This window comes from Gavia stellata, chromosome 12, assembly GCF_030936135.1.
Source record: "Gavia stellata isolate bGavSte3 chromosome 12, bGavSte3.hap2, whole genome shotgun sequence".
Taxonomy (NCBI): Eukaryota; Metazoa; Chordata; class Aves; order Gaviiformes; family Gaviidae; genus Gavia; species Gavia stellata.
Window position 1 is genome coordinate 1,469,061 of NC_082605.1, and position 69,336 is coordinate 1,538,396.

Genomic DNA, 69,336 nt, shown 5'->3' on the forward strand with positions numbered 1-69,336 from the left:
TGGATGCGTACGCAGCCAACAGAAAAGGCTGGATACCAGCGAAAAGATGCAAGTCGTATTCACCAGATATCACTCCAACTAGCTTCTCACAATTTGAAGTTACGGTGGAAGCTGAATTTTAATTGAAGTTGAAATGTTAGAGCGGAGGAATGCTCGATGGGTGAGAGCAGATCAGCTGGAACTAAAAAATTCAGCAAAGTCGTCTTTGCAAAGAGAAAGTTTTACAAAAGAAACTGTGAGAACTGGTATTACCTAATTGTTGCTGGAAGAATAATACTCCTTCTTGTAGACTAAAAAAAAATTTAACTGTTAGCAATAAATCTATTTCAGCTGACCAATCACCTATGGGTTTCTGCAATCTTCTGTCTTGCAGAAAGCTGGAAGAGGAAGAAGTTCCAGAAATAGACTCAAACTGCTCTAAGAGCTGATGCTGACGGAAAGGCTGATAAGCATTTAAACGGCTCAGTTAGGTGTCTCCCGTATGCACATTTTTCTGTCCTCAGAGGAAAGAAAATGTTCCATCACACGTATCACCAATATTTGAAAAAAATTATTGTATGCTAAAGCGAGGTGGTGTTTGTAGACATTTTGGAAGGTTATAGAAAGGTACCTGAAGATGGAAATTCTTTAGTTGTATAATTTTTTTGTGGTTATATATGGTTTAGTATCACCAACCTAAGCTACAAGAAAGGGGTGGCTCACCCGGTAGCAAGTACTATGATACAAATTAGAGCAAGACTACAGGGAGTGACAAATTCTGTCCAAAAAATTTTTTAAAACCAAAGTAATTTTTCTTCAGTTTCTACTACGTTCGCAACTATTTTAGACTAAGTGGCAGGCATGCCTGTAACTTAAAAAAAACCCCAAACCCAAGCAAAAGGAAATCACTTGATATAACATACATACTGAGGATGGAGGTAAGTCAACCTGCAGAAGTGTCCTGGTACAATTTTGGTGGTTTTTATATAAATAGCATGAAGATCCTGCAAGCTTCTGTAAGCAAAATTTTTAATAGGTAAGTAAGTATGCAAGCAATATACCGTGAGAGCAACAAGGGTCAGTTCTATTGCTGCGTGCTATTTAACCCTACTACAGTCAAATGCTCCAGATGACAGGAAAAGGAAACAGGGCAGGTAACAGTCGTAGCTAACGGCAGAATGTTAACATCTATTGGATGTTTATATGCAAATGTCTGCATTTAAATTTAGTCCTGAAATAATAAGAGACATATTTTGCTTTGAGCACTGAAGTAACAACGCAGAAAAGTATCTTGCCCACAGGACGAGCCCGTGGCCGCTCGCAGACCTGGCAGTAAGGAGGAGGACTGGGAGTTTTTCTCCTGCGGCAGCAAGAACTGGGAAGTTCTGGGGCAGCAGCTCCACGATGAGACACACCAGGGTGAGAAAGGAGGAGAAATATTAAGGGAAATCATGTGAAACACGTGTTTCCCATGGGTAATGTATGTATCAATTATTCCCAGGCAAATGTACCCATCAAGGTTACTGTGGATAGCCTATTCCACAGCCTACCTCCACATTCATCTCACAGTGGGACCGAGTTTCGTTAACAGAGAAATCAAGACTAAAATGGTAACGTTCATCTCTATGTTCTTGCCCTGACATGGTTATTCATTAGGAGTTCTTCCTAATGACTGTTCAGTTCCTTCCTTCTAGGGAGCCACTCCTAATTCTCTTCTATTCAGGCTAGATAATGAGTCACTGACTTTAATATTAATCTTTATTAACCCTTCCCTTACACAACCAACATCTGGGAACACTGCCAACGTGCTGTGCCTCAGCACTGAGAAAGCAAGCTCTTCAATGCCTTTCCCTCCACTGTGCCATTTTCTTATATGCAGATAACCCAATGATTCCTGCAGGCTTTCTGCCGCTGGTTGATGAAAAAACACCTTGTTCATCTTCATGCCTTTGGTCAAATTGCTCTTTAAGTCCATCTTAGTCTACCCATTTTCCAGCGTAATTTTGCTTTCCATAAATTACGCTTCTTTTTCTGATGCCTTCTTGCCTGGCCAAAGTTTTAGTCGCAGAAAAACAGCTACCTGTGTCAAATAACTTCTTGACGCACCCTGTCTCCCCTGTTTTTCCTCTCTCTTTTCTCTTCTTTCAGGGACGGAGGGTCGTGTTTGTGGATGGGCACGTGAGCCTGGCAGCACTCAGCTCTGCCACGTCTGCCTAACTCCATGGGAAGTGTCAGGACATTAACAGCCAGGTTTCCAGTGGGAGATGCTTTTGACTGGTTTTCCTTCTTCAACAACAACAAAGCAAAAAAAACCCCAAAGTAAACTTAGGAGATATTTTATTTATACATGATTTGTCATTCCTAAGACTATTGAACCTAAATATCCTGTGAGGCAATTAATGACTCAAGTATTGAATTCTTCTTGAATCAGCTATTGCTCACTTCTTAAGACTAATTAGAGAATGGCCTGTTCTGGTTTTGATCAAACTTTGTACTCTATTTGGTTAGAGCTTTGAATACACATAGGTATGTCCAATCACCTGCTTTTTATGCACTTCATGTATGGCAGTACTTGTTCTTTGGACCAAATTTTGGTGTGTTTTGGGATGTTTAGGGTTCTAAAGTTCTTTCTCCTCGATCCTCTTTCCTTGTATTAGCATTAGTGGTCTACTACTGTGTTTTGTACGTCTTCGAAAGTGCTCTACAGTGTTTCGTTATTTTGATGTTACCGTAACATGTGCCTACTCTTAAAGGAAAATCTAGGAAGTCTAAGGGAAAAGTAGTTTGGAAAGAGATCCTACTACTTACTTAGGAAACCACACTCTCAGATTATTACAAAACCAGATTTCTAGGAGGAAACATCTATTTGTCATTGACTATTTCCGTAGCTTTTTCAGTACTCTTTATTTCACCATCGTTATGCTGTACCAGACAGTCTTGGACACAAACATCCACCGAGCAGCCTTGCGTTTGCGCTGCGCTGCCTGCGAGCGAACCAGCCCACTCCCTAAGAAACAGCTATTCCCGGGTGGGAACGTTTACTGCAGGTGCCAATCCAGCCTGGCTGAAATCTCATTAACAATACATTTTTCGTGATTAATAAAATATTGACGTGGATATACAGCATGAGCAGCTTGACGTTTTCTTGCCACCTGCATAGCAGAGAACTACTCGGGCGCTACGTTGTTATTTCAATGACAAACTGCACCCAACTTGTGAAGTTTGGGCACAGTCCTCATCTTGGCCTTTTAAAAAATAATTTCATCTGGCTGAAACCGAAGGCAGAGAATTCCTCGCTGCCTGCGCAGAAAAGAATGGGGTTTTTTTCCCACAATAGTTTATATTTATGCTCATTTACCAGTCACAGCAAGAGTTCCAGCCGGCCTCAAGGTGCAAGCAGCCGCTTTAAATCGATTAAAGGCGGGAAGGCCACGAAAATCGCTTGAAGTTGTACCGGCAGCAGTAAATACTCAGTTGCGGGCGCGGTGAGGATAGCCTGTCATTACTACTTGTACATAACGGCCACGACTGCCGTTTCTGTCAGGAGGGAGGAGGAACTGGAGGTTAGCAGAGCCGCTCAGGCGGCCCGGGCGGAGGGCCGGGGGCTCCGCGCCGCCCCGGGCCAGGCCGAACCGCTGCGGGGGCATTTCTGCTGTAAGCGGCAGCGCGGCCGCTGCTCGCCGGGGCCCCGTCGGCGGCGGGAGAGGGCCGAGCCGCTGTGCAACAGGTGCCCCGCGCCGCCGCTTCCCCGGCTGGGGCTCGCCATGGCGGCGGCCGCGGGGCTGAGGGGAACGCCGCCGCCCGGGAACCCGCGGCCCGGCCCCGCCACCGCCGAGCGGCGCCGCGGAGAGGGACGGGGGCAGACGGCGGGCGGCAACCCGGCGCAGCGGCACGACCGGGCCGGGCTCGCCCGACCGGGCTCCCGCCGCCCCCCGCCCCGCTGCTCGCCTCCCTCCGCCACTCCCCCGCCTCCCCCCGAGCCCCCTCCCCTTCCCCGCCACCCGCTTCCGCCCGCGCTCCCGCGCATGCTTGGGTTATGCAACGGCCGCGGCGGGCGGGCTGCGCGGGCCCCGCCGCCCCAGTGCCGCAGGGCAGGGCAGGGCAGCGCGGGGGGCCGTGAGGGCGGCGGGCACCGGGCCGGCGGCGCGGCGCTCGGGGCGCGCTCCCCTCGCCCTCCCCCCCCCCCCTCGCCCTCCGGCGCCCGCGTGCGCGCCCCGCGCTGCCTGTGAGTGGCAGCGGCGGCCGCCGCCAAGTCCCGCCTGTTCCGCTCTCCCTGCCGCAGGCGGCGGCGGCGGCGGGTTGGCTTCCTGCGCGCTGTGCCGCTCCCCCTCCCCCCGGCAGTCGGAGCCGCAGCGGCAGCAGCCCGGATCCCCGAGCCATGGCTCCGTGAGAGCAGCACATGGCGGCCGCAGCAGCCATGAGCCCCCCACTAATCCATACAACTCCCCCCTGAACGGCCACCGACGGCAGCCAGCGCTCCCACCCGGCTCCACCGCTCCCACCGCCCACCCGCAACTACAGCCGCCGCCGCGCCGCCCGGCCCGAGCCCAAACCCCGCCGCCGCCGCCGCCGGGCCCCCGCTCGCCCGCCCGCCGCCGCCGCCCGGTCCTCACCATGGGAGTGCAGGGTTTCCAGGACTACATCGAGAAGCACTGCCCCAGCGCCGTGGTGCCCGTCGAGCTGCAGAAGCTGGCGCGGGGCAGCCTCGTGGGTGGGGGCCGCCAGCGGCCCCCCCAGACCCCGCTGCGCCTCCTCATCGACGCCGACAACTGCCTGCACCGGCTCTACGGCGGCTTCTACACGGACTGGGTGAGCGGCGGGCAGTGGAACCACATGCTGGGCTACCTGGCGGCCCTGGCCAAGGCCTGCTTCAACGGCAACATCGAGCTCTTCGTCTTCTTCAACGGCGCCCTGGAGAAGGCCCGGCTCCACGAGTGGGTGAAGCGCCAGGGCAACGAGCGCCAGACGGCGCAGCAGATCGTCAGCCACGTCCAGAACAAGGGCACCCCGCCGCCCAAGGTCTGGTTCCTCCCGCCCGTCTGCATGGCGCACTGCATCCGCCTGGCCCTCATCCGCTTCCACATCAAGGTGAGGGGCAGACGGGCCTCCCGCCCGACCCGCGGCGCCCCAACCCCCCCGCGGGCACCAGCGCCCCCTCCCCGCTGCTCTCTTGCGCCCCCGCCGCTCCCCTCTAAGGGCGCCGCCGCTCTTAAGATGGCAGCGGGGGCTGCCCTGGGCCTCGCCGCTGCCCAGCCGGGCAGGGGAGGGGAGGAGCGGGGCGGGGGGGGCACGCTGCCTCTCCCCTCAGCGCCTCAAAATGTCGTCGAGGCCCGCGGGGGCGGCCCAAGTTTCGGCGGCCTCAATCCCCGGGGGATTTTGCTATTTATACGGCGCTGCCGGTCGCCCCGCCGCCCCGCGCAGGCCGGAGGCCTGCGCGGGGCGGCGGGGCGACCGGCAGCGCCCAGGGCCTCCCGGCTTCCCCTGGCTGTGAAGCCAGGCCCAGCAGCAGGGAGGTTTTTGCCTCCATGTTCTTTCGGGGCCGCCGCTCCGTTGACTCAAAATGTCCCTTCTTGCCCAGGGCCCCCCCCCCCCCCCCTCCACTCGGGAGGGCGGTGAGGCTGAGACTTCGCAGGTGAGAGCGGCTGGCCCGAAAGCATCGCAATCTAATTAATTATTAAGACAAAAGGCAAAAAAAAAATAATACGAGTTTAGTTATCGCGCACGATGGCTCTGCAACAAGTTCCCTGCTGAGGCGAGGTGTTGAAACTTGCGCTGAAGGTGAAATCGCTTGCTCCAAAATACAGAGGGTCGAGTTTCTGACGGTGAGGGTTTTGCTCGGTGTTGCCCAAATGTATTAACGGGCTTTTGATCAAGCCTAGAATAATTCATTCCTTACTCCGTAACAGCGAACGCTGCCAGTTTGTGGGGTCAGGAGCACCGATCTGACAGTTCTTCATTTAAAGTTATTATTTTAAAGGGGACCCTCTTGTTTTCCGATAACAAACAACACTTCAAGCGGGAGCTGGGGTCCGTGGTGATCTCGCGCTGACACCAAGGCCGCGATTTCAGAGGTTGCGGAATATTAACGTGTTGCATCTCTCTGTACAGCATTCGTGCTTTCCGATGGTTTCTGTTAAGCCGAGCGATTGTGTATATTGAAACACAAGACACTAGAAAAACAAGCCCTGGGATGATGAAGCTGCAATTTTAAGAGTTGCTTGCTGGCTTTTCCCGCTAGGGAAGGAAGAGCAGCGGGAGCGAAGTGCATACTTGTGGGCTTTATTATCGTAAATTACTTTTGCGCGTAGAAGAATACTATGCAACCTTTAGAGTTGCACGCTTGATCGCTAGCAGCAGCTTAATGTTATCTGGCTTTTGTACTGCCCTTTCGGCGGATGAGAAAAATTCCGGCCGGCTCGCAGCCCTGAAGTAAAGATGACTCTCTTGAGCAGCTCACCCGGAAGGTGACTTTGGGTGAAGTTTCTCCTAGTTCAGCCAACGGGGCGAGAGTTGCTGTTGCTCCCTCTTAGCACCCTGCTCGCTCAGCCAGACCCAGCCTTGGAGGAACGCCTTCCCTTCAGCTCCCCGCTCGCCGGGCTGGTGTGAAGCCACCCCAGGCAGGCGGTGGGTGTCCAGCCAGGTTGGCGGTGGAAGTCCCACCCTGTGGTGGCCTGGGCCGCGCTCGGCCCCGGCGGGCCAATCCCCGCCAGGGCCGAGCGCAGCCCGGGCCACCGTGCCGGGTGAAACGCATGTGGAACGAACTGGAAGCAGAGGCGAAGCTCCTTCTTGCAGGGTGCATCGAGCTCCGCCGAATGTGATGTCTTGGGCTTGGTGCTGGGTTAAAGTGAAGAGCTTACAGCCACGTCTGCTGTAGTAATGTGTGTTCCTGGTCAGCGTAGAAGCAAAATCGCGTACGTGTTTTGGATGCGAATGATGGTGGGAATTTGAATGCTAGCAAAAACATCCTCTCATTTGAATAACTTTTTTTTTTTTTTTTTCCTGTAACTAGGCAATACTTTTATTCTTTAAGCAAAAAGTTTCAGGGACCACGCAGTGAAGGTATTTACCTTGATCCGGTTGCGGGTGCATTTTAAATCTTCCTTAATTTATTACTGAGACTTAGAGAACGTTAGTAAAAGCAGTGAATGGAGTAAATTAAGAAAATTTTTTCTTTTAACGTGTTAAACTGGATACTTTGTTTAATGCGATATTGAAATGCATAGTACACAACAGGAAGCCAGCTGTTCTGATATTGGTAGGAATTTGGTATTTGTAATAGCCTTGTGGTGCATTGAACAAGCTGTTAGTCCTTTAAATGCATTCTGTCTCAGACCTGGCTCGTTTCTGTTGAAATACATTACATCTGAATAAGGTTGCCACATTTGACAACGGTGTCACCTGTAGCACTTTGTTTACTTTCAAGCTTAGCTGCAGCATTAGCTCCTTTAGGGTTTCTCAGTAATAGGCCTTATTCTCAATCTCTGGAAACAGTTTTAGGAGTGAGAGGACACGTCATACTGAGTCCCTTTTCTATCATTTAAGGAAAAAAAAAAAAAAGAAACCAAACACACACACCCCCCCACACCCCCCCCCAATTTCGATGGGGAGGATTTGAGGGGTGAATACTTGTCTGCTTTAGGTTAGTGCCCGGAGTTGGCAAGTGCTCGTTACCAAATCCCGGTGTGCGTGGGGGGCAGAGTTTGTTGCTGTTGGGAACATTCGTATCACTGAGCCACCACTGTGCATGTCCGAGCTGTGCTGGTGCTCTGAACTGGTCAGCTGTCTCGGGGATGGGAGGGAGATCTGCAATTCCCATTTGATGCTTCGTTTGTACAGCTGCTCAGAAACTGTGGATAGCTTTGTTTCTGGTTGATTCATTTTCAGGTTAGGAAGTGTATTTCATGGTTATGGTGGTAACATGCATAATACACATCAAAGATACTGCTGAACTTAAATCGCATTCCTTTTCTGCTTTTCTTCTTCTCTTACTCAGTTTATTGTCTTTCTAAATCTGCTTTATTATCTTTCTTTCTCGAAACCTTACTCCAGTTTTATTGACATTCTCCCTCATGCTCACTTTCTAGCAACCCTCCTGGTGGGCGAAGAGCAAATTTGTCTTGAAGGTGTGGTTTTTATTTGCATGTATGGGTGATTTTTTTTTTTCATTTACATATGCATAAGACAGTTGCCAAATTCTAGTGTTTTCTTGCTTTGTTTTGAGAGGTTGAGTTTGAGAATACTGATTAACTTAAAATATGAAACTGATTTTCATATTTTCAGGAAACATTTGAGTCTTGAGTAGAAGGCTTCTGTGCAGAGCTAGGAACTGACTATGAATTTAATCTGTTTTGGTAATTAGAGGGGAGAAAGAGAGTAATGTCTTCCATCCAGAACAATTATAAATCACTTGCAGATGGTTTCAGCAGGATGTAAAAATAACAGGTTCCTCCAAGTTATAACAAATATCCTACGGGTTCTTAGTTTAATTGTGACCTGGTATTTTTCTGTTTGGGGGAGGGGGGGGATAATTCTCAAAAGACACTTTGATGCAAAGTAGGCTTGCTAAAATTCAAATATTTAAGCAGCGGAGATCTTAACATCTTTAATACTTTGGTGTGACTTTGTTTTGTTCTCAGTATCTAAATGTGCGTGTGCCTGTTTACTTGGACAGGTTTCTTTGATCCAGCATCATTAATGTTTACACAAGATTTAGACTTGAAAATGATTCCAAACTCCTGGCTGTGATGTCCCCCGCGTCCCCCCTCCCTGGGTTAATGTTGAAGTGTGGACGTTGCCTGGGTATAGTTGCATCTTTGGACTCTCCCCTTTTGTGAGAGCTGTAAGCTATTTCTCTGACTCTCATCTTGTTAGAGTTTTATGTTGTGGCTTAACTGTACCTTGGAAAATACAGCTCTTTCCCCTGTGACAGTTCAATTATTTGAACATGGATTCTGGTATTACCTAAACATACTGCAGTTTCATGCTCGTAGCTTGCTGTGTCAGATGGCTCTATAAAATGGGGAGGGAGGGAACTGGAGGCTGTGGAGGTAGAGGAAGTAGTTTATAGGAGATCAGAGCGGGCCACGCACCGAGTTTCCTCTTGCATTATCTGCACGCCCATGTCACGCCTAACGCTGCAAAAAGAGTTCTTACTTGGTTTTTTATAGATAATCTGTGGTTGTTATGCATGCAAAGACATTGATTTTAGATATGCATACATCATTTAAATCTATCTACCCTTAATAAAAAAAAAAAATCCAAGGGATTTTCCTAATTTCAAACGTACAAAGACTGGGGGGGATGGCGAAGCCTAAATTGCCCTCTTTGAGTTAGTAACTGTATAAATCTGATCTCTTTAAATTTTTCCAAAGATTTTTACAGTCTCTTCCAATTCTGCGTACAGCAAGCACACGTTATGCTAGGCGACAGTGTAATTATTAGAAAAATTAATACACTCGCTTTTCTCATAAACAAAAGTAAATTTCAAAACCACTCTGATACAGTCCATTGAGCACGTTTCTGAAGAAGTAATGTTTTCTTAAAACTACAAGGTGGTAGCGTTAGGAGTAGAGAGAGCTTAGTGAGCTGGTTATTGATGGTAGTTACAGCTCAAGAGTGCGGTGCTGGTTGTTAAGCTCCTCAGGATTTTGCGTGAAAGGGAACATCTTGTGAAGCTACATGGGAAAAGCAAAATCTTATATACCTCACCGGAAGACCGTAGTTCCATGTCAGGTTCAGAAAGTGTAAGGCATGAGTAGAAAAGGCAGGCTCACTGTGAACTTGCTGGTGAACAAAAACTCTTTGCTGAGAGGTAGATGACTACAGGACCATGGGAGTGGGCTGTAGAAGTGTAGGACCTTCGCCCGTGTTCTGCAGGGCTTTGGCTGCAGAGGAAATAAATAGCATCACTGGCACTATCGCTGTAGGTTTTCATGTGTACTGCGGAGACTGAAGCTACTAGTTTTGTGCTAGTTTGTTTTGGGATAGCTTGCTATCTACGTTGCTGTTAAAACTGAATACCTGGTGAGGGTAGGTTATACCAACACTCAACTTCTGTGGGGTTTTCTGAATCACTGAATGTTTATTATGTAGATGGTAAAAGCATTAGGTATCAAAAGCGCTCAGCTCGCTTTATTTTTGTGTGCTTGTATGCAAACTGTAGTTGTAATGGTTCCTGACGGTATGTAGGAATGCAGGACTGTAGGTACTAACCTGTCATCGTGGGGTTTTTTGTTTTAGTATAATCTTCTTGATAAGAAAGTGTCGCTCTTATATTTCCAACCTTAGGAGTTGGCCATGTCTCCCCTGCACAACATGTCTGTTCTAGTCATCTGATTGCCATAGCCTAAACTATGTGCTTTGCTAGGCAACGTGAGTTGAGAGGTGAAGTTTGGGCTATAAACTTAAAGCAATTTGCACCATCAGAGACAGCTGTGTATAAATGAATAGGCTGAAAGTGGAAAGAGGAAAAAAATTGGCTTAACACAGCAAGGTAGACATTTGAAAGGTCAAGAAAGTTACCTCTGTTCACCTAGGGTTATGTTTGTTTCTTTTAAAACAGGGCTACAAAACTTTAAGAGTGATCATGTGAGTGCTTTTTAAGGGGGTATCTTGGCTTGCTGAACTGCTGAAGTATCCACAGCCTTGAGATGTTTCCCATCAGTTAATACAGGCATCGGTGTAGCAATGCATTTAGAGTTTGAGCGTTTCTGTTAATAAACAGTTGCTTCAGATGATTTCAGTCATACATAATGCCACTTCAGTGTGTAGTCTTCCAGAACTTCGTATTGTGTTTCTGAGCGCTCCTTACCTCCTGTCCGTGTGTGCTGTGTCATTGGATTTTTTAATTTACATATACTGCAAGTGTTTCAAATGCACATCTATAGTTTCAGAAAGACCCAATGTATCGTAATACGTCTGATAAATCAGTACTGCAATTTAACACTGTAGCTAATTACTCTGTCTTCCACTATAGGTTGCACAGAGCATTGAGGATCATCATCAAGAAGTAATTGCTTTCTGCAGAGAAAAAGGTTTCCATGGTTTGGTTGCATATGACTCCGATTATGCATTGTGCAACATCCCTTACTATTTCAGTGCCCATGCCCTAAAACTGAGCCGTAATGGGAAAAGTCTCACAACAAGCCAATACCTAATGCATGAAGTTGCCAAGCAACTGGACCTGAATCCAAATCGCTTTCCTATTTTTGCTGCTCTTTTAGGTAAGTGACATAATAAAAGATTTTGATGCTGCTAGTCAGACTTACGATTTCAGTTTCTATTAACTGTTTTAAAATATGTGTGTATAATTTGACAAAGCACCTAGGGAGAGACATCCCTTTGCTTCAGACATTCCTACTATACTTGAGGTGGGCCGGATGAGTTTGTATGAGGCCAGACATGCCAAATTTGTAGAGACCTGCGAGCGATGCAAATTGTGGCTGTCTAGAAACAAGAGTAGAAAGTAAGAATTCTGCAAAGCTTTGCCTAGCCAAAATGTTCTCAGTGGGTGGGGGCGGAATTGGGACAATTGTGGCTCTGCTAGTTTTGGTCTTACAAAGTATATGAGGTCTACTTTTAATAATACGCTTTCCAGACTGGGAAAGCATGCTTCTGTCCTGTTTTGTATTCTGCCTAAAACTAACGTATATGGAGTGAAGATGTTTGGATTGCAGGGGCTTTTTTTCCCTCAGAAATGAGTATTGGACAAATACGACAGCACATCAGCTGCACTGGAAATGTATTATACTATATAATTGAGTGAAACTCCACATTTCTGAAAGCACAGGCGACCAGCGTCTTACCATTCCATTAGTTTTGTTTGGATAGTTTCTTAGCACTCCTGCTTCTAATGCTAAATGGGGTGGTATCTTTATGGAGCGTAGGTAGGAGGGACTTCAGTTTCACATCTCTGCTTAAGTGGGACAATTTTAACACACTCTATTTCCACAGCAGTGGTAGAGAACAGCTGTCATACTCTCTCAGATGGAAGAGTGAATGAATTACTAATAAAGTTGACTCCAATGAATAATATCTATTTAGAACAGCGTTCTGACTTCTCTTTGGGTAAATAAGCACGGAGCAGCCATGTTCTCAATCTTCTCGTACTTAGCAAACAAATTAAGAAAACTGGATTTTCTTTTTATTTTCTCACTGACTTTGTGTTTTGGTACGGGTATACAATAGAAGAATAAAACTTCTCATTTGAAAGCTGTGAATGAGAGAGGCTATGTATTATTGCTTTAGCATACTAATATGTTAGTAGTCTTTAATATTAAATGGTTTCTAGTCCAGGCAGGTACCTTCCATGTTAAGAAGGAAAGAACCAATGCATCTTACAGTAGAAAGCCACAAGTATTTGACTAATTGAAGTTGCTTTTTGTTAGTGTATGTTTTTTTCTTTCCAGAATGGTTACCTGCCTGTCTGGCTGTATGGAGGAATGGCAGATGATTGGCTAAGCTGCAATTTAAAACAAAAACTCTGTGTAAATTGCATGACAGACTACTATTGCTAGGCTTTGTTTTGGAGTCTATAAATAAGTTGTTGCATGCCAATTCAGTGAGTAAGAATTACTGCTTGAAAAGCAGTTTCACAGTTGCAGATACGCTTTATGGAATTAATGTGAAGTACGTGTGAATGGCATCGTTTTAACTTGTCACAGAATTACAGCTGAACGGCCAGCTGAGGCATTGCTTGGTTATATCAAATAGTAGGTGAAAAATACTCTGGTAAATTTTCTGAAGGTTTTGCCATTTTATGCGAGGAGCTTTTGAATATTTTTCTCTCTTGATACCTTGCACAACAAATATTTGTCAGCTTGCTCTTAGGAGAAAGAAACTTGAGGTCATTTCACGTGATTAGTAGAGACATATTTTGTAGCTTTTTTTTTTTTTTCCCAAATTGGTACAAAGGTTAAAAAAACCCAGTTCAGCTGCAAGTTTAGTTTTGTGTATTCTTTCGCATTTCTTTTGTGTGTGTATTCAGTATGAGCAAGCAGAATAGAGTAAAGTTTATGGAAGTCAGGGTTAGAACAGAAGATACTTTGGAGGTCTTCCTGCGATGAGGGTGTGGGGTTTTTTAATATATTAGTGAATATTATGAAACATAAGTACTCGGTGATCTAAACAATGATTATATAAGCTTACAACAAACAGATACTGTTTGACTTAAAGTACTGGCAACATTTTTTAACTTTTGCAACCTTAGGAATATAGTAACTTCATGTTTTTCAATAAAATACTAAATGCATATAGGCACATAATTGTGTGTAGTGTGGCATATGTTTAAAGCAGGGTAGCTCATTCAGATCTGAACTTTTGTATTTTTATTTAATATCTGAGGGCTTCTCTGGCTTTACAGGTTATTCTGCCCTTGCTCCTGTGGCCTCTTTGGGTCTCTTTTGAACCTGATAAGTAGAATGAAGAAAATCACAATGGGAAAGAATAAGTGAGCACTTGATTACATGGGAAAGCATATGAATCTGTTACATTGCTCTTCTGTTCTGGGTACATCCGTGTAACTCCCCATGCTTGTATTTTGTGTAGGAATAAATTATTGTATTCTGAAATAATTGCAGTTAGGCTGCTGGTTTAACGTTTACAATTACAGAAGGGCAAAACTGTCGCAGTAGCTGTATCAGTATTCAGCTTTAGGTCTGCAAATCTGTTTCCCTGTATACGGAAAACTCAAACTTCTTTGTTTTCAGATACTTTCTTGTGAAGTTCAAGGGTCAATTTGGGGATGCTGAAAAGAGAAAAAAATCTTGAATGGTTCAGCCAAACATTCAGCAGTTGGAGGAGCCTGAGGAATGACACCTAACTGGTCAATTAAAAAAATGTTCTCAATGGCAAATTATTTGGGATTGAGTCATGTTCAGGGATAAAGTCTCTACTGAAGTATTCCAGCAAAATATTTTTCTGACTGTAGCAACTAGGCAAATTCTAAAAATTACTTTCTGAGAAGGTTATGTATACGCTGTGGTTGGCTGGTTTGTTTTATAGCTTTTTCCTTCTTACAACTTTTCATGCAGAAGGGTTTTGTAGTTCTAGCTTTACAATATAAGGAGTATCCTTGTCATGGGTAGTTAAAATGTGGCCAAGACACTGTGTCCTCTGAGAGTGTGCTCTTAAAAAGTTCTGTCCTAATTGCTGTTGACATAAACAAGGAGTTGATTTGGGTTCTTTTGTAAATTTTGACTTAAATACTTCAGAATGATTTTAAAAAAAAAAACCCAAACCCAAGTTTCAGCAGTAGAAAAACAAACACAGTGTGAGGTATAGGGCTGTAATTCAGTGAACTCTTTAGAAAGGGCAGTGGCTTCAATTAGTATCTAATTGCTTTAAAAAAACCTAAGGCATACGCTATAATAAGCCATTAAAATGGGAAAAATCAATATATGTTGAGGTTGTTCAGCCAGGTCAAGAAATAGAGGTTGCTTATGTAACGTTGATCTCTTTCCCACTGTGACAGTACTTTGTAACGTGTTTAGTTATGTAGTCTCATTCTGTTTCTCAGTAAAATTTTAGAACTACATAAGGTAAGTAGAGGCATCACTTCTTATTTGGACTACAGAAGACGCTGCTGCACTTCAACATCCTAAATTCTACAATTCGGCAAGTGGTGAGAATTGATCAAATGGTCAGACTGTCTTATGTGTGTGTTCAAGGGGATGGAATTAACTGAAATGACAGATGGAGACCAAACAAGATTGAGGTTTTGGTGCAAGGGAGAGAAGCTCTGACTATTTTAAAAGGTAATCTTAGCATCTGCAGGAGTTGTTGTTAGTTTTTTGACACAAAACTGTCTAGTGGTCTGGCTGTAATTGTTTTTTTCAGACCTGCATTATAAAGGCTGTCTAATCCTACCTTGATTAGGTTAGTAAGAATGCGGCTGTTGTAAACAAACTTGTTGAATCTTTCTGATGCGAGTTTAATGTTTAGCTCCTAATGAATAAAGGTTATAATGTCTCCTTGCTGGAGATCTCAGCGGTAGGTGACGTATTGATTGGACATGAAGACTTCCCTCTCTAAGAGGGCATCTACTAGTCGCCAGGCAGTGGACAGCTTTCTTGATGGTTTTTTTTTTCCACATGTGAAAGAGCATTAAAAGCAAACTATGTTATTTTACAAGCAAAATATTAAGAAAGTAAACAATGGTTGTCATATTCAAAGAATCTTGTCATATTCTTTATGAGTAGGTGAGAGTTCAAGATGTTGTCCAAACTGTGACATTTCAAAAAAAAGAAAAAAAGAAAGCTGTAAATATATCAACAGCAGTGAGAACTATGCATTCACTGCTAGGCTGCTGCTCTATAAAACCAGATATTGAAGATATCCTTAAGTTCTCTACCAGAACTGTAGTAATACATTCTGTTTAGCTCTTCGTAAAGTTTGGACCCACAGACACTGAACTCTCAGTGGTTGATTAGTCAGGCTTTGATTAATTCAAATTATTGAAATATTTCCTAATAAGAATTTTTTAGATTTTTTTCTAAACGTGATGTGCTTTGGAAAAAAAACCCAAATAATTTAAGTGATCTTCCATTTGATGTGAACAGCTTGGTGAATATAGCCACTATCTCTATTCATTGAAACAACTATGTAATTTCCCAATTATTTTGCTGTGGCCAGCCCAGGCTCCTGGTCAGGTCAGCAAAAGAAACTTCAGCAACTGGGAACCTGCTGAGTGTCATCGGAGCTGCCCGCGTTCCTGAGGGTTAGCTAAACCTGCCTGGTGGCTTGCTGCTTGACCCACGCTGCATGATGGAGCAGAGTGCAGGTTCCAGAGGCAGCTCCGATGTGTATCAGTAATGGCACAGGCTGGGATGCAGGAAAGGCTTGCCAGCTTGTGTTGGAGAGCAATAGAGTGTGTTCTTACGCTGTTGCACCTGCATTACTAAATCTGTTGAGGATCCCCTAATAGGACATACCAGGTTGAGGTTGACACCATGTGTTGCGACTGGCTCTGTTGCTTCTGTAAGTGAGCTGGGTTTCATGGAGGAGTGCTCCTTGAACAGAGGGAAGTGTCTCTTGCTGCAGTGGCAGCATGCTAATTAGGCTTTTCTGGAATAACAAAAAGATACCTGCAAGTTTAATCTCTCTTTGTTAATCCTGTTGAGGACTGATTGCAAATTTGTTTTGCTGCACGTAGAAACAGTATGTAACGTTTTGTGGTGTACTTAAAGTTCTGCGTTATATTCTAGGTAATCATATTCTACCTGATGAAGATTTGGCTTCCTTTCATTGGAGTTTACTTGGTCCAGAACATCCACTAGCTTCACTTAAGGTACAAACTTAATATAATTACGAGCAATTAAGCTGAAATCAATCATAACAGTTAATCAGAGCAGTGTAATAGGTTAATTCACAGCAGCTGTGCAAGGCTCTTGTTCTGGGTCACTCTCTGGTGTCCCAATCTCCCTCTGTTGACTGCAGAGGATACCTGGGGCGATTAGCCTTGCAGGGCTAAACTTAGCCTTTGTGATCCCCTCAGTGCCCTTCAGCTACATGAGCCGCATAGCTTCAGTGTGGTTTGGCTTTGAGAATGTAGCTTCTTACTCTCTTCTTTTTTTAACAGGAGAGTTTTTTGTTTAGTCATGGTTTTCAACTGTCAAAAGTAATTACCTGGATATCTTCTTACCATATTGTTTTATTTTCTACTGATCTGAGTTTGTGTGTAATAGTCAGTTTTCTGTGCTTCTTAAAAGTGTCAATATGCTAGAGAATAGGTTGCACAAGAAAGCTAACGTGGCCTTCAGTGGATTTTTTTTTTAGACAAGTAACTTGTGTCTGATGCTCTTAGTTTACAGTGTGTCTGTTCTGCTGCTTCATCGCACTTGCTTCATGTGTCTGCCAAGTAGACAGCTGTAAAAGGGAAACTGGACACATCAGAGAATGGGATAGTAGTGACCTTTCTTTCTTTCTGCCACAATAGACTTTTTTTTCCGTTTTTCCTAAGGTGTACCATGCAGCAAACCAGTTTGCTTTTTGTAAATTCTCTAAGACTGTTTTGTTACATCTATAACAAAAATAGGGGTTTTTTTTCCCCTTCTGTTCCAAAAGTTTACTAAGCATTGAAAAATTGTAACTTATGTTGCTGAAGGTAGAATTTAAAAACAGATTCAAGATTTTCAGCAGAGTTTTTAAGGCTTGCACGTGCATTGCTTAGTGAACAGCTGTGACAATTTGATGTTACGCTCATCCCCTACTTTGCTGCCGCTCCTGTGTTTAGAAAGGTAAGTGTCAGCACATTGTAGTGGCAAAACAAAATATGCATGCATGTTTGCTACTTCCTTGTAAAACTTGAGATGAAAACATGAAAGACTGAAAGAGTGTGCCCGTGTTTTCATTTTTTACTGTAAAGGTTAAAATGTAGGACTTCCCTCAAAGTGGTTGATAAACTTTCTGATGTTCAGAATACTTTTCTGTGGTTTAGGCTGAGTAGAATTATTTTACAGCCAGTTCAGAATGTGATTTCAGACATCTAGACCTTCTGAAGAGCCTTCTAAATATATACTGAATTACTTGACTAGAGTGAAAATTAGATATTTGTCGTCTTTGCTTCTAGATTTACGTTTTCAGTGGAAACACCAATTGGGCTTTGTAGCTGGCATCCTAAGGAAATGAAACTTGTTTCCTTAGAGCGTTCCTGGGCTGTCTTAGGCAGTCCTCCCTGTATTTATTTAATCTGTTGGCCAATGATAATCAGATTTGAAAGCGGTTCCCGTTTGGTGTTCCAGTTTTCACGGAGCCTGGTACACGGTTATCAGTGAAAAAGACCCAAATGAGTGCCCTTGCTGAGGGAAAAGGCTAGCACAACACATGATTTGTTTAATTTTACAGCAGCTTGCTGGCCAGTTGTTGAGTACATAGCCCCAAACTAACCGCAGCGCTTCTGTCTCCTGGCTAATACTGATGTCAAAGGGAGAGAAAGAAGAAGGGCTAAAGCAACAAGGACACAAGTCTACAGGAAACCAATCTTCATTAGTTACTGGTTGTGGAAAAGCTTACTATTTTTTTAGCTTCAGTATCAACAGTGCTTATGGTTTGAAATTATAACGTGTTTCAGTAGCTTATTAGTTGAATTTAATATCATTTGACATACTCGTATGTCAATGATGTCATTACAGCTCTCTCTGTAGAGACCTCTTCAGTTAACTGTAGATGTGCAGAAAAAAATATTTCTTGTAAATTTTATGAATGCTTGAAAAAAACCTGAAAGACACGTTTATGTTAGCGACAAGCTTGATAGCAAGAAGTAGTTTCAGAACAGTTACAAAAAGTGCAAGCTGTCATGAAAAGTAGAAATCAGAGGGCGGGGAGGAGTTGTTGTGTTTGCCCAGGACGTCATCCCTGGGCTATACTTACAAACTTTGCTTTGCTGCATCTGTTTAGAGTTACTATCAAGTATTCTTCATACTCGGGAACCAAGGGCTCTAATTCCACACCTCATTCAACTCTGGACTTAGAAAACTTTTTCTCATTATGTGAAGCTTTCAATCTTTTGTATCTAAGACGGTATGGTCTCGAGCATTAAAGCTAACAGATTCAGTTCCCAGTGGCCTGATTTGTTGCTTTTCAGTGAGAACTATGACAGTTAATAATGTACAATTTATTTTCTGCATTCTCTCTCAATCTTTTATTATGATGTAGCAAAATGGTTACTCTTCCTATGAGAGAAGCTTTGCTAGTTCACCAATCAAAAAGTGTAACTTAGGAAAGAAACTAACATCTTCGCTGATAGAAAATTGGTGTATCTGCTCAGGTGTCAGCGTAGTGAGGTGAAAAAAAGCAAAACTGAGGAACCTGTACCTCTGTTTTAAAGAGGGGCATGAGGGTGGTGCGTTCATCTAGGAACAGTTGAGTAGAAATGGGACAAAAGAAGGGAAATGGAAACCTGCGCGAAGAATCCATATTTTACATCTAGAAGGAAATGATCCTAACAGTCAGGACAACGCCTTTACATACTGGATAAAAAGCCATGCCTTTCAGAAGACACCAACAACGACCATCAGCTCAGCAAAGTTGTTAAAGTTCCATGGACAAATACAAATGAAGAGATTTTAATTGCTGTTGCTGCAAAAGGGAAAAAGAATCAAAACCTGACACTGCAAGCTGTTCTGAGTCAGGATCTTGTCTGTCTAGATGTCCCTATGTAAACAGATACTGCAGCTAATAAATGTGTAGATCTGTGCTTGTGTCCTGTTACCTGACTGAGAGCAGAGTTCACTGATATGACCACCTGAATCAGAAGCTGAAACAAGAACGGAGTTGAGAGACTTCCTGAGAAAAAATCTGACCGCTAGACCTTGTTTGGAAACTGGCATTATACTACTTTTTATTTGTGTGCTTTGGAATTTATCTTGAAGACAAAGACAACTTGGTTCTTATTCTGGGAAAGCTTGTTACAGTATGGAGCTTCAAGATCAGTGTATAATACCATCAGAATGATATTAGGAGGACAGTTTCTTATCTCTGGAATGAATCAGTACGTATTTTGGAGCACATACCACCGAAGAAGTGCTGACTCTTTATTCACAAGGTAACCTTAGAAACAAGTCTTGCTGCAATCTCCCGTTTTGAAAAAGAAGAGTATGCAGGGAAACTTTGAGATTGCCATCTTCATTTTGCGATGGATCATCTTCCCGTTAGGATGGTTTTGAAAGGATGGATTCATTGGACTATCTTTGGCAAACTCCTGATACGCCCACCATCCAATATTCCACATCTGTTTTTACCTGGCAAAATTAGTTAGCTGATCTCCTTCGTTGTTTCGTCTCAGCATAGAGGCAAAGAGAGATGCTTCCAGAAAGCAATCCAAAATATGCAGGTTGGGCTCCTTCTCTGAATTGCTCTAGGAAATTCCTGTCTTCCTCTGTTGACTTCAGAAGGTGTCTGCCAGAGGGAGACTAATATGCTAAGTAGGTGCTTAGGTAATTTGCTGCTGCTCAGATAACAAAGGTGGTACTCTTAAGATATGCTTAAAGTAAGTGTCTGTTGGTGTTTTTTTTTATGCTAAGGGTCATCATAGGATGGTGCAGGTCAGAAAGGGCCTCAGGAAGTCATCTAGTCCAACCTCCTGCTAAAAGCATGGTCAACTTAAGGTCAGAAAAGGTTGCTCAGGGCTTTGCCTAGACTAGTCTTGAAAATCTCCAAGGTTGGAGACTGTACAACCTGTCTGGGCAGCCTGCTCCATGGGTTGACAGTCCCAACGGTAAAAGTGTTTTGTCTTGCATACAGTCTGAACCCATCTTGTTTCAGGCTATGTCTGCTGTCTCTCATTCCTCCACCGTGCACCTCTGTGAAGAGCCTGGCTCCATGTGCTTGGTAACCTTTTTGTACGTGCTGGAAAGCTGCTGTTAGGTGTCTCCAAAGCCTTGTCTTTGCCAGGCTGAATAAGCCACATTCCCTCAGCCTCTTCTCCTAAAGCAAGTGCTCCAACTTCTTAACCATTTTGATGGCCTTCTGCAGAACTAGCTCAACTTTTCTGACATCTGGCTTGAGCCCAAAACTGAATGCAGTGCTCTAGAGGTGATCTAATGAGCGCTGAGGAGCAAGATCCCTCGATCTGCTGGCTGTGCTCCTGCTACACAGCCCGGGGTGCAGCTGGCTTTCTCTGCTGCCAGGGCACCCGGCTGCTCATGTTCAGTTTGCTGTCTTCTAAGAGCCCCAGGTCTTTTTTGGCACAACTCCAGCCTGCAGAGTAGCCAGGGGTTATTCCTGCCCAGGTGCAAGACTCTGCTTTTGTAGTTGTTGAATTTCTTAAGGTTCCCGTTGGCTCATTCCTCTAGCTTCTCTAGGTCTTTCTGGATGGCAGCCCAGCCCTCAAGTTCGTGGTAGTGTGCAGGGTTGTCACGCAGGTTGTCTCATATGAAGTCTGTCTGTCTCGCATCTTTGGCTTGTGCTTCTACTCTTCCCTTTTCTTTCTGACATAATTTTTGTTCCTTTGTTTAGATTCGGTTTTCTTGGAGTCCTATGTATATAAGTTGTCAGCGAATGATCTCCATGTTGTGTGTATTCTTGTTACCATCAAGACATGCAGAAGTAGAAAGAGGTCAGTTTCCCAACCAGGATGGAGGGAGGAGGAGAGAGAATTTCTAATTGAATAACACGAGCTTCAGGGAAAAGCTGGGCTTTGCTGGTTTGAGAGGATTTTAAGTCATCCAGGGAACTTCTTGTCTCTTCAGAAAGCTTGTTGATAGATCAGATGCACTACAAGCTCGTAAGATTAAATATTTTTAATGCTCAAAGGTTGATCAAGAGCCAAACAGTTTGGATGCAATCTCTAATAGAAATTACTAGACAAAAATAACAAAACCCAGGCAATTCGTTGTAGTATTCTTCATATCTTCAGCCTTTTCTCTCGGCAGTGAAAAAAAAATGTTCCCTATGTGTCACCTCACACTAACTGAATGTTCGAGGTCTCTTTTTTAATGGTTTGAAAATAAAACTAAACTGATTATCTGTTTCCAGCAGGCACAACAGTAAATGCTGGTACTTGTGTTGATTAGCTTTTAAAGGCTTCACTTCCTGGAGACAGCAGGCAACTGGAGTTGTCCCAGAATTGGGGAGCTTTTCCCAAGTGTAGCTTAGGTACCTTCTACAGTATTCCAATAACCCCATGGAGTTACGTGTATGTGAGTCCGTTCTCTTTCAAGAAAGCATTTTTGCAAGTTTATTTTGTCAAAACCAAGACATTTTTATCTTGTAGTTTCTGGGCTTGTAATGTTGCTCTCTGCCTCTTGTTTTGACAAATACCTATGTAGAATTAATTTCCTTTCCTCGCTTAATCTTTTCAGAGTGCATTAATAGGTCACTTGTGATTTTTGTCAGTGGTCCATCAGGAAACTGAAGTAGTCCTTTCACAACTAGCAAAGAAACCGCACAGTCTTCTGATGTCATGCTTTCCAACCTGATCACCTCCAAGTGTGTGATCCACCTCCATGTTTGCCTTTCCAAAACTGATTTTCCATGTTGTTGCTTGTCTGAAACTTCTGTAGAGGATAAGGAAAAAAATAGCTTCTAGGAAGAAATCTCTTATAATGAGAAACTGGTAAAATATGGTGCTGATTTTGCTCTGAAATGCTTTGCGTGCAACTAAAAGTAAGTTTGAACCATGAACAGGTTTTCTGTAACTTTTGCTGTTAAGTCTTAATTTTTCCCATACCTAACACTTAGTAAGACTTAGCCTATATTTTAATGCACAGAGTGTTAGAAATAGCATTTATGATTCAGTACAAAATCTACAATTTTGGATTTCTGGAAAGTTCTAAAATGAATAGAAATCTTTTCTTCTTTAGTATCAGGAAAGTACCTCTTATTTCTCCACTTCTCATTTCTGGCTTCTGTGTAGGTCATGACATTTTTAGTTTTGAGGGTGTTCTCACATCTGGACTGGGTGTCTTTGAAACAGAATAAAAGAAAATAAAATCCAAATACCTGAAATGTTTCTAAGTCTGTAGTACATACTTTCAGAAGGTCTCACTTCAGGAATTAAGAATACGCTCCAGTGAGGGCTTTAGGCTGTTTGTTTAAAAGCAGCTAAACAGGGGACGATATGCATAGTAAGCCCTTTATATGTCTCACTTGAGCTTTATACTTCTAGGGTCTGAGCTGGATATTAGTGCTAGAGGGATGTGATGTCTTCTCTTGATGCTAACTGCTTACAGTTTATTAAATATTCCTATCTTGGAGATCACATAAAACTAAAGATGGCTTGCTTACTCCTTTCATCCACTGAATTTTCAAGCAGAGATTGCAGAAACACTCAGGTAGTAACGCAGGGTTTCTCCAAGGGACTCTGCAGAAAGCACATCTAACGTGACACAGCCATGTTATGATTCAGCCGCTCTAGAGATGTATAATAGTTACACGTACAAATAAAATGGTAGGCGTTCGTAAAAAGATTATCAGTGAGAAGAAAATCTATTGCTTCTGCTTGCAGATTGGGTGCAAAATTTTATCATCAATATTTGTGACTGTAAGCTTACATGCGAATGTGATCTATATTTAGTATCGTTGTATATATTCAGAATGCACCCAAGTCAGAATTTAGAATTTACTATCTGAAATAGAAATAATTACCATGCCACTGACAACACTAAACAGAACTGTTCTTAATTTAGGCTCATTAAATGTGGAGCTCGTCTGTGGTAGAGAATGTGACCAGGTATAGAATGAATACCCTGACATTTGTAAAAAAGTAGACAGTAGCAGAAGGAAATTAATAAAAATGGGAATCTGGGCAAAAATTCCATGGTCTAAGTATGAAGAAGGCAAATGAGGGCAGGAAAGAAAATAATTACATATGGTAGACTCCATATAAAATAAAAAAGGGTTGTGGTACAGATTGTAAAGTTGCAAAGATGAAACTAATAGAGTATTAATTAGAATTTTGCATAAACATTTCTGACAAGGCTGAATTGCAGTATTTTCTAGTAAAGTATGATACCTTTGTGTAGAATGCAAGCATAAAGTTTTTTCACGTTTTGTTATAGCTTAAAAAATAGACCTGTTAATAATAATGATCTCTCAAGTCCTGACTCACTGAATTTGCAAATAGGCAGATTAAAATACGTTAAAAGCAAAAACCTAGCTGCCTCTGTAGGCACGGATGGAGTGCTCCAGAATTGTACAGGGGTTCCAGAAAGAATTTTTAGAAATTCCTCAGGCATTCTCTAAAATTTAGGACATGTAGTTGGAGACCTCTTTCTTGCCCCTCGGAGTATGCGCATTGTGCAGCACAGAGGGAAAGGAACAGAAGCTGCCTACGGTTGAGTAGTTCTTCAGACCCAGCTAGCAGTACAGCTCACCGCTTTTAATTTTGCGATGGTCCATGATGGTTGCTTGACCTGAAGTTTCTATACTCCATATAGGATCACGCAGTGCATCTAAGAGCAGTAATTCCCATAATCATATGCTGAATAATCTTCAGTTTATTTTCAGGACTGTTGGTATAGGAGGAGCCTATTGAGAGTGTCGAGATGCAGTCCAGGGTTTCCCAGACTACCCAGTTCCCCTCCTTTCTCCATGTGGACACGAGAAGGAATCAAGCCAAAGAAGTAGGGTCTAGAACTTCTAGTACAGCACATCCATCTGCAGCTGCCAGTCGCTGAGCTGCGGGAGCTTTGTCTGTAGGGGCTTGGGATGTCATCCCAAAGTTCTTCCAGCTCTTTCTTTTTACTACAAAGAGAGGTCTTTTGCTACGAAGTCCAAAGTAATTCTTACCTTTTCAAACACGTGGCGTGAGTCAGTGACCGGTGAATCAATGGGAATTCATCATTTTCCCAAGATCTTGAGTAGACTGTACCATGGACTCTGATTTGTAGATAAAAATCTATGGTCTGTATGGGCTCAGGTCATAAACTCCAGGGAAATTCTAGCATGCATTTAAGCACATGTTTCTCGTCCATTCAAAACAGTTGGTGAATATGGGAGGTCAGACACATCTGTCATTGGATGGTGGAACATCAATTATTTTAATGCCAGAATGTTGAAACTATTTTGTCAATGGAATTATCTTAAGAATTTCCTCTGTGTCTGCAAAAAGAGTAACTAGCCCTATAACCGTGTTGATATTGAAATGCTTGAAAGAGAAAGTAACTATGCTTGCATAATAGCCACAGGAGAAATCCGTACGTCATTCTTTCTCAATGTATAATATAAAAGAAATAAAAATAATTCCTTGCCTGAAATGTTATCTATAATGTGAAGCTGTATGAGTATATTCTACTACAGATAATGAAATACTCAGAATTTGAAAACACTAATTACTGAACGATATAATCTTCAAATAATGATTTTAGACCAATTCCTGTAGAATCTTGGAAATAAGTTTCCTTGAGATAGTGCTTTTCTCCGTTTGTTTTTCACATCCTTCCTTTTCTGTGTACGTAGAGACCTTCCTGTTCCCAGTGGATCTCTTTCATCAGTTCTGATACCCCTTTACAGTCAGAATATAAATTGTGTCAAAACAAAATATTTTCTGACATATGTATATGTAAAATGGATGTATCCACATTAGATAAAGCATTCTGCACTAGAGGAAATGTCCAACTAGAAAGCAATAATATAATTAGCATCGTTGACCTTGTTTGTTGTCGGAGATGATATTTAACCAGCAAATATTTGCATAGAGGTGGGGTTTCACATATATATAAATACACCATAGATGAAAAATATGGGAGTCATTGTTTATGGTGAAGTCTTAAAAACAAGGTGGAAGGTACACAAATATCCAGATACTAAATCTGGCAACATGGAATTTGTTGAATATATTTTCAATAAATAAATGGTTTAATCCTCTGCTGTGTAACTGAAGTATCTTGGGCTACCCTGTTATTTCATACTGGCATGTATGTTTGTTTGCATAGGTACGTGCTCACCAGTTAGTTTTACCACCTTGTGACGTAGTAATCAAAGCCGTAGCTGACTACGTCCGTAATATTCAGGACACCACTGATTTGGATGCCATAGCAAAAGATGTTTTTCAACATTCACAGGTAAAGTATAAAGCAAAATATTGGTTTGGGGTTTTTTTAAACCAATGGTGCTATACATTTGTGTTGGAAGAATTGGGTTCTATAAAAATAGTGTTTGGCGTCAGTTGATAATAGGAATCTATGGGTATAGGCAGTGTCTTAGATACCCTAATTTTACTTTCCATGCTTTCTGAAGGTAAAAATACTGCATTTACCCTCAGTGCTTTAAAGTTAAATTCCTGATAAGCAAAGGCGTTTTTGTAGTCCGGCTTTGTGTACTGTCATTGAGAATCAGTGGTACCTGAAGACAGTATTTTCAAGCTTTATCCTTACATGGATTGACGTTATTTCTCGTGCTATAGTCCTCAAGGGTCCATAGGCGTTATTACTGTATGGGATGTGGTACACGTTAACTGCTCTACAGTGCTGACCTATAGATGACATGCCTGGATTTGCTCCTGACAGATCTTTTTTTTTATTTTAGTCTAGAACAGATGACAAAGTTACTCGATTTAAGCGAGCAGTTGCTTATTACTCAGCAACTAATAAACCTATGCCATTTCATCCACCACATTACCTAGGTGAGTAATTAAAGAACTAAGGCTTTTCATTGTAGCTAAAACCTGGGATAACCCTAAATCAGAAATAGTATTATTAGCAGGATCTTACAAAAATGTTTATATTCTCTGGCAATTTTCATTGACCCTTGAATATGAGGTTTCAAAAGAAGGTTTCTTAGGAAACGCATAGAGGTTGTGTTCTTTCCCCCAAAAGAGAACAACAACCTGGACTGATTTTCCTCTGAGCTACTGCTGCATCAGTTCTAGCTTTAGGACACTTGAGAGTGTGGTGCTGTAAACAACTGAAATCTGGTGACCGGTTCCAATCATGAAGACCGTTTCTATTTCTATTCCATAAAATCTATTTCCTGTTTCTCACTGGACTTACCTGCCATGTTTTACAAATCCCTTTATAGTCTTTGATTTTTTTTATGTCATAACATACCCGCTTAAATTGCAGTTACAAATTGTTCTGGCATTGCAGATTATTCTCAAGGCTTAAAAATTAACTGTGTAATCACAGGGTTTACTACATACACCTCATTCTTAACACAAAATCATAATTTGAGCTGAAATTTTCTAAAGATTTTCTGTTACCATACTGGTAGACTAATACAGATTTTTCCTTCTCTTTTTTGGGGGGTGGGGTGTCTTTATTTGCATTGAAAGACCTGCATTAAAGGGCGTTAAGGCTACTCTAGGTCAAATATTCAAATGATAGGAAGTGTCTGTGTAACGTTGTTTTTGCCAGCTTCTTCATTATCACATTTGTTGGGCTTTTTTCTTTGAAGCTTCCTTTGATTCCCAGGTAGAATAGAAATGTGCAGTAATGAGAGATACAAAGAATTGAGAGAAGGTGAGATAAGTAGAATAGACTTCACAATATACAAGGTATTTTTATCAAAAGGCAAAAATGAATAAAACTGACTTAAAGGCATGCTAGAAAGCCATAATGCTAACAGAACACGAATAAATAAACTAGAGAGGCAAAAGGGTAAAAAGGGTAACATTTGTGTCGAATAGTGAGCATTTTCATGAGTGTTTGGTTTTTCCCCTGGGTTGGTTTTTTTTTGTTGTTAATTCTTTTTTTCCCCTCCTCTCCATTTGCAATACAGCAGCCAGACCAAATCAGTTTGGTATGCCTGGGATAGTGCCACCATATGTTCCTTCTCAGATGCTTAACATTCCACAGACCTCACTACAAGCAAAACCTGTGGTAAGTATAGCCCTTAGCCCTTTGCCTGGGGAGAAACCTGCTGTGCTCATCAAATTAAAATCTAGGTGGGAAAGGTATATCTTAACTTTTTTAGTTCACTGCTTAAGTCTGGAACTATAGTGATGCCCCAGACTCTCGTAGAACAATTTTTGTGGGTGTCCAAGATGGCAGAGATTTAATGTGTACGTTTGGAAGCTGCCACTTGATTAAATAATGGATTTTGTTTTGAAAGAAAAGCCTTTTTGCTACTTTCACTTAAGAAAGTTCACTTTATTTTAGGCCCAGCAGATGTCCAATCAGGGTGGGGCCCAAGGTCAGGGTCCATACCCATATAGTCTCTCTGAGCCAGCCATCACCTTGGAAACAGGTGGAAAAAGTCTTTCTGAGCAGAACAACTACAGTAACATTCCTCACGAAGGAAAACATACACCATTGTATGAACGATCTTCTCCAATAAATCCAGCTCAGAGTGGGAGCCCTAATCATGTGGATTCAACGTATTTTCCTGCTTCTTCTACATCTTCGTCCTCCGACAATGATGAAGGCAATGGAGGTGCAGTGAAGTAAGTTTTTCATGAGGATATTTTCTTACTCGGCTTCTGTTAAATTTATTTTCAAAATTGTCCACCAGCATCCTGGAAGTAAGAAATCTGCATATGATAGACCTTCAAAAAATAGTTTGAGGTCTGCAAACACACCCCTGGTTCACTTTAGTCGCCTTGTTCCTTAACAAGCAGAAATCCTAAACCAAATAATGTTGGGTGGTTTTCCACTTCTGCCCTTAGGTTTTATTGAAAAAAGGAGAGTGTGAGATTTTGGTAAATGTCATAAAGCCTTTGAGTTCTTTACTTTGTATAAAAGAAATATTCCTATTTCACAGTATAATTCATTAAAATTTCAGTAGCTAAAAACTATGAAACTTCACTGAATTTATAGTGTTTACACTTGTAAAATTTTGGGATAATGTGGCTTGGTGAGGAAACCTGGTGTGAATGTCAGAAATTCACCGTTTAGGACAGTGACTTAAGAGCCCTTGTTGACAGGCTATGCGTGGAACAAAGCCACAATCAAACTGGTTTTGCTCTGTTCTACTCATGTGCCTTGTTTACTGCAGAAGTATTTCTGACTTGCACTAGATCATATGTCTGTCCTTGGCAATAAAGTTGTGCAGACTTTCATTTAATTACTGCTTGCTGACCTACAAAAAGGAAATCTGAACGGAGGCAGTTTGTGTTTACCTTTGTCTTAGTAGGTGTAGTGGCTTATTCTGTGAGAATCGAAGCCTGGGGCTTTAGCAGGTCTGTGATTGCCTCTAGAAGTTTGGGGTTGTATATAATAAGTATGTATGTTACTAATGGGTATTAAATTCTGAATGTGTCTACAACTATGCGTGATGGCTTGGACTTCGTTTTTTTGATGCAGTCTGTCAACTTCAAATATTATCATGTGTTTTGCTTAGTAAATCAAATAAGTTTGCATGGCTTCCATGCAGTGTAGAACTGGAAATGTACCTGCTTTAGAAAAGACAATATAAAATGTTCTTCAGCATTTTTGATAGTGTTGCCTTATGCATTTTACGCAATAAAATTTTGAATAAATTTAGAAACTGAAATCTAGACAGTGTCATTTATATCATGGTTTGTAGAAACGGTCTTCTAATTGAGGGAAGTTACTTGGCATAGTGACAAATATTTAAAGTTCAATCAAGAATTTTTCCTGCATGAACATTATTTAGTCATTGTACTATACAGCTTTTAAATACAATCCAAATGTTGACATAGTGTAAATGAATAAATGTCGGTATTAAATTCTCTTCAAGACTCCTAGAAATTGACATTTCTAATACATAGCATCCCTTAAAATCAGGGTCTCTGGCCCATAGTTCCAATAACAGTGACGAAGGATTTCTTCCATTGTATCTTAAACAGCACTTTTATACTGTGTTTTTCTTTACGTTGTCCTTCAGCCATGTCAGTGGGAACAAAATAGGCTGGGAAAAAACAGGAACCCAGTCAGAAAGTCAAACGCGTGGAGAGCTGGGAGACCAAACAAAGGTAATTCCTTAAGTTCCAAACATCACAATTTATTAATTTTGTATTAAAGCTTTACAGAAAACTGAGTAGAATTTTCAGTATGGATGTGCAGGATTCAGTGTAAACTTTTACATATTTTTGTGAATTACAAAACAACAGCTTTAAAGTACAGTAAGAAGTTTTCCAGGGAATGTTGTAGCATATACATAAAAAGGAAAATGAAATAGGATGTGTTAGAAAATACTAGATATAAAATAGAAAGAAACGAATAAACTTGTTTACTCTTTAGCTAACAACCTCATCCTTAGATATTGCTATCCGTGTTTACAGTGGTGTGTTATTTTGATTTTTACTTAGGAGTATAGCAGTCTTAAGTGTCCGTGGGTTCAGAGTCCATGTCATGTAACCTACAGTGTAGTGAGAACAGCTCTAACACACATTTCAATGTTAGCCACAGACCATTATAGGTGTATTTAAAGCTCATCTGAGGAGTAAAAGTCCTTTGTAACCACCTGGTATGAATTTCACATAATACATCTTAAAGGAGCTCCGTGGGACCGGTTAGAATGTATTGCTACTTAACTAAGTAAGGATGGAATAACTAAGCCCTTGATAAAGACTTAACATTATCCTATTAAATTTCTTGAAGATTTAGAACCATTGTCAAATTAAGAGTATGATGGTCTGTATTCCAAGTTTGAACCGTGTTTGGAAAGGACATTCGAAGCATTTGCACTTAATATCTCTGCATCTTTGTGATGGAACTGTACGCCAACTGTTAATTTTGCATCAAAAAACCCCAATCACGAGTTACCTACGCTGTAGACAAACAGAACATTTTCCCTGAACCTTTGGTATAGACATTCCAGTAAACTTGGGCTTTGTGCTTAAAATATCAAGCTGATGATTTCATCCATCAGTGGTTATTATTCTTGCAGACTACGCCCCGTACGATAACTGTATCTGCCTGCGGATTAGTCACCATATGCAAATGCTAATTTGACCTATTACATTCCTTTCTTCTCTGTTTGACGGGCCATGTACGAAGCCTGGTGCGTCCCAGCTGCAGCCCCGCGGGCCGGCACAGCTCGACACCCTGCAGAGGAGGGAAGCGGAGGGGGGGCAGCCGGAGCGGCGGTGGTGCCTCCCCGGGGAGCTGGGCGATGGATGGGTGGGACATACTGCACGGTGTGTCTGGCTGCCTGTCTCCATACACACAGAATTAGGGCTGTATAAGCAGTGATTAAACTTTCCAATAGATGTATGTATGCTGTCCAACTTAAATGTATCCAATTTAATGTATAAATGCTTGTGAGTTTTACTTGCCTTTTTTTTTTTTAATATCAAACCACTTCTTCAGCCTTCAGTAGCAGGAGAAGACAGTTGCATCTGTTGAGTATGGCAGGGAGGATTATGAGTACATTTTGTAGATGAACTCACTTCATAGAGAGGTATATATTAATGATTAAAAAAAAGAAATATTTCCTGAAGATTTCAACTGAATGAGCTATGTGAATTTCTGAGGGAAAGCACTGAAAATCTATCATGGATCAGACAGGCAGCAGCAATCTTGACACTCCTTTCACTTGACTTAAATGTCAAAATTCCTTGCTCGTAGTTGTGTCACGGCGTGATTATACGTGACAAAGGTATGCTCATCTCATTCGGGTGGATGTATAATACTAAAGATAAAAAAATACTTTTAACTGTGGTAGTTCCTCAGCTCAGGTGTTTGGATACCACTGGAGCAGAACCGGGAAGGACCTGAGTAGTTCAAACGGGGAAAGCATTGCTGTCGTTCAGGGTTGTTTGTCATCTTCCCTCTGTGCCCCCAGTAACGAACGGGCAGTTCTGTAAACTCCTCTTTGTGGTCCAGTATCACTGACTTTTAGTTGTTGGGGCAGTAAGAGACAGGGACAAAAATCTTTAAACTGATAGTATAACATGGATTGAATAGAGCTGTAATAGCTCACATGTTTATAAAAACATTCTGTATTAGTATATTGTGTTAGAAGTGTTCTGTTTTACAGGTTTTAACCATTTCTTCCGTATATTTTCATTTTTATAAATAAAAAGAAGTCTGGATTATCAACGCTAAAATAGAATGTTTCAGTAACGTCCTCTTGGATTGTGAGCTTAAAATGTAATCTGAAAACAATGTTGCCCCTTTTGATATTTTGCTAGAACATGTTTTTACTAATATACACCTTCCTGTAGAGGTTTTTGGAGGTTGTGTGAGGTTTTTTTTTGCTTTTACATGCAGGTTTGTATTTTTTGTAAGAACCTGAAGTGAACGAGCTGAGCTTGTTTGGGCCTATTTTTATATTACTTGCTCTGTGGGATTTCATGGCTCTGGCCATTGCTGTTTCAGCTTTGCTTTCAAAGTCTTATGAACCATGTGAAATTTTCTACACAGATTGTGAAAATACTCATGCATGATGAATCATCAAGTGAACAAATCCAATTTCAATCTCAAAAGTTTTTAATATTACTATAATAGTTTATAGGCACAAAAGTAGTATGAACTCTTAAGCAAAAAACAGCTTTCAGTTTGAACACAAGGATTTTTAGGAATGAAGTTTTACTTAAGTCTTACTTTTTTTTTTTTGGTAGTATCTATGAGGGATACAACATAAATGCTTACAAAAAAAGGCTTATTCACCGGGAGGTTTACAGTGTATTTTTATGCATCATGTTTTTCCTATGAAGTTGTGAACTACATTTCTAGAAATGGAATAAAATGCCGCTTTAATCTTGCAGTCAGAAAATGTTGCCATTTTCTCTTACAGTCGTCTTCTCAGAGAAAAGAATTTTATGTTAAAAAAACTGAACAAAACATTTACAAGGCTTTTGAGTTCAGACACTATATTTTAATGTCTTTAAATTGAACTATGTAGTTTTTCCTGCTTCATTTAGAAAAGCAAACTGAGAAGGGATGCGTTAATGGAAGTCTCGATAAATTATAGACTTTGTGACTTGTCAGCCCATTTAGTCAGTAGTATCTTGGAAATACTTAGTTAAGAGGTCATTCATGTTTCATGAAGAGGATAGCAGTCCCCTTTCTGTATTGTGCAATTAAAAATTAAAGAAAATAATTACTGTTGCTGTTAATAAGCTAAAGCTTTACCAGAATTTTTTTTTCAGTAATTTGTTTCTGCTAGCAAACAATGGCTGAAAGTTTACAATTTCTGAAAATTTTTTAGCCAGCTTCGTATAATATATTCTGCATACTGATGCAACATGATGTGAAGATTCACTATTTTCGTTGTGGGGGAAGAAAGAAACTTGCTGTTTCTCTTGGCTGATCTCCTGGTATTATTCCGTACACATTCAAAAGCACTTTATTTTGTATGTTCTGTTATAGGCAGAAGGTTCCTCTAGTGCTTCTTCAGGAAGTCAGGCAGCTGATGTCAAAGGGAATCAAACCAGTAATCCACAAATCCCATGCCTGTTGTCAATGCCCACCAGAAACCACATGGATATTACTACCCCTCCATTACCTCCTGTAGCACCTGAAGTATTAAGAGTGGCAGAACACAGGCACAAGAAGGGGTTAATGTATCCCTACATCTTTCATGTCCTAACCAAGGTATGACATTTAAAAATTATGTACTGTGAAATAATGATTCTGTAAGATAATTGCACTTGCATTTCTGGCTAAAGAGTATCATAAATTTACGTGCTTTTTAATGCTTTGAGGTTTTGGTGCGTTTTTAGTGCTTCTAACAATTTTTTCCCCGTATTCTAACCGCTGATCTGGTCTGGTACATTGTTCCAATAAATATGAGATGACTGTAATTAGAAGTGTTTACTTGCAAAATTAATCATTTTTCCTGAATATATGTAGATATTTTTATATCTCTACATATGTGTGTGTGTGTGTGTATATGTGTGTGTGTGGTTTTATATAGAGTCCATTTCCAACTCAAAACCGCTGCGTATGTGCTTTGGTTGTTGTGCCAAGTCTTTTCTATTTTCAGTGCTCAAAAATACTTAGGTTGTTTTCCCTCTCAGTCTGATCCCTCCCACCCCTGGTAGCTAGCCGTGATAGAAACATAGCAGCTATAAGAAATAGCTTTTGTATAATCCTAAAATGTGATTATAGATGAACTCGATGATGTTCTGATTTTTTGTTCATTGTAGTTTGGCAGAACATTTCTGATGGCGTGGTTTTTTTCTTGGTTTGGCTATTTTATATGCTAGCCTTCAGATCCCAGGTAAGCTGCAAGCGTTTTCACACAGCCTAGGACTCTTTGTCTGCTCAGTGTGTCCAGTAAAAAAAAAAATCTACCTGAATGGCCGCATAAAGACACTTTGAAAAGCAATGGGAGAGCTTCTTCCAGAAATAGGCAGTGATAACCTGCTTCAGTGTGTCTGGAAGCTGCTGAAGTCTGCTTTGTGTTGAACCGGGAAGGAGCCAGAGCAGCGGTGTTCCTGCACAGCTCTGTATTTGACTTAATCTAGTCTCAAAAGATGTAAGTTTGTCGTTCCTTGTAAGTGCAAACAGATGAGTCTGAGAACGAGACAACTTTAATCTTCTTCCTCTTTAGTGTTCAAAACGCTTAGTACTGGTTCTCATACATCAAGCCCATTCAGTGTACATATTTGTACAGCATCTAGCAAAATGGCACTGTCCACATTCCTGTTAACTACATTCATCTTAAAAATCAGCTTCAGGAGAATAAGGTCTGAGGTGGGGATCTGAAATCCATAAAAAGAAAAGTTTCTGCATCAAGGTTGAGGTTTGGATTTCCTATTTTCCATGTGTGTGTGCATCATAGCTTGTATTGCTGTCAGGTTCTTACACTTCTCTTCTTTATCAAAGAAAAGTGGAGAAGAATCAAAAGGTGTATGAAGATCATTGATGCCAGTTCTGTTTCACACTTTGCATAGCCAAATATTCTTAGTACATTTAAACACCATTTGATGTTTAATTATAGAATGATGGAATAATTTAGCTTGGAAAAGACCTTTAAGATCATCAAGTCCAACCATAAACCTAACACTGCCAAGTCCACCACTAAACCGGGTCCCTAAACGCCTCATCTACATGTCTTTTAAATACCTCCAGGGATGGTGACTCCACCACCTCCCTGGGCAGCCTCTGCCAGTGTCTGACAACCCTTTCGGTGAAGAATTTTTTCCTAATATCCAGCCTGAACCTCCCCTGGCGCAACTTGAGGCCATTTCCTCTCGTCCTGTCACTTGGGAGAAGAGACCAACCCCCACCTCACCACAACCCCCTTTCAGGCAGTTGTAGAGAGCGATGAGGTCTCCCCTCAGCCTCCTCTTCTCCAGACTGAACAACCCCAGCTCCCTCAGCCGCTCCTCATCAGACTTGTGCTCCAGACCCCTCACCAGCTCCGTCGCCCTTCTCTGGACACGCTCCAGCACCTCAATGTCCTTCTTGGAGTGAGGGGCCCAACACTGAACACAGGATTCGAGGTGCGGCCTCACCAGCGCCGAGTACGGGGGGACAATCCCCTCCCTACTCCCGCTGACCACACCATTTCTGATACAGGCCAGGATGCCGTTGGCCTTCTTGGCCACCTGGGCACACTGCTGGCTCATATTCAGCCGGCTGTCGACCAACACCCCCATGGGGCAGCTTTCCAGCCACTCGTCCCCAAGCCTGTAGCGTTGCCTGGGGTTGTTGTGACCCAAGTGCAGGACCTGGCACTTCGCCTTGTTGAACCTCATACCATTGGCCTCAGCCCATCGATCCAGCCTGTCCAGATCCCTCTGTATAGCCTGCCTACCCTCGAGCAGATCAACACTCCCACCCAACTTGGTGTATCATATCTCACAATGGGAGGAAATGAATTAAATGCCTGTGTTTGAGAAATCCACTCCCAACAGAGGAAAAAAAAGTTAATCTAGAGATGGCTGCATAAAAAATAAATCAGTGCTACTTCAGACTTTTCTTTATCCACTCTCTGAAATGCTTTTGAACAAGTGCGCAGAGGGGACCTAAAGTATACCATGGGTACACTGACAGATATCTTGTTATATAATTATGGGATTCTTTAGAAATTGTCACACAGAGGTGTTCCAGGTTATGACAATATCCTAATGTAATCACTTCAAAATGTAACCTACAGGATTCATTACTGGGACAATTTAAATGTTTTTTTTTTTTAAGTGAAGGTAGCAAAACGGAGCGCTTGCTTGTCAGTCTTGAAAATAAAGGCTGATAATTTGGGAGCAATGCAGTGAAATCAGTCGTTTTCCAAGAAAATCTTAACATGGTTGGATGTGCAGACACAGAAAACAGAATGTTGCTGCCGTTTTGAGAGTATGTTAGAAGGTTCTTCTATGCTTTTTTCTGAAAAAGTATAAAATGCTAAAGCTTTATTTATTTACATTCATAAACAACCTTACTCATGTTATTCCTAGTTACGACTTTTTGACCAGGTCTTCTCATAATGTTGTTTCTTACAGTGAATCCCCAATACTGTTTCAAATCCTAGCACCAGAAAGTCAGACTAGTGTTTTTAGACAGAATGAATATTTAAAAAAAAAAAACTGTCTGAAATCTAGATCAGCTTCAAATGTGCTTTGACTGTCTAAAAGCGCATTACTGTATTTTCATGGGTACTATTTCACTCTTCAAAGTGTTTGCATTTGAAGATCAATATTTAGGTAATCCTCACCTGAAGATAGTCCAGATGAAAAAAAAAAAAAAGGTGTGTTATGGAGAAGAGAAACGGGAGAGCAACAGGGATAATGAGAGCCTGGAGACGTACTGGAGGAAAGCAAGTAGATTGTAGGGTAATCCTCCTCTGGTGTTACTTTCAGATACCTGAGATCCACCTTACTGCTGAATCACATTTTTCTTGACTAGATGAGATTTATATTAGAGCTGGATTGTGTTACCATGCATACCTAAATACTTTCTGTTCACTATAACATGTCGTATTTTTCTGTTTTCTTTCACACAAAAGGGTGAAATCAAAATTGCCGTTTCTATAGAAGATGAAGCCAACAAAGACCTGCCTCCTGCTGCTCTCCTTTATAGGCCAGTTCGTCAGTATGTTTACGGAGTCCTGTTTAGTTTGGCAGAAAGCAGAAAGAAAACTGAAAGACTTGCTTTTAGAAAGAACAGACTTCCACCAGAATGTATGTACTGTAGAATCCATTCTTTATTTCTCTTCCCTTTGCTATGTTTTCATATCCGTTTGTACCGTGATTTGAATGAGAATAGTTGCTAAGATTTCGTCGGTGTAGCTAATGCTGGAGGAATTTATGGCTTATTTGATCCCACTGATAATAGAAAAATATGTTAATTTGAAATTTTATTTCCTGTAGTAGTTTAAGAACTATAAATGTTACCATTTCTAAGCAAGCTCTGGGGTTTGTTTTTTAAAATGTATGCTCAAGCTGCTATTAGGTTTGCAGCAAGTAATGTCAGTTTGTGATGTAATTTTCAAAGTATATGGCAGAACTTGATTATAGGAAACGTCTATTCTGTGCATATGCATACAAATTTGCAGACTTTTTTCGAAAATGAGAGGTGCATATGGTAACTTACCCTGTCTTCCCAAATGTGTAATTAAATGTACTTCAGTGAAACGTGCAAGTCTCTACTATCTTTCAGGTATTGGCATATAAAAACTTGGTTTAAAATCCTCAGAAGTCAGTTGTAATGTAAGTAAAGGTAGACCTGGGTGAAGACAGACTAAACTTTGGCGAACAGACTTGTCAAAAGATCCTTTTGCTAATTCAGAGGGATGAATGTTAATCTTCGTATTAATACGGAAGTTGTCTTTTTAAGTCTTCTGCTTCCAGGAATTACTGTCATTCCAGAAAATTCAACCTCCTCATTCTAGAGTGTTTTTCTTATAATGAAATGCATACAAGGAAATGATTGAACTTTACAGTAGCATCTTACAAAGGTTAAAGAAATGCTAAAGCATTAAGTGAATGGCAGCAGCAGAAGTATTTATATATAGGAGTCTGCTGTCACTAGACTAAATTTAAGAATCAGATATTTAGAATGTATGAAAGCATCATTCACAGTCTTCATGTGTAAAAGGATAAAAATAAGAGTCAGTTGTAAACTTTATGTTCATTCTCTTTTCTCTTTCCGTTTTTAATTGTGAAATGTTTTTGTACTTTCATAGTGAAGATGATAATCGTCCAACGATGTTTGAAAAACTGTTTATCTTAGCCAGTTATTTTGTGGGAATTAATATTTACCCTGCTTGAATAATGTATCAGCACACGTACTGTCATGAACTTCTTAATTCTTTAAACTCACACAACATAGTAATATTTCAGGTTACGAGGTTTTTTCAGGATTAAAATAGTGACGTTATTTGCAGTATTCATTTATCCTCACTAGACTTCTGTCCTTAAAAGTGCACTACAATGTTTGTAGTGGTGAAGTAGCTGAGTGCTCAAGGTCTGCTTCAGTTTTCAGAATGCTTTTATCTTGTAAACCTAGAATGTTCTCTGTAGGCTACTGGGGAAACCTATATAATCTGTTTTCTCTTCATTTATACTGCTTTTCAGAGGTTTCTTCTCAATGGAGGTTAAGAATGCTACTGCTGACTTGGTTTAGTTACAGGAGCTCCAGCAAATCTTGCTGCAGGACACATTCAGCTACTGACCTACTTCTATCGTAGGACTGGCCACGCTCTTAAAAAAAAAAAAAATTTTTGAACGTCTGCCCAAAAGTTCGTTGCTTCACTGCAAAGCTAACAATGCTGATAAAGATGGATTAGAGCTAAGATGCAAGCATGTGGTTTGAAAGGGCTATGTTGCTGGAACACATTTATTTTGGTCACCTCTCTTACAAAGTAACAAGAATTGGGCAGGCTGCGCAAGATGCAGAGAGAGAATAGTGTCCTAAGCGGCAAGAGTAGATTTCTCAGATCGACTAGTTACACTCGTTAGCCCTTGCTAACTTTTCTGAGGACCCAGGCTATAATGAACTAGTGATGCTGATTCTCCTTCAGTGTCTCTATTTTTTTGCTGCTCTCAAAAATGAGTAAGTTATGAAACAAAGCAATCAAGAGAAAATTTGAGAATTAGGAGACATTAAGAGAATTAAGAAATTAATTTCTAAAGATACATATATTATCACTAAGATTTATGTAGAGAGGTAATTAATACATTAATACCTAAAATCCTGTCATCTTTGTTGTACAAACCATAACACTGACAACATAATAATTGTGCGTGAATAATTTGCAAGTATATTGCATGCGAGGGTTATAGGAGGCTATGAAAAATACATAATGAACTGACAGGTCAGTATTATTACTGAATATATGGACAGCAGGATAATGGATCTTTCGTAAAATGGATAACTTCCTGTCTTTTAAATCATTATTTTTATGTAGTTGAAAAGCCAATAAAAAACAACAGATCTGTTGGAAGAGGTAGTCAGTGAGGTTCTTCAGTGATAATTGTCTGCTAAATAATGCCTTTTCTGTACATGCCCTCATGTCGGCTCCCAGAGGATATGAAAAGCAGAATCATAAAGTTCTTGTGCTTTTCCTGCCAAGGGCACAGCATTGGCTGTGCTGCCCTTCTGAGGAGATGGAAACCCGAGGGTCTGACTTGCTCGTCTTTTCAAGCTCTGAAACGGGTTATTTCCCATGTTCTGATAAATACTTATGTGTAGATGAAACCATCTGCCCTTTCCACTCTGGAAAAATGCAGACTTGTACAAGCTGTCATAACTCCTGGTTGGTTCCAAAGGTTTGTTATTTTAAGCCTAGCCACCTTGTGATGCACTGTTCTCCATCAAGGATGTATTCAGCTGATGCTGTTTCTGCCAAAAGGAAAGCCGTATCTTGGGCAGTAGCCCTTTTGCAAAATCAAGCACGCTTAGCTCAAGCTGTGCTGTCAGTAAAGATTATAAGGTTAAAAATGAGGCTTGATTAATCTGCATTAGCTAGCTCATCTTCTAGCGGCATTGGGTACCTCACACCCTGCATTCAGTTCATGAAAAAAGTGCAAAGAGGATACCAAAACCACCTGAGCTGTAGTTAGAAACGAGGGCTCTAACGGACAGCTTGAGCGTGCAGGATGCTCTTGCTAATGACTTCAGAGCCTGTAACAGCATTTGCATGTTTATCAAGCAGGTTACCCTAACGCAGATTGATGCTGACCCTTTTTACTTGGATTGACCTTAACGTGTTGTGAGGGTAATGTTCGAAGCAGATGGCAGTATATTGTGCAGTTGCTTAGGCTGCTTTGAGTATCAAATCTGCTGATCAGCAGCAGGAGGAAGTTTAGTATGAAAAACAGTGTAATTAGCACTGGGATGTTGTGGCTGAACACACTCTGACCCTGAGTGTTCGTTGTAGCTAATGCTTATCTCCGAGTGGAGGTCCTGGGAGGAAAACACCAAACGTTCCTCTGAGGACAGAGATACTCAGCAGCAGAGGAAGACAGTGCTTTTGGCAGCAGTCCCAGTACAGAGTTGTCAAAGGTGTAAGAAATGCCCTGGAGAAATAAAGTGGATACGGACAAATCCTCGATTCATCTGTTACGTTAAATGCTAAATTTGGGTGAACAGTGCTACAGTTACTTGTCAACTGATACAGCTGTAATTCCTCATCCCCATCACTCAGGGAGGATACTGTTTGCCAGTCCGCTGGAGTGACCTTCATATGAAACCATTCTGCAAGAAGCATGGTTACCTTTCCCATAATAACCATTACTTTGCAAAATTTTGAAGCCAGGGTGGATCTCCAGTGTGACCTCTACAGGTAGCGTGGTACTGAAGACAGTATGTTTTGAGAGCAAACTGAGGTGCTCTTCCTGTGGCCTTAACCTCGTAGAGTCATGGAAGTTGTCATCCCCAGATTAAAAGCTTTGTACCAGATTTGAATGTTGAAACATAGGATTGCAGGTAGAAAACATAGACGTAAAATATTCCCTTCTTCTGAGCTAGAGGTCTTTATATGTGAAAGAAGCAATAGTGAAACATTTGTGTTCTGTACAGTTCTGTTTCCTTGCCGTTGTCTGCTGTTCCAGGAGTTGTGGAAGCTGCGGAAGCGGTCATCTGAGGGCGTTTACGTGTGGTGTGCGTATGGAGTTTCATCTGCTTGCCTCTGGAGGGGCATCCAAACCGAGAAACTGAGTGTAGCAAGGAATATCGCCTCCATTGTCAAAAGGAGGTTGAAGGAAGGAAAACAAGAACTCCAAAACACAAACAACTATTTTATGTCAATTGTCAACAGTTTGGGTTTTTTTTTTTTACCCCTAACAGATTAAACTGTTCTGCATAGTAGCCTCAAAACTAAGAAGTTATGGTCCAAAAGTATCTCTCACTTCTGAGACCTAAAGCAATTAAACAAGGTTTGAAAGCCTACATAAAGTACATCATTTTATTTGTTCATGTTTACTGTCCCAGGCCTAAACAAGAAGTGAAAACCGGTGTGATAAGCTGTGCACAAATAACGGAGTAGCTCCGCTGGCTGTTAAAGCCCATCTTGCATAGCTTGGTGGCATATAAAAACTGGTAGCAACCAAAATAGAACATGATTTTCTAGTGAGGCTACCAACTAAATATATCAGAATATTTATTTTCATTGCCGCATGTTGTCTTTGTAAAAGTTATCCTGAGCTCTGTGAAATGTGGCTGTAATGGTAGAGTAGTTTTATTCTAGAAAAGCGTGAGAGTGCTTTGGGATGTTTTGGAGGGCTTTTTTTAATCTCAGTCATCACCTCTGCCATGGTTTGCCTGCCCCTAACTATGAAATTACTTGTAAGGCTGATGACTGATTGCCAAAGGAGACTTCGTAGCTGTAAGGGCTATCCTGGCACCAGTAGTACTCTCTTCTCGATCTGTAACAGAAGGATTTCCAGCAGAAAGAGCAGGTCTGTGCTCCGGCAGTGACTCTCTCTGGGCTGTAACCTGGGGTTTCGCTAACGAGCTCCTTGAATCTTTCCATGGGCTCTGAGTTAAGAAGGGTGCAAACAAATTTTGAGCTGTGCCGAACTTGGGGTCATTCCAAGGCCAAAGGTATCATTTCTCAGTCTTGACTTTTTTTTTTTTTGTCTTTTTAAACTTGCGTTCTGTTTTGGTTGCCTTCAAACATGCAAAGGGAGATGATTTAGCAGCAATATTGAGTCGAACAGTCTTTGTTTTGATGTGGATGAAAGGGAGCTTAGCAGACACAAAAATATTAACCTCTTAATAGAAAGCAGTGCAGTAAATTGAAAGGCTTATGTAAAGCACTATTTTGTAACATTTTCAGGGAAAAAAAAAACAAAACCTAAACCCACCCATGTTTGAGATCTCATTCCATTGCAGTAGTTGAACAACCACAAACAAGTATAAGTTTTAGGTCTGATTTCAATAAAATCACTAGGATCGTAATGTTTTTAAAAGACAATATAAGGAATATATTTGTATTTATGTACTGTTTTTATTTATCACTGTAGGTTTTTGATGAATGCAACAGATATTTTAGGGGAAAATTGCATTTTCAAATTATGCTGTTTGCTTTAGAAAAATACGTGTAGTTCCTTTCTGTTGTGTATTTGAAAATAATAATGTAACGTTCCTAGCGTACGCTTGGTTGCATGCACTTAATTTGTAGGTGATCACAGTTGAAAGATGGTCCATACAGAGTTTGAATTACCAATTTGGCAATGTAATCCAGAACATCGGTATCTATCGCAGTCTCGAAGTAATGCTTTTTGGATCGAAATCTCTTGCACGTAAAGTTGTAAATATCCAATGCTTTTTAACTCAGGATGTTTTCTTTCAACTGTTGCCATTTTGTAGTTTCACCAGTGATAATTAAAGAATGGGCTGCTTACAAAGGAAAATCTCCTCAAACCCCTGAGCTGGTGGAAGCACTTGCATTCAGGGAATGGACCTGCCCTAATCTGAAGAAGTTGTGGCTGGGAAAAGCAGTAGAAGACAAGAACCGAAGAATGCGGGCGTTTTTGGCCTGTATGAGATCAGATACACCAGCAATGCTCAATCCAACTAATGTGCCCACTCATCTTATGGTGCTCTGTTGTGTACTAAGGTCAGTGTTACCTTAAAGTAAAACGGTGTAAAGGAAAGGTTTTACCGCATAATCTTTCTGACGTATCTAACTTTGTAGTAAACCACGAGTATAGAAAGTGTTAATTCATATTTGCAACATCACTAGGAGGAGGGGTTTGTTTTGGTTTTAGTACATTGCTGCTGCGAGTCTTAAAAGCACGCTGTATATTCAACGTTTCTTTCTTCAGTCTCTAGAGGACTGAAGGGAGGAGGAAAAAAAATCCTGTATTGCAAAGAGGCCTCTGTAGCATTTGAATTAGTTTACTCTTACTATACTCTAGGCTTCACCTTACTAAAAAATACCATTTGGGGTCTCAGAGGCTGTGTTGGTGAAGTTGTAAAGCCAAAGAGAGAGTTCTTGGGAGAACAGCTGCATAGCAGCTTATCAGGATGCAAAGTTCACGTGAATGATACTCTGCCTATGATGTGTTAGATTCCCTGTGTTAGAATTGCTCATCTGATAACCAACAGTTGAAGTATTAATTCTATACTTCAGCTTTTCAAAGAGAAAGTCACAAGGTCCAAAATACTTACCTTTTTAACTTTCAGATGGAAAATTGACTGAGGAATTGAGAGATGCTTACCTTTTTGGAAAAGGGTGATTATTTCAATACAACTAGCTTATAAATCTTGCAGAATCCAAGGTTAGCACATGAACAATTTTAAGCCATCTTTGAGAGCGATAAATGTAAATTTGTCTTCAGTTCTATTGTACTTTGTCTTACCTTCTGAGCACTAAAACTCCATTGTTTTTCTCCTTATAGAATAGTAAGTTTACAAAAAATAGTCCAACTGATATCTTAAAGCAGAGCTCCTCATTCATTTGGACAGCATGTTTCTCTCCTGTGACATGTGGCATGTTTAAATTGTTGTTCATTAAGACGTGATGAGCACAAAATTCACCGACTAGCTAATTTCTGAGTAATGTGTTATCTGGAAACCATGTTCACAAAGTCCTTTTATGGTTAGTCTTTTTTATAAAGAACATTATATTATTATATTTTAGATGTATCAGAATCCACTTATGTTTTAAATTCTATTTTGGTGGCTTGTCCTCCCCTTCTTCACTGGAAGCAGGCTCTTGCACAACTGATTCACAGCCAGTAGCTCTTCCAGATGAATTTAAACAAATTTAAACTTCAAATCTACTTAGTGTTTTGGCCTTTTTAACGATACAAGTCTAAACAACATAAAACATTTTGTTGTTGTTGTTGCATTCTTGTGACTTCTGATCAAATAAAATACCACTTGATTCACCTGTTAAAGGAAGCTTCTGAATAATTCTGGGCTTCCTCTATAGGTATATGGTACAGTGGCCAGGGGTTCGTATACTTCGTCGCCAGGAACTTGATGCTTTTCTTGCCCAAGCATTGTCTCCAAAGCTCTACGAACCTGACCAGCTTCAGGAACTCAAGGTAATTCTTCAACTATAACTTTCATAATTCAAGAGATTTGTTCCCAGCCGATCCATATTGTTAAGTGTAGCGGGTGATGTGTGTGTGCCTGTCTCGTCACTAAAAGCCTTGCATAATTACCTGTACATTCCAAAATATTAATCTTACTATTTTAAGGTATTGCAAAGATTGGTAATCAGTTCTGTTTCACTGGTTGGATAGATAACTAAAATCTTAAACATATTCTATACTGCAGAACCTTTTCTCACCATAAAAATGCGGGAGGAAAAAAGGGAAAACAGTTTATTAATACTCACAGAATTGTAGAAATAATTATTTTGATGATTTTAGAGGTTAAGATCTCAAAGTTTCTATTTTTTTCTAATACAGTAGTATTATATGAAGCTAGCTAGTTGATAGAGTTGTTTAGTATGGTATCCTTATTGTAAATAGAGAATGCCTATCAATCTGTGCAACATTGTCTTACTCTGGGGGATTTCCCTGTTCACCTTGATGTGCTCACAGTGAAATTTCCTCTTCTAGCCTTTGAGCTAAAATATATGAGATTTGGTTTTTGCTTTCACCTTGTTTGCTCTTCAGAGTCTGTTCAGAACCTACTGTGAAGTTCTCTGAATAAAATGGTAGAATTTAGTCCTTTTTTTTTTTTTAAGCAAACATTTTTCTGAACGGAAATAATTTTGGATACTTTTTTCTACATAATGTGTCTTAAGCCCAATAGTGTATTTGATAACTGGAAGCTGTGGGGAGGTATTAGGATGCATAGGGAATGCACAGCTGGAAGTGAACCATCTTATCTCCTGCCTGCATTAATGATCAACATAGAGAAGGAGGTGAGATGCTGATCGCCTCTCCGTGATGCAACCTCAGGTTGAAGAAGTCGTTTCAGGTAGTCTTTCAGGTACCGTAGGGCTCAGGAAAGTCTAGTGACCAGTTCTGCTCCCAGCAGTGCCTGGACACAGGCTGTCCTTAGTTAAGTCAGCAAGGAGAAGAAAGTACTTGTTTCCCAGGTTTGTTCGTACTCACAGGTACATGCTGCAGAGGGGCACAGGCAAAAGCAGCAATCCTAGCACCGCTCTTCTCAGAAGAAACGGTAATTAAGCTCACGCAGATTTCAGCTGTTAGGCTTGTCTAAGGAATATTTTGCCGCTGATACCAAGTCTGCAAGAGCATTCGCAAAGCCAGCAAGTGAATCTCTTCTGTGGATGACGAGCAGAATCTGGCTTGCATTCCTACATGTAGCACCCTGGCAAGGACTTCTTAGTCTCAAGCTATAAACTAAATCAGTCTGCTCGTGGAAACCCAGCATTTGGCCATAGAAGTACTAGTAAACATAAGGGAAAGAAAACAACTGAATCCACTTTGGAATCTATTTGAGCTTATCACACAGCAAATAGAAAATTCACGTGTTAGCAATCTTAATGGCAGAGTTAACAGAAAAAGAAAATCCTTTTCCCATATACCAAAGAGTGAATGGCAACAGCTCAAATAGTAAATAAATAAAATCCAGCAGGAAGAAATTTATTTGGGCTTTCCCTGTTGCTGAAATAGATGTGAAGAAACACAGGATGAAGACAGCTATAACAAACACCTGATGAGTTCATGCAAGACTGCTTGTTTGCTTCAGCACTTAGAACTGGATTGCTGCTGGCATGGGTTGTAAGCGTTCTGGACTCCTGAGATCAGCATTTTTGAGTGTTCCTCATTGTGGCTAATTCCTCAAAAGCAGCCTGAATGTAGATGCTGTCTGTCAGGAGAATTATTCAGGTGTTTGCTGGAACTCCTTTTCAAAGTGTTTACTAGATGTTCATGCTGGAAGCCCTGTGTGCTTACCGGGCCTTTCAGAGCCCCAGAGATTCTGGTCCATAGAAAGTGACAGTTGTCTCCCTTGTATGAAGAGCAGTACTTTGTCTTCAGGGAAGCGTGTGGCCAACCGCTGCCAAAGGAATGAACTGGCAATGAGTTATCCTGTATGTTCAGAAGAAATGTACGTAGCTCTGAGGTAACAAAAGTTGGACTCGGCAGAGTACAGCGGAGAGCCTTCTAAAGTCTCGTGAGAACCAGGAGAGCATGGTTCGAGACATCTGCCCCAAGCTCTCCTGACGCTGAGTAATTGTACCTGTGGGTATCGTTGGAAATTCAAATGACAGTTTTGTAGGCAAGGCTGGATGCGTCAAAGCACAGCAGTGTCTCAGCCACTTAATCTTCAGTGTCCATTTTCAAAATGCAACACAATAAACAAATAGCGTGTAGGGGTAGAGATTTTGGCAAAGGTATCTATGATAAGAGTTATCGAAGTCTTGCCTCTATCTTAAGATTTGATGCAAAGAGGAGGAAACCCCACTGTGAGAATTGCAGGTCTTGGTGATCTAAGAAAGGAATTCCTAGAGAAAAGATTTTTTCCATTCCAACACAAAATGAAAGGCAGAGACAAGGCAAGTGATAAACAGCATACAGTATTTTTGTCTAATAGAAATTGTTCTCGAAGTTTTATTTTTAAGTCATACCTGAAGAGTAATATGGATCATTTCCATAATATATATGGGTTAACTGAAAGATGCACTATTTCATGCAATGTTGTTAACTGTCTTCATATGAAGCAGCTGCTTCTCTTTTTGTTGAAGTCAGACAGAAAGAGCAGCTGAGTTTGAACCCAGCTGCATATCTGCAAAACGATCTGGATAGTCTTTTGGATCTTAAAGGGTGCTTATGCATAAGGAAGGTAATGTAGTTTAATTTTAAAATTTAATAACAAGGTCTTGAAAATGTTCCCAAGAAAAGGCTGATATTTTCAGAAGTATTTTAGAGAACACCAGTAGTGATATTTTCTTATGACAGAGCTAAAAATATATTTGCTGCAAGCAAATCCTTTTTGCTTCCACCACCAGCTATTATTCACTATTTAATTCTACCTTTGTGTATCTATCCTGCATCCTAAATAAAGCTATTGTATGCATAAACGTTACTTCATTAATAAGAGACACATTCTAATAGCAAAATCTTGAATCCAGCTAATAGAAAATCCGTTATAAAGGAGTTGGAAGGGAAATGTGGTACATGGGAAGAAAAATTGAATGCTAATGATCAGCTCATTCCTGAAACTTTCTACAAAATATCTCAGAAGCATAAGATAGTTCAAAATTTTTTCATGAAATTTTCTACTGCTAATTTTCTATAAGTGTCTTTAAAGCTTTTCCTTGCTATAACATGCTTCAGCATTGTTTGAAAAACTCTGTACTGCATATTTATCAATGATCTTAATGCAGCTAAAGTATGCATCTTACACAGTTTAGGCACCGCGTGCCACAAATTCAGGATGTGTATTTTACTTGAAACTTTTTATTGACTCCTTGATAAGGAATTGAGGTAAAACATTAAAATATTAGAAATAATTTTCTGTGCTTTGTTATTGAGAAAATAGAGGTTTTTGGTTTTATTTCTCACCTCTAGAGTGGATGGATGGGAACAACAGCCTTCCTGAGTATTGCAGTTTTGCACATACAGGCAATAGATTCTGGTGCATTCTTCTAGTCAAACTGGCAATTACGTGTGAAAAGCCTGGGCGACCTTTTAAAATCGCTCTGTTTTCAAGAGTTTTGAAAATATTGTAACTATTGGAATAACTTGGAATTACATCTCAATATTATCTTACTAAATTCACGATTTTTTTGGGTTTTTTACACAGATTGAGAATCTCGATCCCCGAGGAATTCAGCTGTCTGCTTTATTTATGAGTGGCGTCGATATGGCGCTTTTTGCAAATGATGCTTGCGGACAGCCTATTCCATGGGAGCACTGCTGTCCGTGGATGTATTTTGATGGAAAATTATTCCAGACCAAGCTCATCAAAGCAAGCCGGGAGAAAGTTCCGCTCATTGACCTCTGTGATGGTCAGGTGGGTAGTTTCAGCAGTGTGCCAGATTTTCAGAAGTGTTAGGTGTGGTTGGTTTATTAGTCATTTACTTCACGTGTCGTCTCTTCACTTTTAAAAGAGAAATATGAGGTGAATGGCTAATAGGTATTTTTCAGCTCTATTTACTCTCCTCCTCTTGTCGGTGATTGAGATGACATTTTGGTAGATTTGGAAAAAGTAAACTGGCGTAAATGTTAATTTAATATGTTTCTCTCTGGAAACGGAAACTTGAATTCAATTGCGATGTAATGAAGGACTCCGAGTTGAAAACTATCTCTGCTCATTTGTTCAAGTACTGTCTTTTTTGGGTCAGGCTAGCAAGACTGTTGCAAAGGACTAAGCTGCAATGGTTTCACAGTGAAAGAAAATTTGTGATTTCTAACTTATTTTACAGGCTGTGAAGTCATTCTTAAGCTTAAAATCTTTTCACATTTCTTACCACCATCTTAAAATGCAAATGAATTAGGGTTTTTCTGTATCCAAATCATGCAAAGTCATTATCTAACTATAAAAAGAGGAAACTGATAAAAATCAACACTTTACTGAATGACCAAAACTTTTTTTTAATTTTTTGGGAGGTATGAAATCTTAACAGCCTACCTCTTCTTATTTCTGACTCACGGGAAACTGATCACAGATTAAATATTGATGATGGCTGTGGTCCCTCTCAGGCTTGTTAGCCTCCAGGCATGATTTAGCCTGTTTACATAGATTTTGTTTTGCACTCCAGGTTTATGACGATTACTCTGTTTAAAGTAAAGGGCTGCATTAAGTGTTCAGGAGACTATAGACGGAGGTTTCTCAGTTCCTTTCTGGAAAAGCCTTTTCAAATTTTAAACTGTTTCTGTGTTACCGACTTCTAAACTGTCACAGTATTTAGACTCCCATCTCTCTACCGATACATAAAGATTTTCTTGTGAACAATTTGAATATCGTTGAACTATTAATAGGTATGCAAGACAGATTATTGTCATTTTCTAGTGAGCTTTATGGAATTTGTTTGCAGTAGTTATCTACTATTCTATTATTTTGCGGTGTTCTTTGAATTTGTTGTGTAAATGTAGCTTTATACCATTGACACCAGAATTTTAATATCTTTGTGACTTTCTCTTTATTCGTAGGCTGAGCAGGCAGCCAAGGTTGAAAAGATGCGTCAGAGCATCCTAGAAGGATTAAATTTCTCCAGGCAGAACCACCCTCTCCCTTTCCCACCTCCACCTGCCATGCCTTTCTATCCAGCTTCTATGTATCCTCGACACTTTGGGCCAGTCCCACCACCTCAGGGCAGGGGGAGAGGCTTTGCTGGTAAGTGATGGGACAGTGGTGCGAAACGTGTTGCTGTGAAGCATTATCTTGTCTTCCACATTCCCAAAACGATGAACTGATTTGCTTGTTCAGTTTCATAGGAAAAATAAGTAACAGCAAGTGGTTGGTGCGTGTTGTCATGTGCCAATCACTGTATTTTGTTACTTTTATTAGCCATAGCCTTGCAATATGGAATGTGTTGTATTGCTGTGTATTTCCATCAGGATTTTTAGTAACTGTGCCAGATCAAAATATTTTTACTGCTATTTTATGAAATGGAAAAAAGAGGAATGGATCAACACTGGATGATATGAAGAGGCTCTTATGTGCACTGTACATTGCTTCAAAACGTTTATATTTATAAATATTAAGAACGCCTAAATTAATGGACACAGATTAACTGTCAGGGTTGAAGACACCCTTTCCTCCTCCCCACCCCTCTGTATTTTGCTACAGTCATTTAACCATTGGCACCCTTGAGTGTAAATACTGCTGTAACCATTCCAGGCTGTTCCTAGAATTGTTCCCTTTCTCAAAACCTCTCCGGTACCAAGGCCCATAGGTGTATTGATACTGGACGTTGGGAGTAAGACGTTCTTGGGGTGCCACAGCTGTAGCCGTCGGAGCTCATTGCCAAAAAATTGTTGCAATCCTTTCAGTGTTCATTATGCCGTAGAAGTTGGGATGCCTGTTCCAAACCCAGGTTAAAGGCCTGCTATTTGGATAAGAGACCCCGTGCTCCCTAAGGCAGCAGGACATCTTTGGCCGGGGCTTCCTCGGCGGTGGTGGCTTGCTCCCGCGCAGCATCGCCCGGGCTGGCCATGGGCTGCTCCTGCCCAGCCTGCAGGAGCGCAGCCCTCCCTGCTGACTCCGGAAGGATGGAAGGAGGCAGCAGCATCTCTGCTAGGGGCCTTCCCGGATGCCTGGCCCCCTCACAGCTTTTCCCCTGTCTTTCTTTACCCTGGGTCTAACAGGAGTCTATGGCTTTGGAGGCCCTTATGGGGAAACAGTAGCCACAGGTGCTTACCGGGCCTTCCGGGTGGCGGCAGCGGCAGGACACTCCGGAGCCTTCTCTGGCAATGACAGCAACAGGACTAGCAAGTTTCAGGGCGGTAATTATACCCAAAACCCTTTTCTTAGAGCTTCTGGCAACGGCTTCCTTCACTTTACGGTTTGGTCTGAGGCTTTCCTACTGACTGCCGGTCTCCCTTTCTCCCTAACTGTCTCAGCTCTCCCTCTCTAGAGCCTGCCCAGGCTGCTGTCTGCTCTGCTCTCCCAAGGTCCCCTCCGCAAGCCCCCTCGGCGCCAGCCTCTCTCACGCCTAGAAACCCTCCTCCAAACACAGGATAGCTGTAAAACCTAACGAGACGCTCTGTCTCCCGTGCTTCAAAATGCAAGAGTGGAATCTGTAATCAGCTGAACTTTGCTTGAATGTATTAACGGTTATTTTTTGAAGTTCGGGCGCAGTTGAGCTTTTTGCAAAAACAATCCAACGTAGAAATGACTGACTTCAGTATTACTGCTAACCCGTTCTTCGCTGGCATCAGTGTCGGCGTGGACACAGGCGTGAGACTTACTTACCTCCCTGTGTGCCCGTTGCTCGTCTCCTGTACGAGGTGGGACCATGGAAACCTGTTAATTCCAATCCCCCGTGTAGGGTAAAATTTTTCCGTATGTTTAGCTGTTCTTTCTGGCCTCTGAGCTTTTATCCTAAGAGCGAACGTACCTCTAATGCTTCATTATGTGAATAACTTTGCCCCCATAAACAATGTGCATTTGAAGCTGAAAGACTCGTACAAGGAAGTATGAACCTTTTTGAATTTCATCAGTAATTTAGTTCCTAGCGTATTAACGTTTGAAGACTAATCGCGGCTGCATAAATGCTGTGTTTTGTAACCCATTCAGTGCTGATGGTAACATCTGGCTCAGTTGCACTTAACCTAGATTTCTTGAAATATATGTTACGCCCCAGTGTTGATTTTTAAGGGCAAAACACAGGTATAAAGATACGAGCAACTTGAGTAGAAGGTGCATTCGTATTTTAGACAATTGCAATTTTAGCTGCTTTCTTGGTAGGGGAAGGATAAACCTACCTTTTACACCCAGATCAGTTTAAGTGCTATATTTTTATAACAACTTAGTACAGATAATCCTGCCTAGTAAATTGTTTATAGCAATTATAATCTGTCTGTCTTCTGCTGCTATTTGGTGTTCACTAAAAAGTGCCTTTAAACCTGCAAAAATTACTTCTTCATTAGGAATGCAGGAAAAAAAAATCTTCAGATAGCTTGTAAAATTTCACTTCAGTTTAAACTGAAATACTCATAGAAGATCATTTTTCTTTTCAGAATTCATATCTATTTTTAAAAAGGGGGGGGAAAGAAAGACTCTTGGAGTTATGATACTTCTGAAAGACTGCAAAATGAGAAATAATCTCCCAGTATCAAAAAAGGAAACTGTATATGTGACAAAATCTGGGCAAACCAGTTTTCCATTCATTCGTAACTTCAGTGTTATGATTGTGAAGATCAAGGTTTGGTTTTGCTTTTATGTGCAGGAGTCCAACCTATTCCTTCTCAGGGAGGGAAACTTGAAATTGCCGGCACTGTAGTCGGCCATTGGGCTGGAAGCAGACGTGGACGAGGGGGTAGAGGGCCATTTCCTCTGCAGGTCGTTTCTGTGGGAGGACCAGCGAGAGGGTAAGTGCAATCTTCTGGAACGTACTTTTCATATGTAATTTAATGATTGGGGAAACAAGTAAAACAGGGGAAAGTTGGAGGCATTAGAAATTGCATGCAACACATTTTAGGACACATTAGGTAATTTATACCCACTGAATATTCAAGAAAAGCATTTACATTCATTTTAAGATGTTTTTAATCAGTTACTCGGATGAGTATAAGCGTTTTCATGTGCAAATAAAATTCATACTCTGAATGTGATAGATATAGATAGATAGATAGATATACACACACACTGGAATGTTTTGCATGAGGAAATGACTTGGGGGCTTTCTCTTACGTGAAATCAATAAATACATTATACCTGATCAAAACTATCACAGTACTCAATTACTTTCTTTGTCGTGGTAGAATATTTAGTAAGACGTATGATAAAATTTTTAATAACTTCGTGATGTAATTCTTCTGTGAAGCAGAAAACACCTGAAGGACATTTCTAGGTTTAATAGTTCTCTGCTACAGTCATGATGGGAGATGTGCTTAAAAGAATATTAATTTCTTCAGCTCTTCCACTTCTTTTCACTACAGCTGAAATTACAGGTGCACAACATTTCTGAAAAAGAAATACTTTGTTACAAAAATACCTAGTCCTTTTAAGATTATATTTTTTCCATAGGCTTAATTGTTCTGTGCCTTACAGAACTGTCTGTCATCTTTGATTAAGATTGCATCTGTTACAGCAGACAATCCCAAAGTAATGTGATTTATATATTATGTCAGTCTTTAACTACGTTAAAGGAATGGAGTAAAGTAGGTGTATTTATGCCACCTTGAGCCAGGAAGCAGCAGTCCGAAAGAATAAGTCTGAACTGCATGAATTCCTCTCTATCCATTAATTTAATCAAATGTGCGCTGTAAAGCATAGCGCTAAAGTCAGCAAGAGCTGTTGGAATGCCTGTCTTGTTGGGCTGGGTGAGGAAATGGTTGGATCTGAAGCCCCAGGAGAATGGGAGCAGAGGAAGAAGTGAGAGCTGGTGGTGTGGGGACAGGGAGAGGTAAGAACAGCAGAAACAAAGATTTAGAAGTTCAGCAGCAGGAAACAACGTTGGTGTAAGAGCAGAGCTGGCACTCAAGGGGAGCAAATTTAAGTAGGAACATTTTGTTCTCTAGAATGAGATTCAGTTGCCAAAACATAAGCATCCAGTGCTGTTCTAGATGCTTCAGACAACTGTCAGCTAACTGGGCAGGCTAGCGGGGTCCGTGGGACGCCTGTGCCCTTCCAGAGTAGCAGCTGGAGACCAGGGGAGTAAGCTAAGGAGGTGTATAATGAGGCACTAGGCTTCTTTGGGTATTTTAATCTTACTCCTCGTTTTCCGTGGACAAAATAACACTTGTCACCATTTAAATGAGGTTAGCGTGTGGTCATAAGCTCTGTTTTTCATGAGGATCCATGAATAGAAGAATCTGGCTTACTATGGAGCTTGTTACTTTTCTTCAGTTAAATGCACTGACTGCAGTACTGTTTGTGGAAAACGTCCGGGTAATTTGTAGTGTCGTACTCAAAGACTGCTGTCTGACTGAGGCACCCTGAGTGATGAACTGGAGACACCTTCAGGCTCCGATCTGGCTTACATGTATACATACCATTGACTTCCTTCACAGAATAGCAGTTCCTCCATTTTCTGAAAAAGCAAATCCATTAATTTATGCAAAACACCAGTAGCCAGGAGCTAACACTGCCAAGTCCTAAATTGAGAGCCCTCCTTGTCTGGGAAGCGATCAAATCACTGAAAGGGTGGTATTGCTCCTGCAAGTACCTTTACGACAGAGAAATACTATTCTCCAACAGTATCTTTTGAGTTAGGAGATAAAATTTCTCACGTTTTCTTTCTGTCAGAGGTACTGTCTTAGGGCAGTGAGGTTTGGGTGCAAGTTGTTGCCTCAAAAAGACAGGAAAACTGTCAATGCCAGATCTTCCTGTCTCCATCAAATCATAACTGATGTTAAATTCTTTGTGTGGCTTTACTAGCATTAGTCGAAGAGGGAGAAAGTACTGCAGGCAGCTTATCTGTTTGTTGTGTCAGCTGATACTAAAAATAAAACCTAGTGGGAAAACGCGCTAATGCTACTGTTTTGTCCAAAGACGGGTATTTTAAAGATCGGGGTTCGTGTTGGCAGATGCTGTTTCACACTAAAGAACATGACTAGGAAACTGCACAGTACGTCGCCTGCAATTTATCACCAGTCCCGCACCCTTCTATTTCATCTTTTATCTCTTTCAGCAGAGGGGATCATGTCAGGCTTGTGCGGCGCTGAACTTGAGTATTCTGATTGTGTAGAGTTGTACCAGCTGCTTTTTATTGGCTTCGATGTATCAACATATTTAGTGTGACTTTCTGAGTAGGAAAAATCTTACTCAGCTCCCTGAAGGGTATACTTCCACCTTGTAAAAAAAATTAGCAAATGGGATAGGTAAGCTCTGTTAAAATCTTTGGAAAGAACGCAGTGAGAGTTACTCAAACGTAAAACACAGCTCTTTCCTCTTTTTATTCTTTGCTGTTGCATTTAAATCCCAGTATTTAATTTCTTACTGCTCAGTGTGGGAATTTGCAGTGTGCGTGGACAGACTTGCATGGCACAGATCGCTGTTTTTCCACGAAGTCAGTTCAGCGTAACTTAGTTTTTGCAGCACGGCAGCAGAGGAAGCAGGAGCACTACAGAAAAGCTTACCTCCTCTTCAGGAAGTTTTTTGTACAGCTCGCAGGGACCTTGCTGGCATATGGGAATTGTCAGGTATTTGGAAAATGAGATACAGTTGAATTGCGGCTGTCATTTGTTTCCAGACTGGCAAACGGGGCAATTGCAGCCCACGCAGCTTGAAGACTGGGCTGGATGCAGGCCTGGACCTGAGCAGCACTCGGCTGCTCTGTGCCAGCTTTAGAGGGGTCAGTCCTCGTGCTGGGACCTCCCGGGCAGTGGATTTGGAGGAAAAGTAGGGCAATCACGTATTTCTGCTAGAGAAAACACAGAATTTTTAGGTGAGAAGTAGTCCTTGACTTCATGATAAGGAAGTTGAGTTTCTGCCATTGATGGCATTACAGTAGTTTTAGCTGGGTGAAAGTTTGTTTTGATCTCATCTAATCTTTATTGAATCAAATCAAAAAGCCACCACACTACCCGATGTGTCCTGGTTGGAAGTCTCCATTTGAAAGCATCCAAACTCGATAAATTGCTACATGTCAGATATGGCTGAAGCCTCCTTTTTTCTCTCAGGTTCTTAGATAATTTTATATTCTCCCATCAAAACTGAAGCAATTTCGTATTTTGCCTTCCTTTCTTTTATCTGATTTCTTCTGTCTAGCATGTTTATACATGGGAAGTGTTATTAAATGGGAGGAATGGCCTTATAAATGGTTCAAATTGTTGGCATAATTTTTAAGGTGAAAGTATTTTTTAAAGCGCTGTAAGGATAATTTGAAACCTTGAAAATGTTTCTGCAAAGCTTGAAAGTACTCATTTATTGTTCTTCTGGAAGTGAAATACAGAATAGTCATTTTATTGCTACGAAAACAAAAGGTTTGTTAGGTTTCATATGCTTGCAAGCAGTAGAACCCTGTAATTCCTAATCAGTCATACTGCTTCTTTAAAGAAATGTAAATGTTAGTCACTAGACAGTAAAGCTAGAAAAAATCTTCCAGCAAAATAAAATTTAAAGTCATTTTAAACAAAGCTGATATGTATTTTTCTTTATTCCTTTTCCTTAAAACTTACAGGCGTCCTAGAGGAGTTATTTCCACTCCAGTGATAAGAACTTTTGGAAGAGGCGGAAGGTACTATGGGAGAGGTTATAAAAGCCAGGGAGCAATTCAGGTAATAAAGCCATGTGCCTGACTTCAAAACACTCTAGTTTACAGGCTAGTATGGTACGGACTTCCAGACCAGCTAATAGTGACAAGCACAACTTTAAAAGATAAAAGTGTTTCTTACAGGGATCTTGCCTACGTGTTGAAGCTGTAAGCTGCGCAAGCAGTGATGGATGACAGGCTAGTGTTGCATCTCAATTATAAGCAAACTTTGGTTATAAAGACAGACGTGGAAAAATGTCTTTTGATGTGAAGGCTGTGCCTACACAGGTCTAACCAGCCGTGGGAGTAGAAGAAAATTTAGGAAAATGGGAGAAATACAAAGCTGAAAGAAATTAGCTGTTTCTGTTCCCGCCCCACCAGTCTTTTCCCTGTTTCTTTTCTGGGACCACGGTCCGACCTCATGAAGAAAAATTAGTGGCAGTAGAAGGATCTTTGCTTCTGCATGGCTCCAAATATAAGAACTTACTCTAAACTTCCAGGAAATAACAGACCAGTCTTTGGCCCCATGAGCACACAGTTTCATTTTCGGTAACGACATATGAAGTGTCTGTGGGTCATGGATTTTGCTTTTTCCATGGATCCTTTAAATATAGCTGAAGCAAACTGCTGTTTCCGATTAAATGCCAGTTGCTTCAGAGTTATGTTTTCCTCCCTTTTCCATTGTTCTTGCTGCTATGCAGTTTTGAACGTTGATGCAAGTCCCAATGTTAATGGATGAGTGGGTAGTAAATAGGTGGGAAACTTTCACAATAAATATATGGATCTGCAATTCATCATGGAGACATTAGTATATAGGAGTAGGGGGGTGTTTGCCGGTATCAGACAGTAAGAGAAGGGATGTTCTCCAGTGGATAATGAAGCAACTATTAACTTCAAGTAAAACTTGCTGTGTTGTAGGTGTAAAAATTCAAATATTTCTCTTCCTTGTTAAATTTCTGTGTATACAGATTATATATGTCTACAAATGTACCTATGTATTTAAAGCTTTACCTCTTTTACTTTAAATAGAAGAGAAACCACTGTGTTAATTATATAGTATCTCATTTCCAAGTACTTTAACCTATGAAATAAAGGAAGCCCTGAGAAGGAGCTCCCAAATATTCTGGGCTTACTACAGGTTTACGCACGTGAATGTAGTTCAGGTGGTACCTGTAGGTGGGTGGTAGTAGACAGACAGACAGCAAGTTTGGGTATTCATATTTTTATTAATGATGAGTAATTTGGATGGTAAATACTTGTGATCACAAGGATCTTGGTCTAAAATAATGAAAATGCACGTGGTAGGGAGAACCTGGGAAACTTAATGCATTAACATTTTGATTGTGATACCCGGTTAAGATTTACTGGCAACAGCGTGCTTCCCTGTCTTACAAACCTGGGCAGTTAAGGAAAGAGTGCCTAGGTAGGGCCAGATTCAGACATGCGTGTTTACACCAAGTAAGATCCTCCCCGCAGTGGCTTTATTGCTACTTGTTACGAGGCGATACAAACACAGGTTGGATAATCTGACTGAAATAAGCAATTTTTCTTTATCAGACATAAGACATGCCTATTTTTTCACAAGATGAGACCTTTCAGTCTCGATCTGGAAAGAAACAAAAGCATGTACTTAATCTAAAACTTAACGCTTAGTAAAGCCCGTAAAGAAGTGCGTTTACACATGTGATAAATATTCATTGTCCTCATATGCCAGTCACAGACCTATGCAATGTTACTGCAGAATTTTTTGTGATTTTCTGGAAAACAAGGTTTGTGATCCTGACGCTGAAGAACAACAGTTCTTACTCACCTGCAAAATCTTGCAGCAGTTCAGATGAGTACTAGCCATGCTGTTTCTAGTATGTCAAAAGTAAGATTATTACACTATGAAACTGTTTGCTGTTGTTTGAGGTGTATAAGATGTCCGTATCGTAAGTCATTTCTTAGTACTTGGCTTTGTCAACAGCATGACAGATAGGAACGTTGCTTCTTAGCAGCCCAACCTGCTGATTTTGTTCTGTTGTTTAAAGCCCCTTATGTTTCGGGAACGCTAAGATTCATTGTTGCAGACACTTAAAAATCAACGTTCTAATGCCACATAAATCTGTTTTTTATTGCTATACTCAGTCTTGTAAGATTCTACTATATGCTTTTCGTATGAAGTCACTTTCCTAATCTCAGAAGCATATAGGCTAGTATAGATAATATTGCATGGTACTTCTGCACTTCTTCAAAAATTGTCTGAAAAAAAGTTTTGGTTTGTATTTGAATAACATGTAATCATATCATTAAATTCTAATCTATATGAACCAAGAAGCAGAGTTAAGCCGTATATTGATTCTCAGTTTGGGTGTTTCCAGACGTTTATGTAGCTCTTACATTGTGAAATAACAGAAGCATCCAAGTTAGAGAGGGCGTTTTGCCCCTGGAGCATCAGAAGGCATGGCGAGAAGGCACTCAGAAATACTGAAAACTCTTTCTCATCCGTGCTGTGCTGTTTATTTTGTATGCCACTTCTTATTTCAGCAGTACGTAACATTGGGTATTGGCTTGTGATACTTCTGCACCCTGCATGCTGCCTATTAATAGTGTCTTTGTAACAGATTGTAAATATGTAGCAGTGGTTCTTCAGTAATTTTCTTCTTTTTTTAAAAAATAGGGCAAACCTCCTTATGCTGCTTCAGCAGAAGAAGTAGCCAAAGAACTTAAGTCAAAATCAGAGGAATCTAAATCCTCAATTGTGTCTTCAGATGGATCCCTGGCTGAAAATGGAGTTGTGAATGAGGAAAAACCAGCTTCCCAGATGAATGGGAATACAGGAGACATCAGGGCTTCCAATCAGTCTGAAAGTGCCTTGAGTAATGACTCTAAAATGTGCAATACAAATCCTCACTTAAATGCACTAAATGCAGACAGTGTTTGCCATAAAGATGATACTCTTGAGGCCACTGTCTTAAAAAAAGAAGAGTAAACTTATTTTTTATAGAGGGTGAAGGATGTTGGGAAGGGTCAGGATTAGGAATATCTGGAAAGAAAGAGAGCCTACAGTTACGTACATTTTTTCCTTTCCGTAAGAGAAAAATGAGGACTTTGGAAATTCGGATCCCTCTTTGATGTCAGAGATTTAAACAACACATTTTTAGTTTTAACCAGTTGTAGTCAAAATGCTACAATAAAACAAAAAAGAAAGAGAATGAAGAGCATTTGACTCCCGCACTTAAAATGAAGTATACATAAAGTTTAAACTGGTTATGACAAAAGCTTGTAGTTTTGTTTTTTGAAATATAAAGAAAACAAATTTTGGCAGTCTTTAAGTATATATAGCTTAAAATATAATTTTTAGTACTTGGCACCATATGTATGCCATTATATTTGATTTTGCATTACTGTGTCACAATAAAGCTTTCTTTAAGGCTTTGATTTCATGATTATGGGGGGAAAAAGGCACAACCACAGTTTTTTCTTTCTTAAATTTCATCACCGTTGATGTGGTTCTTTTGTGTTAAAATGTGCAAACTATCGAAACTAAAAATTATAGAGTAATATTGCAGTTCTGCTGATTTTAAATATACATCATACATACTTTACAAGCAAGTTAAATGGAGATAAACTTGAAATCATAGAAGATGCAAATGACCTTTCAAAATAAACACAATGTGTTCTGAAACTTTTTGTGACTAATACCATGCATCCGTGATCAATGAACTATGTGGTTTTGAATCAGACGTAGACCATTAGTACTACTATTTGAGCTAAACTTCTGCATGGTTCATAATTTTTAAAGTGTGTAGTTAATATTATGCATGTTATTGTCCTCTTTCTTCCATTCTTACAAGTACTGTGCCCATTTGCAAAACAAAAAGCTAATAATCAGTAATAGTCCTATAAAAGATGTTAACTATGTTTAGTCATTGACTGATCTTGCTCTAACCTTAAAATTTTGTGATTATTGACCTCTGTTGCATTTATTCTAAAACTTAAAAAAAAAAAATTATCTAGCCGTTTTGAATATCAACGTTACCCTGGTGTACTCATTGCTGTATGCATTATTGTTCTCTGTTGCTGTTTTATGCCTTCATATTAGCAAATATGAAATTCTGTGAAAAACAAAAAAAAAAAAGCTTTGATCTTCAAAAAAAAAAAAGTACCCCCCTTCTGTAGCAGGAAACAAATGGCTTGTTCTTGAGAACTTTCCCATCAAGAATTTAGTATAAGCAAATATACCTGTATCATTTTGATGTTTTTGTTAGTGTTTCCAAACTTAATGTACTTCAAAATCAGAATCATTTCTTTATATTCGTTTTCATATAATTCTCCTGATGCTCTTCATCACACATTAGTGATCAGAAATGAGGTGTAATTCCCCATTCCCTGCCCGCAAGAGCTAAGTAGGTATCTTAATGTAAGTTGAAGGGAGTTCTGCCCCAACTCATGGATTGTGCAAGAATGAACTACTGTTGGGTTTGATTGGTTGTAGATGGATTGTGGTGTGGTGTATTTGAAGGCTATTGAATGCAACTTACAGTGCTTAATAAAAATCTTTATTCTTTTAGTATAAAATACTGTATGCCTTTTTTGTCAAATATTTTTTTAATTAACATGTTGTAAATAAAAGTTTTCCTATGCCCAAATAAAGTGATTGAGTTAGCAGACTACGTGATGTCCTCCCAAAAGACGGAGAAGGAAAACAGGACCTTTACAGGCTGCGCTCTCGGGGATACTGCGCTGATCGGAGTCATGCTTTGTCCTTCTTACTTTATGCAGCTATGTCAGACGGCCACGTTTAAATGCGAGATGGTTAGTAAGATGCAAATAAGACAGAAATAAGAGGGGCAGTTGTTTAAAGAAGAAAAAGACCAACCCCAGGTGCTCGCGGGGTTTGAAATACAAAATGATTGACAGTGCCTGTATTTCAGCTCCTCATAGCTGACCGTGAATTACTCCGTTAGGTGGGAATTTTCTCTACGTCATGGATCATACTGACATAGCATGAGGAGTTATAAATTTATACCTTGGTTGGTAGCAGGAGAGCTTTTTTTTGTCTGGGCACGCCCTTACTGTCTGCTTTCTCTATCTGGATGTTCATCTGTTCACTCCAGTGCCTGACACACACTGCTAAAAGCAGGCTCGCCCCGAGCGTTTTTGATCTCCTGTCGTGTCTACGTGAGCGGTGTTAACAGCCCTGCGCTCTCATGTAGACGCAGTTTATAGCGGCACAGCTGGGTTTTGTGCAAATGACGGCAATCAGTCTTCCTCTCTCCTTCCCAAGTCGGACGGGCTGGAGAGGGGCGGTTGTGCTGGTGGCACGGCAGCTATCCGGGGGATCCCGCTGTTGAACTCTGGCGGCATCGTGTCCCTTCCTGCCCTGCGCTGATGCTGTTATTCGCCCCATGTTAGAGCCTGTCGATTCCAGAAATACTATCCGCTCTCCTGTTCTGGTGAAGGTTCAAGGCACCGATTGCCCTCTTTCCCAGCAGTAGAGAGGATGTATTTCACTTTTCTAGCGTAACCTGGTGACTGGCATGGAATAAAAAATAGCAACTAAAATAAATGTGCAGAGGGGATTTCATCGATGGGCCGCGTACTGCAAGTGTGATGGCTTCACTCCTTCCCTCAATGTAACTATGCCAGCAAAATTTTTCATGGGCAGCCGGAGGGTGACAAGCTATCTGCACAAGCGTGACTAAAAATTTGCTGTACTTTCCCATCCTAATAACTAGTTTGTTTGCCGTCGTGAAAGGTGCTGCATTTACTTTTCCAGAAAACATGGTGAAAAAGTTTGGCTTGCATGGCATATGTGTACTTGACCTGGAGCGCGTCCTTTCTTCGCGGCCCGTTTAAACCCCTGCCACTGCCCCGGAGAGGCCGAAACCCGGCTCCTTGGGCAGAAACTAGGCTGGGGCGGGAGGAGGATGATGAACCTTCAGCTGTTGGTAGATGCTAGTGGAAGCAGCGGCGAGGACATCTTACGAGTACCAGAGCTCCCTGGTTCCCTGCCTGGGAACATGGGTGTCAAACCCAGAACCAACACCGCGTTTATGTCTTGCCCTCTGCAAGGGGTACACGCAGTTCAGCAGCTGAGGACTCGGGTGGTGCAGCGGTGGGGGAACCGGACGATATTCTGTGAACCTGCACCCTTCGGCAGCAAGCACAGGGCTGCCCATCTTCCCTCGCCTTGAGTAGCTTCCTGCAGGAAACAAGATGCGTTTCAAATTAATTTGGTCCTCTTCCAAAGAGTTAAACCGACTCTGGAATTGGTGATCCTGCGGAATGACCAGGTAGTGCCTGGGCTTGCTCCTGAAGAATGCCTTTCACATGTGAGTTCATACGTTACATGCTACGTTATATGGACCTTTTTAATGTGCTAATTAAAATAGTTAACACTTTTTAAGAATCTCTTACCCCCGTGTAGACAGGTTGCCTGCATCTCCTGTAACGCTACTGTGGACTCCTGTTTGACAGCAGCTCAGCCCTGAGCGTGGAGGTGGTGATGCCGCTGACTTGTATTTTGCCGGTGGTCCCCTCTCGCTGTGTTCTTCTCTGCTGCCAGTCCGCGCTGGGATCGGGAAGCGCGGGGGCTGCAGCGTGCCTGCTGTAGCGGGGGAATGGGGTGTTGGGCTTTTCATGTCTTGCCTGAAGGTTTGCTGTTAGTGACCCAGAAGAAGGTCTCGGGCAGCAAGTGGGGAGGCTGAAGCCAGCTCCTTGCCACATGGCAGGGCTTTGCGTCTAAGCACGCCCCTGCGGATGCAGCGTCTGGAATAGGTGCCCAGGGAGGGGGGGGGGGGCTTGTTCTTATTTATAAAGGCCAAGGGGCTTTTTATTTCTAAAGTGAAAACTGATACGGATAAAGATGATGGCTTTCAGCCTCTCAGCTTAGAATAGAATTAGAATGGAATTGGAATAGAATTGGAATGGAATAGAATTGGAGTAGTTCAGTTGGAAGATACCTCCAAGAACCGTCATGACCAACTGCCTGACCAAAAGTTAAAGCAAATTATTAAGGGCATTGTCCAACCGCCTCCTGAACACTGAGAGGCTTGGGGCATCGATCACCTCTCCAGGAAGCCTGTTGCAGGGCTTGAGTACCCTCTCGGTAAAGAAATGCTTCCTCATGTGACCAATATCTCATTATCTACCTCCAAAACAAGTTAAACTGGGAGAATTGGCCATTTGGGGTGGGGACGTGTGGCCACTGTCCTTCCCACACCAATGGGCTTAGCTGTCAGCTGAAGGCAGAGCCCGGCTCACCGCTCGCTTGCGAGCAACTAAAGCATCCACGCTCCCCCGCCCTGGGCTGGCCTCGCTAATTGTTAACTGTGTTGTTAACGACTAATAGTGATCTATGTGTGCCGCAGTCAATCACTTTTAGTGCGTTTTTTACATCCAACCTTCAGCGAGTCCTTAAACGCAGGCAGGTGGGTAATTACTGACAACGCGGAAGATTTAGGGGCCAGGGGTTGTCTGCACAGGGGGAGCCCAGCGCGGGCATCCCAGAGCGTTTTTCGTTCTCGGCTCTCGCACGTTAAGCGCAGCGTTGCGTTACGGACAGAGGAAAATGAGATTTAAGATGGTAAGTGGCCAAAGAGCCCCCCTGCCCACTGGGGATGGCGAGCAGCGGCGGCGAGGAAGAGCTGCGACCATTTTATTTCCTGCGCTCGCGGTTGTGCTATTTAAGGCGGTGGTTGCGTCGCTGGATGGCTGCGTCATGGGCCAGGGGGGCGTAAGCCTGCCTGAGAGAGCAGCAGCCGCCGCGCTACCTTCCAGATCCTCTTTAAGTGAGTTTTTCAGGGTTGGGGAAAGCCCTGCGACCGGGAGAGTCCTGCAGCGACCGACCGACAGCTTGGGGGGCTGTTCCTCTGCCTGTCAGCAAAAGGTTCTGATGAGCCCTCGTGAGCGGGATGGAGCCCCAGCGTCCGGTCACGGCGACGATGGGGAACGGGAGAGCGCAGCCGTCGCTCCTGTGCTGTGAAGAGACGAAAAGTGATATCGCAGGCACGTTTTTTTCAATGCAGTCAGTTCTTAAAAGCGTAATTATCCAGACCTGAGGCAGATTACAGCTCCCTCAGTGATAGGCTGTGTAATCCTTTTTTGTTGCGCTGAAAACCCATAAACCAACCAGAGCTGAGTCCGGTCCTGCCTAACTGCTCCCTCTCCCCGGGAAGCCCGGTCCCCACCTGGTCCCCCTCTCCCCGGGGAGCCGGCGGGGTCACCCAGTGCCTTGGAGTGGGATGGTTCACAATGTCCCACTGCTGTCCCCCCGTCCCCGAGACATCCAACCCACCCGTGGGCGAATGCCTCAACAGCAGCAGCTCCCGGGGGGCGGCGAGAAGGGCCGGGACCGCGCCAGCCGCAGGGATGCACCCCCATGGCCACCTGAACCCTCAGGGTGGGGTTTGCAGGATTTAGTAGCCCTCATCTCTAACTGAGACTACTACAAATTAATAAAAAGGAAGAAGTAGTTTTTCATTAATCGTTCCCTAAAAGACTGTCGTTTGAAAGAAAATATGCTGCTTAAATCTGCTTGGTAACTTCAATCAAGCCAGTGGCAGTATCCATGCAGAGCAAGTGTGTAATTCCTTCCTGCCCGTGGTTACAGCAGGTTTTGCTCTGCTCCCCTCTGGCATCGCCCCGAGCCCGGGGGTTCTTTGTGACCCCTTTTTCCTCCGTATCTGATGAGTTATGGGGGTTACAACCTCCTTTCCTCCAGGCCAGTGCACGTGCCTGCGGCTGCTCCTGCAATCGCCTCCTCCAAACCTGGAGGGGCTGCGGGTCTCTCCGCGGCACTCGTCTGCTGCCTGATCCTCACTCGTGCCTCATCCTAGACCTTGACCTGAACCACGGGCCCGGGCTCTGCTCAACCTGCCATGCCCTGGCCCAGTGTGCCACTGCAGGAGGGGTTGCAGTGGCAGGGGGGGATGCAGCAGCAGGGGAGGATCACAGAATCACAGAATCACTAAGGTTGGAAAAGACCTGTAAGATCATCAAGTCCAACCACCAACCCAACCCCCCCATGCCCACTAAACCATGTCCCGCAGTGCCACGTCCACACGTTCCTTGAACACCTCCAGTGATGGTGACTCCACCACCTCCCTGGGCAGCCTCTGCCAGTGCTTCACCGCTCTCTCAGGAAAGACATTTTTCCTAATATCCAGCCTGAACCCCCCCTGGCACAACTTGAGGCCATTTCCTCTTGTCCTGTCACTTGTCACTTGGGAGAAGAGACCAACCCCCACCTCACCACAACCCCCTTTCAGGCAGTTGTAGAGAGCGATGAGGTCTCCCCTCAGCCTCCTCTTCTCCAGACTGAACAACCCCAGCTCCCTCAGCCGCTCCTCATCAGACTTGTGCTCCAGACCCCTCACCAGCTCCGTCGCCCTTCTCTGGACACGCTCCAGCACCTCCATGTCCTTCTTGGAGTGAGGGGCCCAAAACTGAACACAGCATTCGAGGTGCGGCCTCACCAGCGCCGAGTACAGGGGCACGATCACCTCCCTACTCCTGCTGCCCACACTGTTTCTGATACAGGCCAGGATGGCGTTGGCCTTCTTGGCCACCTGGGCACACTGCTGGCTCATATTCAGCCGGCTGTCGACCAACACCCCCAGGTCCTTTTCCATGGGGCAGCTTTCCAGCCACTCATCCCCAAGCCTGTAGCGTTGCCTGGGGTTGTTGTGACCCAAGCGCAGGACCCGGCACTTGGCCTTGTTGAACCTCATACAATCGTCTTCGGCCCATCGATCCAGCCTGGCCAGATCCCTCTGCAAAGTCTGCCTTCCCTTGAGCAGATCAACACTCCCACCCAACTTGGTGCAGCAGCCGGGGAGGATGCAGTGGCAGGAGGGGATGCAGCAGCAGGAGGGGATGCAGCGGCAGGAGGGATGCCATGAGGGATTCACGGGTTTGCCAGGAAAAGGCAAATTTCAATTTCTGAAAGTACTCTGGGTTTGGAATACATCCTTGGTTTGGCACTTGGGTCTGGGGCTGGCTGGTGTATTTTGTGAGATAAATGGCTAGGGGTGTGCCCTGGCTTCTGGTTGAAATTGCGACTGGTCGCACGTGGCTATGCAAACTAGCACAGCAATTTAAAAAAGGCACGAGTGAAGGATGAATATTAAGTAAAAGTTGGGCAAGGTACTACAGAAAAGCAGGCACATCATAAAGTATTGACAACATTCAGCTTAATTCATAGTGGTTCTCTTACCGTATTTGTAACATTTAGCGACCTGCTCTATGGCGTATTAAATGACTGCCGGGTGCAGCTGATGAGCGCAAAGGACGAAGGGTGCAGGCGAAGAACTAACCGAGGGAAAGGGAGGGAGAGGAACGAGGACCTGTGCGACTGCCGCTGCATGGATGGGATGGGATGGGATGGGATGGGGTGGGGTGGGATGGGATGGGATGGGATGGGGTGGGGTGGGGTGGGATGGGATGGGATGGGATGGGATGGGATGGGATGGGATGGGATGGGATGGGATGGGATGTGGTGGGATGGTGTGGGATGGGATGGGATGGGATGGGATGGGATGGGATGGGATGGGATGGGATGGGATGGGATGTGGTGGGATGGTGTGGGATGGGATGGGATGGGATGGGATGGGATGGGATGGGATGGGATGGGGTGGGATGGGATGGGATGGGGTGGGATGGGGTGGGGTGGGATGGGATGGGTTGGGAGCAGAGGGCCAGCCAGCAGGATGCTGAGCAGTTGCTGGAGGGTGGTGCTGGAGACAGGTAGCTCCCAGGGGTGCCGGCCTGGAGGCGCAGCACCCATGGGTGCCTGGAGCCTCCTGGAGGGGACGAGGGCGAGGGCAGAAACCCTGGCCTGTGGGTCAGGCTGGGAGAGCTCACTCGCAGCTGCTGGGCTGGAGGTAGGCAGATCACGCTTAGTTTTCATCCGCCTTTTCAGAGGATGCATTGAGGGTGTGTCTCGGGGTGAAGTCTCAGCGGGTCTGGGATCAGCAGCGGATTTTGCCGCTTGCTTCAGGCCGGGCAGCACCTTCCCTGCAAAGCTCCAAGAAACGTGTCCCGAAGTGTCATTTCTAGTAAACCTCATCAACGCAAATGTCCTTTCGCTTTGTGTCTCCCTGTCAGAGTCAGGTTCGTCTAACATTTCATTCTGCTTTATTTACACTCTGTCTTCTGTTTTGTATCAGGCTCTCAGCAAATTGAAAGAGAAAACTTATAAACACTTTGAAAGTCTCTTTTACTTGGTAAACTTCTGGCTGCTTTGGCTTCGTAAAAAATGAGCTTCCTGATCCCTAACAAAACACAGCGGGGAGCGGCGAAATAAATGTGACTTCGACTGACGACAGCGATGGGCTCGTACGCATCTCCCTCCTTTACGAAGCATCAGGCTAGCAAATGCTTCCGTTTGGCCTATGCCGGGTAAGAGATGGAGACAGAAGGCAGCTCCCAGCACTGCAGCGGGCTCTGGGTGAAAAATAACAAAAATCGAGTCCAACTGCCAAGTTATGAAACCCTGTTTACAAATGGTTTAGCTGTTTATAAAAAACATTTTGCATGAGGCTCCACGGTGGCCGCATTACTTGAGTAACTGTGGCCAAACTCCTTTTTCTTTTAAATAGCATTTTTTTGAAAGCTGTTGCCCGGGTTGGCAGCCTGCGTTGGCTGCGGAGAGCCACGGCGGCCGAGCCAGCGACGACGTTCCCGCACCCAGTGCTGTGGGGCGAGCCCCGGAGGAGCCTGGTATTCCCCCTCGCGCCCCAGAACATGACTTTTTCCCCCAAAATGTGGCAACCAAGTACTGATTTCCAGAGATTGCAACTGAATCGCTTCTAAGAGTTTTTCTACTCGGTGCGTCTCAGCCCTCGTACCTGCTCGGTGACCTCCGGTCTTACGACGGCAGTGATGAGCAGCCTGGCTGGCCTCGCTCCAAGCACCAAACCGTAAGAGAAAGGATTATTAAAACACATTTTAATAAATATTAACGTATTTTTTTCCCTTCTTTCCGCCTTTCGATTCTTTTTATCTGCAGCGCTGCCTGGGGACTTTGCTCTGGTTTTAACTTTGCGTTGGCACTGGTGTGTTCAGATTGTTGTTCCTGGGGGGCTCAGGCATGGTTTGGGAGGCTCAGGCGTAGTTTGGAGCACTCAGACATGGTTTGGGGGGCTCAGACATGGTTTGGGGGGCTCGGGCGTGGTTGGGGGGCTCAGACATGGGGCCTTTGGAGGGAAGGAGCAGAGCGGATGGCTGCAGCTCTCCCCCGGCAGGTCAGTTCTGAGGGAGGTCTCCTTGTTGGTGTTGCTGTCACCTCTACGTAGGCGGCAGTTCGTGCTGCCTGGGGGAACGCAGCGGCCCCTCGCTGCCTGCGAGCTCGGTCACACTGGTGGCAGAGCTTATTATGGGTTGCTGGGGGGTTATTGTATCTGCTAATCTGGATTTACAGCTGCTGTGTACTGCCCGAATTGGCTGTTGCTATAGAAAACAGAAGAGTTTAACCAGGACTTAAGAAAGAGGCAATAACTGGGGGGGGCACAGAAGAGGGAAGGGATGTGCTGGAATATCACATTTTTATTTTTTTTAATGTAGAGGAATGTGAATGCCGGCACTTCAGATGCTACATTTGCTCGCGGAGCCTGAAGAGGGCTGCCGAGCATAACCCGACTGTGCTTGATGGGGAGGAGCTGGTGGCGATGGGCAGCATTCCTGGGGACGGAGCTGGGAGAGTGGGACATGTACACATCTTCCTTTTTTTTTTTTTCTTTTTTTTCCACAACCTCTATCAAAACATTTCCAGAACACCGGGGATCTTCTAGTGTGTCTGAAGCTCAGACAGTGAGCAAATGATGAGGATAGCATAATATCCGTGCTGGGAAACAGCGTTAACTCTCGGAGCACGTATGCAAACTCTCGCCCAGTAGCACCTTGTGCAAAGTAGAGCTGGTTCGGTAACGTCCCTGCACCGACAGGCTCCAAGCGCTGCAGCCGTGGGTGCCACACGGGTGCTGGTTTCTGTGATTATAAGTGATTCTCAGGGTGTGAGTGGCTCTCCCGTGATGCCACCCAATGCAGGCGATTAGGGCTGATGCAGGTCAAGGAGAGCGAGGGGTGGGCCCCGCCAGCGCGCCTGGGGGTGTCCGCAGAGCTCCCTCCACACCAGTCCCGCCCGGTGATGGTCCCGCAGGGATGATGCCCAAAAACAACAGCGTCCCCATCGAACTGCTCAGCGCTCCCTAACCACGGGCCACGAGGTAAACCAGGACCGATCCCAGCCCAGCCATGGGCCACCCCAGGGCGAGCAGCCCCGCAGACCCTGAGGCTGCGGGTGGCGGTGGCCTCACCGGGGGGCTGAGCCGGGCTGCCGCTCCCCCACATCTGCCAGCTCATGTCTTCTGCTCCCTGCTGCTTGCGTCACCATTCTGCAAACCTCCCGCCATCCTACTCCTGCCTTCATTTCGCTCTTCCAAATGAGGTTCCGCTGCCCTTTTAACTCGCCGGGTGCAGCCAGGAGGCGTATGGAGGTTTTGCTTTCTCCCATAGCCCCCAGCGCAGAGGGCACAGGGTGCTCCTTGGGTCTTTTTTTTAATTATTTTATTGAAGTTATTCTCCTGAAAGTCACATTCAATGAAGAACTGCGCACATAACATGAACGGTGAATGAAAAGACGTAGCTGGCGTGACACCTCCTGCCACACAGGCTTTGAACTTCAGGACCACATTTAATGGAAATATTTCTGCTGCTGAAACACGCTTCTGTCGCTGAGCTTGGTAAAAACGCGACAGTCATTTCACCGCTTTACACCCTACTGTACAATACTGGTGAAAAAACGCTTCAAGAAATATTTCCATACTCAACGTTCATTGAATTGGAGCAGGCTTTGGTTGCCAGGTCTTGGCAATGCTGTGCCCAGCCGCTGCGTGAGGCAGTGCTGGG

At 42.4% G+C, this 69,336-nt stretch overlaps 1 protein-coding gene across 4 annotated transcripts; it reads left to right on the forward strand.

Moving 5' to 3' along the window:
- The first annotated feature begins 4,593 nt into the window (after positions 1–4,593).
- On the forward strand, positions 4,594–60,005 carry FAM120A (family with sequence similarity 120 member A). 4 transcript variants are annotated; one of them, XM_059823009.1, is made up of 18 exons: positions 4,594–5,067; positions 10,955–11,201; positions 16,182–16,264; positions 25,350–25,478; positions 25,942–26,038; positions 27,133–27,233; positions 27,513–27,796; positions 29,200–29,287; positions 32,631–32,855; positions 36,211–36,385; positions 42,018–42,267; positions 43,588–43,702; positions 47,385–47,594; positions 48,734–48,917; positions 49,856–50,029; positions 51,475–51,616; positions 55,372–55,468; positions 58,103–60,005. In XM_059823009.1, the coding sequence occupies exons 1-18, from the start codon at positions 4,594–4,596 to the stop codon at positions 58,412–58,414; spliced, it is 3,387 nt and encodes a 1,128-aa protein (XP_059678992.1). In that variant the 3' UTR covers positions 58,415–60,005. The 4 variants fall into 4 exon arrangements, with proteins under 4 accessions (XP_059678992.1, XP_059678993.1, XP_059678994.1 ...); XM_059823010.1 differs by having other exon boundaries at positions 49,892–50,029; XM_059823011.1 differs by having other exon boundaries at positions 27,136–27,233; positions 49,892–50,029.
- The last annotated feature ends 9,331 nt before the right edge of the window (positions 60,006–69,336 follow it).

Bases quoted from the DNA above. Each gene is read 5' to 3' on its own strand.
- FAM120A (XM_059823009.1), top strand. From the start codon at position 4,594: ATGGGAGTGCAGGGTTTCCAGGACTACATCGAGAAGCACTGCCCCAGC. The intron at 25,479-25,941 runs GTAAAGTATAAA...TTTTTATTTTAG, and splicing joins ATGTTTTTCAACATTCACAG to TCTAGAACAGATGACAAAGT. The intron at 51,617-55,371 runs GTAAGTGCAATC...TAAAACTTACAG, and splicing joins GTGGGAGGACCAGCGAGAGG to GCGTCCTAGAGGAGTTATTT.